Source organism: Centrocercus urophasianus, unplaced genomic scaffold (assembly GCF_019232065.1).
Source record: "Centrocercus urophasianus isolate 14NV4802_14NV808 unplaced genomic scaffold, USGS_Curo_1.0 seq_11, whole genome shotgun sequence".
Lineage (NCBI taxonomy): Eukaryota > Metazoa > Chordata > Aves > Galliformes > Phasianidae > Centrocercus > Centrocercus urophasianus.
Genome location: NW_024884253.1, coordinates 52,661,133 through 52,733,221, shown reverse-complemented (window position 1 = coordinate 52,733,221; position 72,089 = coordinate 52,661,133).

Sequence of the window (72,089 nt, the reverse complement as noted above, 5' to 3'; positions counted from 1 at the left end):
AAAGAAATATAGAAGCACCTCTTCTTTTGAGACTGCTTCTTTCTCTCTGTTAATTGTAATCATTATTTGTAATCATTAGTATGTAATCACCAAATATGGTGAAAAGCACCAAGTCTTCAAAAAGTGAAGGTGATTTGAAGGTCTTTATTTATTTACTTCCCCCCCACAATCTAAATATTGTAGTTCAGTTGCAGCCTGTCGTTTAATATGCAGACTTATTTTTCTTTTACTTGCTGGTTTATTTTGATCAATCTGGTTTGGGGATTTCAAGTTCTGAGGCACTGCATACCAAGTAACCATAGATTTGGATAGAAAATGGTATTTAAGTTAAAGATGTTTGCAAATTAGCTGATTTTCATACTACTATTTCTAAAATATTCGAAAATAAATTACTATATACTATTTGCTTTGGTGATAATCCTGACAATCAAAAGTGATATTGTAGACATCTCTTTGGTAAGTATATTGAGATGTACAATGAGAAGAAAATAATTTTATTAAAAACTGAGAAATTGAACTTAAAGGATGTTATCAACTACACTGAAGTTTAGTAGTTGATCTAATAATGCAGAAAAATCTAAAACTGTCAAAAAGATGGTAAGTTAGGTTCATTCTATAAGAGGAATAACAAGGGAATAATGAATCACAATGTTTAAAAGAGCAATTAACCATGAAATTCTTGAGCATAAAACATAATTACAACTGGAATTGATTTACTGTGTTTAAAGATTTAAGACAATGGAAATGATCATCTTCAATAAGTAATGAGAATCAGCAGGATGGTATTAAATTACCTAAGCCATTACAATCTTCTTGTAAGAGTAGAATTTTTTTGTTATGCTAGTTAAGCATCTTTAACGTCATGCAGTAGCAATATACAAAGCAATAGTAAAAAATGTAAACAGTGTAAATGTAATCAATATTATAATATTTTATTTGAACTTCATTATAATTCTCTTTTGAGATAAAGTTTTTATTCAACTAACAGTTGTAAGAAAAAATATTTCAGGAAAGTAATATATTGAGGACTTGGCTCATATGCATTTACAGTCATGCAATTCCACAGTTCTTAATATTTTGACAAGGTACTGCAATAGCATAAAAAAAAGGTATTTTTAAAAAAGATAATACCAGATAGCAGTTAATGGAGAGTAAGAGAGTAGTTTTATGTATAAAGTTGAGTTTCTAAGCAAACAATAACTCATTCTTAAGAAATAAGTAATTTCCATTAATTTAAGAGCCTCAGAACTCTTCCATTGCCAGAACAATGAAATGGGTGCAAGTAGAACTAACTATAAATTAAAAATTACATGAAGTAATATACTAACAGCAATATGAGACTAGATTTTGACATGTTTTTAAGTAGTTATCTTAAAGATATTGTTTCAGAATTCTTTTGTAAGGTAAAATTTCAACAGTAAAAAAAAACTATTGCAAGCTATTGCAGTTTGAAGACTGAAATCAATTATGAGGTCTGATGTAATTTCTGTGTTTTAGAGACTGTTTACCACTGTACTCACAAAAAATAGCTTTCTCTACTTCAGAAGAAATTATTCGGTTCCAAAGATCTGTATCGGAAAGTCATAAAGAAAATAAGAAATTGAGTTTATGTTCAAAGTTCATCTGAAGGTAACAATAATTTCCTTTCATTTGCTAAATCTACATTTATAACTTTTTTTTCCTAATACAGTTTTCCTTTCTGCTTTCTAGGATAAAAAGCCAAAGTGTCAATTGTATACACATCCATGCTCCTTGAATACTAGAGACAGGATGTTTAGAATGACCCATAGCAGGAAATCACCTTTTTAATATAAGCTGAAAACGCGCTTAACTCAGATATTTCATTGTTAAATTAGCTATGTGCTGAATGGGAAGGAGTAATGTACCAGCTCTAGCAGACTGGAGACTGAAAGTGTTTTTCTTGGTAGGTTTCAGCTGTGTATCATGCAGCATTTATAATGCTCTGTGATAGAACTTAAGCTCTTTTGGGAGTCTTTGTATTTAATGAATGCCTTTATACAGACTGATAGCGAGCTCTTAAAAGACAGAATGGAAGTGATTGTGAAAAAGCTACTTATCTTCTCCAGTGTGGATGCTGGGGCAGTCTCTTATTTTTGTGGAGTTTTTTTTTTTGTTTGTTTTATTTTTCCATTGCTGTAGTGGCAATAAGTGGCATGGATAACTTGAAATATTTCTTTTTTAGGTGTTTCAGTACGTGACAACATAGTAGCTTTAAGTAATTAAATGACTTCATTGTTCAGTTGTTTGGGGATTGTGCCGTAACAGATAAAAAATGCTGAATAGAGTAATGCTGAGAAATGGCATTTCATATGTAAGCCGTGAGTTGTCAACATTGCACTCTATGAGTGCTATGAAAGCTTCTTGTTGACTGTAAGGCTGTTAAACAGAAAGACAACTTCATCTGAAATTACTGAGAGCTTCTGATAACAGCTTGATTACTATAGCTAGATTCATCATTAAGAGTAGCAAAAGCAGTATTGTAGCAAAGATTAAAAATATTTTTCCTGATAGTAAGTGACAAGGTTACAGTGTATGCATCTCCTAGTGCTGTTGTAGTTTTGTTGTCATTCTCAGTAGAGTCAAATCGAGCAAGTATATACTCCCATTAAGTGCTTCCAACGTGATGTGAGCTGTTCCCAGACAGCAGATAAGATCTGTGAATGTGATTAGCAAAATAAAAAATCATGAGTCAGGATAAAGACTTTAAAAAGAAAAGAGGAAAATAAACAAAAACTGATGCAAAGGCAATTGTGCATCACCTCTGGCAAGCACACTGATGCTTAGCTAGTCTCTGATCAATGTCTGCTTTAAATTTTATTTTTAAAAGTACCTGTTTAATTACTGAGCAAGATGTTTCATGGTGTGGAATATCTACCTGGTCAGTTTAGGCTGGCGGTCCTAGCTGTGTTTCCTCCTTGCTTTTAGCCTACTCCTGACCTACTTGCTGGAGAGGGAGAAAGTGCAAGAAAAGTAATGTCTTGATTCTGTGCTGTACTGTTCAGGAGAGGCCAGAACATCTGTGACTTGTCAACACTGCTTGAGCCACAAATCCAAAACACAGCACCATACTATCTGCTATGAGGGAAGTTCCTTGCAGCCATACTTGGTATGTACTCCAAGAATATAAATTTTTAAATATGGTTAGTTGAAGAGTTCCATTTACAGTCAGCTGTAAAGAAAAGGATAGAAAGTACTTTTCAAATAATAATTGACTTTTGGTTATTCTAAACAAAGCATCTGAAATATAATGCTAGTACATTGATTTGACTTCCAAAGGTTGTGAAGAAAACAGAGGAAAGTACGGATTTGCTTTACTAGAGTGCTAATTTGGTATTGGATTCTAAAAGAAATGAGAAACTCTCCCTGGAGCTCAGGAGGAAAACAGTTTCTGACTTAAGGAAGATATTTGTGATGAATGCTAATGAAGGCTGATAAGCAAAATGAATGCAATTTTAAGAAAAGTTTTCATTAAATATAGTGTTTCTAAGTAATTTCCTTCAGGAAGGAGATACATTTTCCTTGTTTTTCGAGGACAGCTGCCTTTTCAATTCCTCCTGAAGGAGTGAGCAGTCCCTCTCTCCTGTGTTTACATGCTCCCTGCAAGTACTGCAAGGACAATCCACTGGAAAGACTGACTGCTTTGATTCATAATGTGCATCCAGATCAATGGTTTAATAGTTCTCTTCTGCAATTTTTTTAAGAGACTGAAAATACTAATTTATTATGACTCTCTGATCTTTCATTAGACAACTTTGAAATTATCCTGTCCTGAGTACCTCTATCTATGAGAAAAAAAAGATGGTATATTCTGCTGCTACTTCAAGTCAAAGTCATGGACTTCAATAGGTTTCAGTTGTGCTTTAAGGTCAGTTTGTTCAAAAGCAGTTTCTACAAAATAGTGCGTAAGTTGGTTTCTGATGACTTTACCATATAAAATGCAATTTTGTTGCCTTTCTCCTGTTTTGATTATCTGGATTGAGAAACAAGAATACTGCTTCTGTAATACTGACTGGGAATGAGTTTACTGGTGACGGTTCCAGAAAACATTTCAGTTAGGTGCTGATTTGCTGAACTGCCCTCTTTTTCTCTGTTTTAAAAACTGATGGTTGCTTGAGCAGAGTAACTTATTTTAGACCTTTTATAAAAATATATTTTCCTGAGCTATTTTTTTTCACGTACAATAAGCCATTTCTTTTTCTTTTTTTTTTTTCTTTTTTCTTCATATTTTCATTTAGAAATTCATTTCATTTGTGTTTTCATTTAGAAAATATATTTTTCTTTATTTGTGTTGGTTTACTTTGATTATTTAGAAGCTAAATTTTAATCCAAGTATTAGAAGCCTCCAGTGGTTAGATTTTCAGCTGATAATGTTTTATGTTAATGGAATAGTAGTGGAAAATCACATTTCACTTTCATTTAAATATTCTGTTCCTATTTGCACCTTGTTGCTCTTATTGAGATAGCCATAATTTAAATAATTGATTCAATGAAAAAAATAATCCAGCAGCGTAATGCTTTGCAGTCTATTCCAGAAAGGTCAGATACCAATTACTGTAATTTTACATAAAATGAAACTAGAAAGCCTGTCTCTTTCATTCTCAGGAAAAAATGTTAAAACAATCAAAATTTTCATTGGTCTTTTTCAGTCAATAAGTGTTTCAGAGAATGATTGTAACACCAAAATGGATGAGCATTTTCCCACTCCTACTAATAAAAAAACCTGGATCTCATTTGGAGGGCAGGGGGTAGAAGAAGGGTTGTTAAGAGAGGTAGAATAAAAGGGATTTTTTAATCTATGTTTCTCCTAGAAATAATTTTTATTGTCACCAATACTACTTATATATATTTGCTACAGATATTTTACGCATTTTTAATCTCATATTTACATTTATGCTTTCATTTAAAAAAAAAAAAAAAAAGTATTTCTGTATGGTTTTACAGGCAGTGTCTACCTAGTTCTGCTGTCTGAAACATAAACAACTAAAATGTTTTGTAAATTTTATTTCATTTTAATCCTTCATGCAGCTGAAGTCCAAATACACATTATGTGACTGTGACATCTGGAGATGCTCTGTCAGAGCAAGCACTGAGCAAAGTTGTATCAGTTTTACAAGTAGTCTAGCTGTTCTAATTGGGGTTTCTGCCTGACTTTATTAGACTACTGAGTATTTAAGTATGTTATTCAGGTAGAACACCATACCAATATGACTACACTATTTTCAGTATGCAAATTCACTTTAAGCATCTTCTACAATGCAGGATTATGGATGGCATTGAACATGTTCTGTGCCATTTCTTAGGTGGGGGTAGCTTCCATCAAATGATTTATGACATAAAATTTAACCTCTTACAATTTGCTCACTCAGCCTGGATATCCCACTACACAGGAAGTTGAATTTTCTCAATTTTCACCTTCTATCATTGAGAGTACCTGGAATTTACCATTATCTTGTAAGGTCCAGACACAAAAAGCTTGCTTATAGTCTCCCAGTCTATTTCTCTTTCTGAGTGCAACATCTTCAACTTCCACTTCCTTTTTAGAAATATGAGGGGAAAAAAAAAAAAAAAAAAAAAGGATAAATAATGCACAGATCTATTTGCTTTGCAAATAAGAAACATTAATAAACAGGTTTATCAGTGACAATAAAGTAAAATATAGCTGAAGGAAAACTCCTGGTGTGGTTTTGGGCTAGCTGAGAGGTAACCTGGTAATTAAGTAGAGTCCTCTTTGTCTGACCTGTTCTGGCTATTTGCCTTTGAGTGCTGTTTAAAAGTCAGTCTTTTTGGTTGTCAAAAATGCTGCATGCATTCATCACAGGTCCTGGAAACTGAGAGGATAGAATCAGAGAATATTTTCAGTTGGAAGGGATGCATAAAGGCCATCAAATCCAACTGCTGGCTCCACGTAGGACCACCCAACATGACTTTTTTTGTGTGGAAAGTTTCTTCTTAACTACAGATTGCATAGAAAATGAATATGTACTTTAAAAAACAAAAAAATGATCAATGTTGATCAATGTTGTAATACCTAAGAATCCCTCTCAATAGTTACAGGTGACAAGAAGGGATGCACCCTGGGTGTTACCATGCTGTGCTCAGGTAAGTGCAGCTTACCTGAATGGGAGAGCAGCTCTTAGGCATAGGCTGCCTCCTGAGGAGGAGTGCTGAGTGGTTAGAGTACCTTTGCTGATGGAGTGAGCTCCATTCTTCTTTCTTTATATGACTATTGGTCTACCTGTGAATACTTCACCTGGTGTCACCAAGAACCTGTCAATACCTTACCTGGTATTACCAAGAAGTAATTTGTGTCTTCGTAAGCAGAACGAGCCATTATTAATTTAACTGTGATGGAGTTTGATCTGTATTCAAGTGTGATGATTCCAGTGCAGCATGTCACAGTTTGAAAACAATGTCTTAATTAGGCTTTCTCTGATCCTGAGCATAAGTAAGCTTCTGAAAGTTATCTGAAGCCATCTGATAAACTGTATGTCTTCTAATTATTATAGAAAGAGTTTGTTCCAGACTGATTGTGGTTTCCTTTAGGTGCTTGCTTATCCTCCTATCAATTTTACTCTTTAGTTTCTTCTTGCTTCACTTCAACAATTTGCATCTGAAAAAGAAATAAAAAGAAAGGTGCTAATTTAGCAGGTTCTAGCACAGCTCATTGAATGCGCAAATCTTACGCGGTCATCAAATAAACTTCTAATTTATACATATGCTGTTTAGAATCAAAAGCTTTCTGTAGTCTATTCAGCCAACCATTTCTGATCATTTCAAGTAACTTTTTTTTTCCTTCCCATTCTTCTCATTACTCCTATTGTAACAAAGCACTTATTTTGGAAGAAGTAATTCAATCAGTTTCTTCATTTTTTTTTTGTTATTTCTGGCCAACATCTTTGTTTTAAAAACCACTTGAAAATAGTCTGGCAGTATGTAGTATTATTATCCGCTGATGGCAAGAATTGTTATGGAAATCAGTGAGGCAATACTCATTTATGCTACCTCTGCCTCATTAAATTTGTTTAACAAGAACTTTCCATTCACTTCATTTTCAAAATAACATCAATGACAAAGGTAGCAGAAAATAACGTGTTGTTTTAGTTAAAAATATTCAGATTGGAAAAGAAATTTTTAATTCTCAAAGAAAAACAAATGCATGAAATAGTATGTTGAATGCACTTCCTTTTCTGAACTGTGCATCTCTGGAAGAAGTTTAACTCTTGACCTATATGCTTCATGGTAGTGTTGATATCCAGATGTTAATACAAAGAAAAACTTCACTGAAGTTTGTGAGTGAATTGAAGAACACTCCATAAATGGATAGTGCTAGAAATAAAAAGTAAAATGTGAATGTCACTCAAATGATTTTAAAATTAAGTACATGAGTCTTTTCTGTCTTGAGTGATTCTGTAGAGAGAGTGATGTACTCCCAGTTTGGGTGACTTCTCAAGCATTGTTTTTCTCATAATAAGTACATTTGATCAAACTGATGTAAAAGATAGTGAAACAAAGCTTTGTTAACACCTTGCTGAGGTTTTCTCACTTCCACAAGTCAAAGATGTTTGTCTTAAGTTCTTGCTCAGATGTCAAAGTGCATGTGTGCATATATAATTTTTTTTTTTTTTGTCCCAGTACAGTCTTTGAAAGGAAAAAAGCAAGCAGCATTTGATGATGGACAAATAATCGCTGTAACATAGGAGTACTAGTTCAATTCCTTGATCTGAATTTTATTTGACTTACTGGATTTTTGGGGATGTACAGGGCTGTGGAAACTTCCTTCCTTTTTCTCCACAAAACTTTTCTTGATGGCAAGTGTAGCTGTTAAAAAAAGAAACCTGAAACCGCACAAATACAAATCCAAACTTAAACAGCAACAGAACAACCAGAAAAGCCCCTAGATGCTGATACTCTGCTCCTTACTATGCAGATGATTAGATATTCAGTATCCTGCAGATCTATCTGTCTTTAGAAGCACTTTTCTTTCTGTCATGAAGAAAATTTTTAGATACATTTTCAGAAAAGGTTTTTCTAGATAATGAAACTCACAGTATATGATGGCAACCATGTTTTTTATTGGGTTATCATTTTCCCTACATTTTCCTGCAAGAAACCGTTACAAAAGCTTCCTTCAGTACAACTACAGGTGAGCTATCTGCTACAAAAGTGAAGGTGCTATCATTTTGTTTCTTAGTTTTTTCAATCCTAGACATACCTCTTAGGATATTAGTATCTATCAACAGAGTAGTTGCTGCCAGACAGATTAACTGATTTATGTACCATAACTGATGCAAATACCTGGGAGAAAAGAACATCAGGATAGGTTATTTTATCTTTCTTTATCATTCTTCTAAGTGATTAGTCTTTTTCCTAAAAGGTTGGGTAGGCAGAACAAATGACAAATATATATTTTATTCAGCTATATTTTTTGCATATTTTGCATGTGATCAGTATATGAGCGTATACTGTAGAATGTCTTGTTCATAATTCATAATTAGCAGTAAAAATATCTTATTGCTTCTTACCCGCCAGCCCAAATTTGAAATGAAGTATCAAACTGTATTTTAGAATCCTCTGTTATGTTGTCTGAAATAAATACAAATTCCTGTGAGCTCACTTCTCTTCCTATTAGGAAATTCCACTTTCAACAAAAGTGAATATCACTCTTGCCCCCAAACAGCATTTGGTGTTCAGGATCCTCAGCTTTTTGCTGTCTGTGATTCAGCAGAACCTGCAGTATCGTGATGGATGGCTGAAGCGCTGTCCACTCTTTCCTCCATATGTCATGTTGATTGCACTGAAGTTCAGTTGCCACAGTCAAGGACTAGATATATAATATGCTAGTACACAGATGAACATATAGCTATGATGATGAATAGTGGGTTTTTACTTCCCTTACCAAGAAGGATGAAATTTTCCTGCCTTGTATGTAATAATTGATGTTTACTGATCCAATATAGAAGATTACATTGTATGTGATCTTTACAACTGAAGTGTTCTCGTCTTTTTTTTTTTTCCCTCCAGAAACATTATACAGCAAACTCTTACAATGGAGAAGGATGACTAGCCAGGAATGAGCTATAGGAAATCTGCATGAGCAGTGCTATTATTGATATATGGTATACAGACACTATGAGAACCATGCTCTTCAGTTTAATTAAAATATTTTTACTATTCAGCTTTAATCTTCTGCTTTGATTAAGTGTATTACTTTTGATAATCAGAATGGTTCAAATTAATGAAAACATTATTGATGATGGCCATATGAGAGGCTCACTCAGTGAATGTTTCAAATGTCAACTTTACATGAGATTTGTAGTTATTTTTTTCCTGTTTAATTATACTATTGTATTACTCAAATGCTTCAGTCACAGCCATTCACAATTCAGTCCATTGAACCGACTCTGCAGGAGTCAATGACTGCTTATCTGCAAGCTGTAAACCTATCAGCTAAACAATTCTGAAATTATTTTTCCTGATTGCTTCATGTGAGAATCTACAGTCCTTGGCCTCATCCTTGAATCATCTCTTGTCTGGTTTGTTCTAGTCTTGTGTATTTCTCTGTGAGTAAAAGTTAAAACAAAACAAAAGAATGATGGGGAGATCCCTTTGACTAAAGGGGAAAATAACAAAAAGAATCCCTTTCTTCCAAACTCCTACAGTCCCAGAAGGTCACTCCATGTATTAAAATCTTTGCTTTGCTGTTTTGAAAGCTGGTGTTCATTGTTTAGCCTACTGTATCAGGTAAAATACTTGAGATTTTATTAAATATTCTGAAATCAATAATTTTACTCCTGGGTAAATTAGAATTTATCAGAATTTACTACTTGACTGCATCACAGAATCAGTCATCTTCTCACCTATCCTACTTCCTTGAGTTAGTGAAGCTTTTGCTCTTTTCTGCACAGTTGTTTGGTTTCCACTGGGAAATGAAAAATGACTCTTAAATTAGGCTTGAGAATTAGGGAGCTGCTTTGATAGGCATGAGCAATCTCAGGTGAAAAGCATTTGAAACAGAGGGGATGAACATTCCAACAAGTAGATCCAGTCTTGCATGCTTTTATGAGTTATAAGAAGTGGAAAACTTGAAAAATTTGCTAAGGAAGACTTAAAGCTCAATAGATTAAATGTAGGCAAGTCAGCCTGTCTCTGTGTAAATAATAAAAGCTTATTTCAATTGCCTTTTTTTTCACCTTTTTTGTTTTATAATTCCTTAATGCAGAAGAAAGCTTTAAAAAATCTTTTATTAAAGAAGTATTCTTATTTGTCTGGCATACCTTGTTTGTTTAATAGGGATCTTGTCAGTGATTGTGGTATCAAACTGAATTTGTAATGTCTGTAAACGTTCAGGTATAAATACAGAGAAGAAAAATACGCACTTTTCCAATTTTTTCTCCTGAAACTAAGAAACTTTTTTTCAAGTGGTTAAAATTGTTTCATTCATGCACTAAAGCGATGAAATGAAATGCTTGGTAGGGATCTTTCAAAATCGTAGCTAGCTACAGACAGAACTGGAATGAAATCCAAGTGAGGATGGCAGGCTGATGATTTGGAGTTATTTTTGATCATTGTAGATTCTGGAAGATAATTTTGTTCTTATTTTCTTTCTGTATGTTAGGTACCTTGCCGTACTCCCATTGGAGTGTGAAATATTCTCTACTTAGGCGTTAGTCATGTAGTTTACATTTGTATCCTTCTCACATAATCTGAAAGGTAAGACTTTACCACAAATTGCTTTAATCCTAGATGTGATAAGGCATAATAAAAAAGGTACATAATACAATTGTACATGCAGTCATTTATAAAGTTAGCGTCAAGGTTGTTTCCAGTGGGAACTATATGAAAGCACTAACTGTGAAATTTCTGGAACTTACAATTTCAATAATAAGTGAAGCTTCATGTTAAACAAGCAATATTAATTCAATCAAACACATGTACTAAATTATTACTATATAGTAAATTTGGGTTTTAATTAATATCCCTTTAATTAAGCTTAATTATGATTTCAATTTGGAATTGCTGTAAAAATATTGCTCCTCTAAAAGCTTTTTTTTCTAAAAAAAACTCTTTCTAAAAATTCAATTGTAGATAATGTAATTTCCATTAAAAATCACTTTAATAATTGCTCTTAGGTTACTTATCAGCATGAAGAATCCTGACTTTAATTTTGGAGCAACAGCAGATTAGTTTTAAAATGGAACTGTATTCACCTGAAGATTTTCTTTATGCTGAGTTTTGTGCTGTATTTCTGATACATTTTGTAAAGGTTAACACGCATTCACCAAAAGATCTGAAACAAACTGGCATGATCAATGGAGCAGCTAATGAACTCATTGTAAAATATCATTATTAAGATAAGTGAGAAAAATATTTTGCAATTTTCTCCTTCTGTTGGTAGCAAAGATGGTATACGTTGGTACATACATGGTTTGTGTCAAAATCAGAATACTTACAGTGATACAGAGAGTGGTATAGTATTTTGCTTTTATAGTGCATAACATAAAAAATGGAATTTAAACCAGATATTGTATATGTAATTATTTATTAGTGATGATACCAATAGAGAACAATATGAATATCTGGGTAAAATTTATAATAATTTTGACTATATTTGGAACTTACAAAAATATTGTCCTATATAGGCTTTGTACTATGAGCCATCAATAGTTAATTTTGTGTGCTGATTGAACATATAGCATTTTTTCTCCTAGTTGCCCTTCAAAACTTCTCTCATATATTTCCTCATTACAGTTGATAATTGTAATGTGAATTAAAAGTAACTTAAAGCCAGGATTTTGAAGCATTTGGAGTGCAAATTGTGGAGGACTTCTAAGAGCACGTAATGCACTTATACAGATTAAAGCAGTTCTCAGAGGGATTCTTACGAGTTAAAGGATATATAGAGAGATAAATTGAAAAAATCTTCATGGTTCATTTCAAATAATCTTTAAATTGATTTCAAACTTGTAAGATTCTAAGATTCTTTTATTTTTATTTTTATTTTTTACTTTCTAGAAGTTTAGTTATCTCTCATGCTATCTAAATTGCATGTTTTAACTTCAAGATATAATAGCATTAGTAATTAGACTTTTTCTTCAGGTAAATAATGTTTGAATTTGCACTGCCTGAAAGAGATTAATGACCTTTGATCTCACTGAATCACTCTAACTACAGAATGATCAAGTGTTTATTCTATTAGTTTTACAGGCCTCACTTTCCACTCTGATCTAATAACAAACAGGAAACTTACAGTGCAGTAACATAGGGAAATGAGGTATTGCAATTTCTGTAGCAAAAAGGAAGTTTTTGCCATTGACTGACCAAAATATTAACAGAATTTTATTAGATTGCCGTAAATCAATTAATTTTTATAAACTACTCACAGTAAGCTGTGGAGCAAAAGTGACTTTTTAACTTCTTATGTTTTCATAATATTACTAAAACAAATATTGAATAACTTATCGAAATATAGTGTCTGTCTTGCAGAATGTGCAAAACATAGTTCCATCATAGAAGATTTGTTTTATTATTTGCATATATTAAGGTTGAAATATTAAAATACTTTAAGATGTAACCGTCAGCTTATAAATATTGTTAGTTCTTTTACAAGCTTCTTTGTCTGTAATGAGTCTTTCTTTTTTTTTTCCCCTACAAGAGTGTTTTCAAACCAGTAGTAAGTACCTTTCTTAAGAAGGTTAAGAGACATTTAAGCCACATCTAGTATTTGAAAGAAACTTAGGAAATATCATAATTCTTATATATTATGAAATAGATTTTTTTTTTTTTTTTTTGGTAGTTGAGGAATTGCTATTCTAACAGCTGAAAGTAACTGATAACAAAGTTGAATGAATCATAGAATGGCTTGGGTTGGAAGGGACCTCAAGGATTATCATGTTTTAACCCCCTGTATCAGCATCTTACTACTCAGTAAAAAACTTCTGAAACATCTAGTCTAAATATTCCCTCCTTTAAAACAGAATATGATTAAGAAATTAGCTGATGTTTCTCTGAGGTTATCAACCATCACCAGACTGCAGTACATGGTCAATATCCATACAAAAGATTGCATGCATCTGAATGACCCATATGCTCATATATTCTAGCTTCTCTATATTGGATAGATAGAGTAAAAAGTGCAAGAATAACCTTGTAGTGACGATATGAAATACAGACTTTCTTACAATTTTATTTATTTTTTTTTTTACAATTGCCCTGATGCACTGTCAACTAAAACAAAACCCCGAAAACAAAGGCTTTGAAACAATTTTATCCATTTACTATCTATGATGTAATAAGAAATATGATATGAAGCATAAAGATATCCATAGAACCACAGAGGACAAGATACCTTGGGAGATCTGCTTCTGTTTCATACATTTTTTTCTACAGTGAAAGAATAAACATAACCTGACAGAGAAAATATATTTCTTATCATGAATGACAAATGTAAACACTTGACCTACAAGTTTTGTCTTGATAAAAATGCTACTCATGCTGACTGCTTACCCTTTTTGGGATAGTGCAGAGATCACATTGTTGAATCAGATCGCTAGACTAGTGCCAGCTTAGGCTGCTGGAAAGATCATTGGTGCAATCGTGTACTAAACTAACTGTCATTGTTAAAAATTGTCTGAGTTCTATGCTACCTTTTTTTCTACTGCAAAGAACGAAATGGAAACCTCAGACGGCTGAAAGCAATGTGCAGCATAATATCGCTAATGTGAGAAATGAGTCTGCTGCATTGCATATTTGAGCAGGGAAGATGAAAAAGGAGCTACGGACCTCTGATTCTAACTACTTTCAAGCTGCAAGTTTCAGAAATGAAGAAATAAATTGTTATCCTAAAGCCTTGTTTTTTTTTCACAGTTTTGTTTTATTTTTTATCAGTTTTGTCTCCTCATTCCTTATATTCTCATTACTTAGCTCAATGTTATCTTCACATTACTTGGTTTCTTCTCAACCTTCTTAAGCTCTTTCAGGTCAGCATGCATTCTTTATATCTGTCTACAAGACTTCATCTATTTTTACATGGAATTGCATTATGTTGCTTTCTATTAAAAAAACAGTAGACATTGAAGTGATGATTCCCTTCTTGCATTCATGTCCATACTCCATCTACATAACTCAGTGTGAGACAGATGTGCTTAGTTCTGCTAATATGGAATATGGAGTGCATCTCTTGCCATATAAGACGTTGAAATTTTGTATTACTTGTGTTCTGCTATGACTTGCTTTAGAGAACATATTATGCTGTTGTAAATTTTTGATGTTATTTTCTTTTCAAGAAGACAAGAAAAAAATATTCCCTTGTTCAGCATTGTTATTCCTTAATTGTGAAGCTCTTCTGAAAGACTGTGTAATTGTTTGTCAATATGTTCCATATAGCTGCACTCTTTTTTCTTGGAAGTAATGCTACGTTTTCAGTATGAGAGTGGTAACATTTACTGCCTGTTCTATAATGGCTGGGATGTTATCATATTTTTATTTTGTGGATTTATTATGCTTTTGATTTTTTTTTAAATGCTATATTGTATAAAATTTAGAATCAGTAAGAACCCTATTTGGGCTTTATTTGAAAATATCAGTAAAGGAAAAATAATACTGTACACCAAGTCTAGGGTTGTATTCACAGCCCAGTAGATCAGATAGCTCTTCTGATGTTGGTGGAAGTAGATGATTTATATGAGCTGAGAACCTGGTTACTTTGTCCTGGATTTCATTTACCTTGAAAGTGTTTTGTGGGCTTTTTTTATGTTTATAAATAAAATGATTTAATGGATGAGAATGCAGGTTGATATGAGGTTATACATGTGTGGGTGTTTTTTCAGTGTACTTGAAAACATATTTGGCTGCATGAGAATAAGACAAAATGGAAGTCTTTCTTTAAATGATCTTTTAAATATGATAAAAGAAAAATGAAAAGAAAGAAAGAAAAGAAATCCTTGCTGAGAACATTTCCAAAGCAACTTGACTCAAAGTCGTCTTCATAATGTTAGCACTATTGTTTTTGCTTTCAGCAGTGACAGTTACTGGTATTCAGTTGCAGTTATACAGAGGCTGAAATAATGATTAACCATCCTGAAGTGCATTACCTCATGGTTGTCCAACCTTTTGACTTGCCTGGGTCACAATGGGTGAAGGAGGAATTGTGTTGAGTCACATATAAAACATATAACATAGTTAAAATGTATATAAATTAAAAAATAAAAAATAATAATAAAAAACCCACTATTTTAAAATATTTTTAGTAGGACATAAAAAAAAAACAAAAAAACAACAACAACTAAGACCTTCAAACTAGTGGGGTAGTGGGATGTTTTATCTTGTTTTTGTGAAATTGATGCATCAATTACGTTTGATAGAAGTGATTACAGGTTTCAGTGAATTCTCAAGGTGTCTGTCAGATTTTTGATGGAATGTTACTCTTCCTGTTCTTCACCTTTGGAAATAGTTGTTCACTAATATACATGCTGTTCAAAAGTGATGACATGAATAGGGCATGATTCTGAAGAAAGGATATTTTTCTCTGGTAAGATAAGTCTCATAAAAGTCTTGTGAAGAGACGTGATCAAATTGTTGAGTTGAATGTCTGATTGCAAATCCCTGCATTCAATTCCATTTGAAAATTCTAAGGTAATGTACAACTGAAAATGGAAGTAATGTTGACTGAAAATGGAGTTGCAAATATTAAAAAAAAATTAACACACTAGGCTGCTCAGTGCAGAAGAGTTGCTGCCATGATGGCACAGGGCAGAAAGTGGCTGCAGGGCAGCCTGGACTTCCTTGCCTACATTAGCTGAAAAACTTTTGTATGTGGTAACCAGAACCTGTACTCTGCCACGAGACCTGTTGGTGGAATGTTAGTGCACATGAGGAATCAGATTAGTGAAAGAGGTTTTTGTGTTGAATCCTTTGAGGACTGTACATTAACGTAGTCACAAGCAATTCTTTGCAAAATAAATTGTTTACTCTTCCCCTAAAGCATTTACTAAAATGTATAATTAGTGTAAGACAGGCATTTTGTTATTCAAAACTTCAAAAATCCCCTACAGTCTGTGACATCAACCACTGACAACATACTTTTAGACTTCGAAATTTCAAGGATAACCCTTGAATTATTTCTAAAGTTTTCAGTAGGTTTCCTAGTTACCTAAAAGTTCTGTCCCATTATAATTGCATTGATTGCAGTGTTTCAATCTATATCAAGATATATTGGACCTCGCAGTAGATATTGACTTTGGCTTTGCTTAGTCAATGTGTAACTTTCAGCCCACTAAATCATAACAGTTAATCAAGAATTCTCCTCTATAGAGTTCTGAGAAAATTTATGACCATTTATAGTTAGAGTAATGGGAAAAGCCTCTTGTAATTGACGGGATCTGATCCTGGAAGACTGAAAAGATGTAAGAGTGAATAGCGTTATTCATGGAAGAGACAGTGAAAAATATTTTTACTTTTAATTCATACTTTAAATAAATCTTTGAATGCTGCTCTGAAAGTAATGCTTCCTATTTTATTATTTTTGGCCCACAACATCAGAGGCAGGCTTTGGTGGTAAAGCAGTAGAAGTTGAAGCTTCCCACTGGTATTCTGTTGCATTTAGTTGCTGTGCAACAGATGGCAGCAAAGGGGCAAATCTTACAAAATGGTGTCTGGCATGTAAGTATGAAGCAAATGTGTAATTGAATTCCTTAATGTGGGAAAAAATTGCATCCCCTGACATTCATCAACACTTGCTGAGCTCTTATGGAGACCAAACAGTACACGTGAGCACAGTGAGGTAGTGGGTGATGCATTTCAGCAATGGTGACAGGGATTGCTGTCACCATTGCTGATTGTTCTGCTAGGGCATGCAGGCTCTAATTTGCTACTGGTGGAAGAGGATAGCTAATGATGGTGACTATTTTGAAAAAAAATGTTTTGTAGACAATTATTTGCTTTATCAAATAATGTTATTGTGCTCTTTGTATCTGTTCTAGTTTCCATGGAAATAAATAGGAAGCATTAATTTTGAAGCAACTTATATAAATACATGGAAAACAGCAAGGAAACCTTCTAATCTTTGAAACATGAGATTGAGATTCTAACAGCAAAATTCAGGTACACTGATTTTACTGGCAAAGGGGAGGAGAAACTGAGATAAATGGATCAGTTTACAATTCTCCAAGAGTTTTAATTCACTTCTTATCATTACTAAGAAAACTGTGACATCATTTTATTTATTTTGTGTATTCTCACTCTCTTTCTAAACAAGCACAGGTGAACTCTTTGACTTGAAGAATAGTTGATAAGAGGCATATTATGCACCTTTATTCATAGCATTAAGAGAACTCTGAAGTTCCATGTTCCTGAAATGAAGTCTTATCTTATTGTTTTGTTTTGTTTTCCTTCAAAAGAAGTACAGAAAACTAAGCAGACTTACTTGTTTAAATATTTGGTGGTTAGACAAGCAATAAGTGTGGTCAACTGAACAAGTATTTTTTAGAGGAAGAATATAAGGGAAGGGAGACAGTGGTTATAATAGATAAACATTTACCTGATTCTGTCTAGCAGGCTGTTTACCAAGTTTTCTCTCACTGAATCATTATAATAAGTACAAGAAAAGTGTTTAATGCCATTTCATAAAGAATTATCAGTATTCTATCCCTTGGATCATTCTTGTGGTCCTCCTCTGGATTCATGTGGCAAAAAATGATTTTTTTTTTCTCCTTTATTGTAAGTCCTGCCGAAGAACTTGAAGAATTGTTTAGTTCCCAACAGTAAACTTTCAATTTTAAATTTCTGATAACTTCTCGATATTGCTTGCTCATGTTCTACTTATAATTTTGAATATCTTAAGGAGACTATCCATTCTGACTCTACAGAAATGTTTTGACTGAAGATGTGTATGATTTATTTTGTAACTTTTACTGGAGGCTTGTAACTGAAACCTAGACCGTGCTATACTATGTGCTGTTTAAAAAAAAAAAAAAAAAAAAAAAAGCAAGATAACAAAAACAACAACAAAAAGCAATTCTGTTACAGCAAGTCCGGCTGTAGGAATGGAAGTAAAATACAGAATGCACTTCTGTGATGGAAATGGAGGAGGAAAGGCGAACAATGAAAAATGAATCTAATTTCCTCCCGTGAAAAGGCAAAGAGTTTATGAATTATAGACTGACAGAAGATACTGAGTGTTTTGACTTAGCTGCCAGGTACCCGTTCATGATTTTCTCACGAAACACTTAGAGGAAATGTAGTTTGGGGGGGGAGGGGGAAAAATTGCACAAAGTAAATTCAAAACTCTATGAAATAGCACCAGGAGAGAAATAATGATTGATTTGCTGTCAAAATGAAGACTGAAAACTTATAAACATCTATAATTCTGCAGGGATTTGACCTGATTTTTTTTTGTTTTGTTTTGTTTCAATTGTTGGTATCTTCGTGGATTATATGTTTTATGGATAACTAGCAAAACACTATGACTAAGCTGTTGATATGGGTGAATAAAAGCAGCAAGCATTCTGGCTGACAACAAATGTTGAACAGTTGAGTACTGGATTAGACTGATTATAGGGATACATACATGTAAGAATAACCTAATAGAATAAAAGGGTGCTATAGGCTGAGATAGAACCTTTGAAAAAGACTAGAGGGGGTAAAGTTGCTCATAAATTTTATTATATTCACTGGTACTAAGCAATAATGATGCTGTTGCTAAATTATAAAAATATTCTTTTGGACTGTGTAAAATAATGTAGTTCATATGATGTAAGGAACTATATTACATCTGATTTGCTGGTCATAATTGCTGGTGACCAAGTTATTACCTCTCTCTTAAGAGATGTGTCTCAACAGAAGTCCTAAGTAGATCAATAAAAAATGAATGAAAATTTGGAAAAAATTATCCAAGAGAGACTAAAGTAACTTAGGACATCTGGAGGAGAGGAACCAACAATAAAAACAAAAACAAAAACAAAAAAAAAAAAAAACCAAACACAACCTGATTAGTATATTCTATAGGAACATAGGAATAAATTTGTGTTGAACTAAGCACAGAGTTTAAATGTTGATGAAGGACATTGAATTTTTCCATGTAGAAAAAAGCTTCTAACACTAGAGGAGGTGAATTAGGATGTGGAATACTCTAACTATATGGTTTTTCATGTTCTAAATGACTACTAGGCATAAGTTTGGACAGGCCAGGTAAGCTAAAGATTTTTTTTTCTTGAGTTCTGTTGGTGCAACTCATCATAATTTCAAAGTAAAAATTCTGGATGCTACGTTGCCTAGTTTCTGTCATATGCCTGAGAGCTAAGCAAGGTGAACACTGACTGCTGTTAATGAATAATTCCAGGAATCGCTGCAAATTTATTTTATAGTGGCTTCCTGCAAACTTTTTTTTTTTTTTTTTTTAATTTAAGGGCTTAAAATTTCCTGATTCCTGGAATAACTTGCATGCATTTCTTATACATGTTTAATAAGAACACTTAGGATTAAGTCACCAAATCTGATTGTGTGTAGAGCTGGGAAATTTGGTTTTTCCTTTTACTGTCTAAAAAATCTTACCTTTCCAAAAACTTTAATCAGTTCAGTAAACTCTAAAATGTTTTTTTAAGTGAATGTTCCAAGCCTAGTGTCAACTCTTACTTAGTTATAACTGTGTTCATAACTCATTTTATTATCAGCAATTTTTACAAGATCTGCTATAGATAAAGCATGCTTTCTAAGCTGCTTTGTATTTCTGTTTCATTTATTTAAAAAGGTATATTTTTGCTCATTACATTTATTCTAATTCTGTTCAGTTGGGATTATATTTGAATGTATTTTGTCTTAATTTCTTTCATTCCTTTAAAATCTAGATATTGTATATGATTAGTCACACAGAGAGGATCAGGGCTCAAGATCAATTATTTAAATTGAGAAATACTTTTCCATCAACCAAATGAAAAGTTCAAAAGCAAAAACAGTGATACTGAAAGGTTTTTGTTTTCTTCTCAAACTGTCTAATCTGAGAATTTTAATTTTTTGGATTTTAATTCTATCACTAAATCAAATCTCCTGATTCTGTAGCTATGTTAATTGGAGCTAATCATTACTGTTTAAATTGTGAGTGTAACAATTTGATTCCCAAATTGAATAAACACAGTGAAGCATTTATCCTAAGGATATACTACCAGAAAGCAAGCTGAGTGTGTGGCCTCATGACCATTTCTTCATTATTTCCTCTTTTATCATTACAATCCAACAAATGTATTACGTTGATGGAGAGAAGAAGCTTTTATTTACTATTTATTTTACATTTATTTTTCACCTGCTATTTGTCTTAAAAGTTTTCAGTAAGGCAAAAAAAAATAGGCCTTTTAATATAAGTAATACTTTATTCACAAATAATTGATGCTTTATTTACAAATTTATGAATATATTATTTTAAAACAAAGACTTTTACAGTTAATATGGTCTAATTATGTCTTTGATATAAGTCATAAGTACAGTTACAGATATCAAGACAATGAAATGGAAGCTTATGAAAGATTTATGTCACATTATACTGCTGCAGTTTGCTTATTTAAAGTTCTCAGCATTGCGTGAGACTCACAAGCGTGCATAGTAGTGGTGTGTAACTGGTAGTGCTTCAAGTAGTGGTAAAAAAAACAAAAAAGAAAAAAACCCCAATCCTTTCCTTTCAGGAACATGAACGTCCTAGAAAATATCAAATAGAAATCATAGAATGACTTGGGTTGGAAGGGACCTCAGGAATCATCAAGTTTTAATCCCTGCTACGGGCAGTAGCAGTCAACTGCTAGATCAAGTACTAGATCAGGTTGCCCAGGGCCCCATCCAAACTGGCCTTAAACACTTCCAGGGACCAGGTCATCCACAGCCTTTCCAGGTAAACAGTTCCAGCACCTTACCACTCAGTAGAAAATTTCCCCCTGACTTCTAAATCTTCCCTCCTTTAGTTTAAAACTATTTCCCCTTCCCCTTAGCATTATCTAACCTTGTAAAAAGTTGATTTTCTTCATGTTTATAAATGCTCCTTAAATATTGGAAGGTCAAAATGAGGTCTCCCCATAGCCTTCTCTTTTCCAGGCTGAACAAGTGTAGTTCTTTCAACCTCTCTTTATAGAAGAGATTTTTCAGCATTGTTTTTTAAAAAGCTTTTACAGAACTTCTGAATACAATAAAAAAATTCAAGGAAACGTGACTACATATTTAGGATAATTCCAATTAGTGGGGAATAAAAAATAGAATTCAACAGTGATTTATATCAGTGTAAAGGAAGTGTTGCATGTATTTAACCGAACTTGATCTTTATGTAGTTATTTACACATTCCTCTAGCAGCAGTATGCAGAAATCTCTGAACTTGGCTTACTTACTCTCTTCTTTCTCGTCTCTGTCTTCTTCCCCTTTCTTCTCTTTTCCTGTAAATATGATTGTTTCTTAACTTACTGGCCTGTGGTCTAGCTTAATAAAATTGTTTCCGTACTTTTCAGTGTGACTTCATATCTGTACTGCTGCTATGAAGGCACCATATACCGAGTAATGCCTTACCACTGGTCTTCAAAAGTGATAACCATTGTTATCCTCTTCATTTTTTTTTTTTTTTTTCTTTAAACATTATGCTGGCATTCTTGAAATAAATGCATTTTTTTTCAGTTTTTGAATCCTTTTTCCCCAACACTAGGAGTTGTTTTTTCATTAAGTCTGTGCTTTCCTGTTTGTGTGTGCAGCCTCTCTTCTAAAGTACTTTTAGTTCTTCCAATGTAAGAGTGCTGTATAGACTTTTTTTTTGTGTAACGTACAAAATTATAATTTTTGTTGAATAGCCAAAGTCTTTTCTAGATTTGTCTTCAAATGCTTTGTTCAAGGCATTCATTTGGAGCTCATCTGATTTTTAGTTTGTGCATTTATTTCATAATCTTGTGCAGGGAAGCCTAGAACAGTACCCAAAACTCCAGGTTCTCCCTCAACCTGCTAATATTGCTCAGGAGTTTGTTGGTTGCCTTTGCCATGAGGCTGCGTTGGTGGCTCGTGATCATCTTCCTGGATCAAATCCGTTGGAGGCAAGCAGAGCTGAATTAGTTCCATTTATAAATACTGAATTATAATACTGTTTTATAAAGCATGAATTATATTTGATGTGTTAAACCACTATTTCTAGTAAATTAATAATAATAAAAATTAGAAATACTGGAATCTAATACATATACATATACGATGGTATATTCTAATGGTTAATGCAATACAGTGTTGTCTTATCTATAAAACATTCCAAGTGAAGAAGGCATGAAGAAGGAAATTCATGAAATAATTTTAATTATGAGAATACAAAAAATTCAAATGCAAAAATTGTGGATTTTTAAAAAATGAAAAATCTGAACTGGCATGTCACTATCTGTTATTTCATTTTTTCCACTTGGATGCTATGAAATCTAAGCCAGTTGTTGCAGGTTCATTACTTTCTGAAAATAGCTGTATGTTTATGGTAATAGCTTGTATACTCCCTTTTTCCCCCAAGACTTTGATCCGATTTGCATGATTTGAGGCTTTTTTTTTTTGCCTTCCCAACTTGACTGTATTCTTGACATGATTTTTTTTTTTTTTTTTTTCCATTAGCTTTCTGTTGCATTTTAGATTTACTGTATATCTGTAATTTTGCTGGCACGACTTTCTCTTCTGGTTGAATGAGTTTTGTATTCTCTGGATAGATGTGTTTATTGACTGCATTTTATGAAGCATGTTGTATTCTATCTCTGCTGCTTCATTTCTACTCTTTTTTTTAATTATTATTTCAAAGCAAATTTGTTTTCTGGGTTGACTTGCTGAGTTTGCTGCTGCCAAACATTGCATTCTTGGTTTGTTCATCTTTGGATTCTCTGAGGCTGCAATGTTGTGTTACTGTCTTTACATTTCTATATAACTTTTTTTGTTACTAGTTTCTCAGATCGTTTGCCAGGACCTTCACTCAAATAAATTTTTGATATTTAAGCCAACATATTTCTCAAAATAACTTATTTCTTGCTGCTAAATTTCGGGTAGGATTTTTCTGCAGTGTTTTTATTGTGATTGTGAAACTGGTCATTATCATTTATTCTTTTTAGTTTTGAAATAGAACATATATTTTATTTTCTTTATTTGAAATTGACTGGATTAATACCAATTCACCATTAAAAATAGGGCACCAAAGTAAGATTACATAGAATTATGCTGGCATGAACGACATTTTACAGTATTACCTGGTTAATAGTCAGCAAATGGACATTCCATAATAATTTTTGTTCTTTTCAACCTATGGATGAAAATAGCAGTTTGAAATTTGAATATTACCAATCCTGTTATTAGAGAAATGTTAAGAATACAATATCTGGAGTTGTTATAGTGCATCAAAACTGTTAATCCAATCATTCTGCTAAATCAGCCTTTTGTGTTGTTTGGCAGTTTGCTGTGTTTACAGTAAGATGTTCATTCTGGACAAGTATGAAAATGTATGTACTTTGGCTCAGATTGTCCAAATGCCTGCCTCTGCATTGCTGTGGCAGCTTAGAACTTCAGAAGGGTAATTTGTCTGCTTTTTCCTCACAGAAAGCAGTGGTGCCATGATCAAATTGTCTTCAGTGAGTAAGCTGTTTTATTTAATGTTTTTAAAGGCATTTATGTCCACCATTTTTTAATTCTGTGATTTCAAGTAGGCTATCATAGGAGTTGTAATTGTGTATATAAATAGCAGTGTTTATTATTTTTCAGTAAAACATACAATTTTTAATTCTACATGTTCTCTGAAGTTTACTTTGATTCTCTTCTCTGTGAAGATATTTTTCAAGCTGGATCTCTTTCTCTTGCATACTTCTGAATGAAAGATGTGAACTGAAAGTCCATAAATCTACGTGATATAAACAGTAGTTTGTGATGTGAAATGTTAATTATAGCTGAATTAAGAAAGACATATACCAGTCTGTTGACATGAAAAATAAGGAGAAAACAAAAGTTGAAAACAAATTCTGTGCATATCAATTGGTATATGTAAGCATTAAAGAAAGATGGAGAACTGTGTCTCTTCAGAAAACTTTTACAGAAAATCATGGATTATTGGGAGATTTCAAAGAATTATTGCTTGTTTCTGTGTATTACTTCAGCCCTAGACTGTAAATAGAAAGTTTTGATTTTCTTAGTAAGTACATGTGCAAATGGCTCTGTGTTTATAAGGGCTGGTAGGAAAACTGCTTCAAGACTAGAAAAAAACAATGATAACACCTATGTCTTCAATGTGCAATGCACATATTATGACAAGTATTGAATGAGGGGGGTTTGATGGGGACAGCTAATGAAATTTGCACATAATCAGAACAAGTATTATAATTCACTTCCAAAGAATCTTCCTTTATAAACTGTAAAACCAAATGACATTTCCAAAAATGTATTTCAAGAGTAGCTGTGTGAGACCTGCATGTTTCTTCAAGAATGGAAGAATCATTTCAATTCTGTAATCATTTTAAAAATATGAGAGTGGGGTCCTCTCTCTCTGGATTTGAAATACAAGATGGAAAAGTGCTCTTTTAAAAAATTATTAGGTAATACATTTTTTTTTTTAAATTCATATGCATTCTGCATTTAGTCTCTCCAAGTGGTAGTCCTACAGATTTGATTTTTATGCACATTCTCTCTGTATCAGTGGGTTATTATTGTGGCTCTTGGCTGGCGATGTTAAATTAAGTCGGTTGCCACCTTCTGCTGTATAAATGTCAGCAGAAGTATATGTAGGAGGAAACAGTATAGGAGCTGTTGCATAAAACAGAGCAACCTAATGAGCTATTTATGCAGTCATCCTGGGCCCAGGATGTGGAGATCCGTGAGATACAGGCAGTTCAGATGATAAAGGAGTCTTTCTCCCTTACTGCCATGTGGCCAGGGTGAAATCTGAGGAGCTCAAGCAGTGGAGTGAAAGTTGCTAAACTGCACAGATATATGTGTTCAAGCTACTGCATGAATAAATTCCCAAGTTTTGGGAAATCTGCCTGGCCTGTCATTTTTACTCATATGTTAAAATCTTGTTTCAAGTATGGAGAACTTGAAGTTTTCCAGGCAGATGTTTAGTCTTGTTTAGGAGCTGATGTGCTCCACTGGCTGAATTATTTAGTTGTTTGTATTTCTGCCTACATCTTCCTCCTGCATGTCTTTTTTCTCTTCTTACATTTTTTTCTTTTACGTTTCTTCTCTCTTCACTTCTCATCCTGTATGTCTTGCCCCACTCCCTTTTCATGTACCTTGTCTACCAAGTATTTTGCTATATCTCTGAAGCACCTTGAGAATATGAATAAACATGAGGTAACATGATATTTGGTGCTCTGACAGTGTTATGTGTAATGTCTCATCCTTCACCTTGTACTAAACTCTTTGCAGAAGGTATGATCTACTACTCTGTTTGCATAATGGGACTCAGTCTTGTCTGAAGGCACTCTTGTAATAAAAGTGATTAATATAGTGTATTGTGATTATATGTTAATTATGCAGAACAATCATAAAGGTGCTTTCTACAAGTCCAGATTCAGTCCTTGGATTTGTTTAAATTTAGTAAGCATTATAAAAGCTGTAAAGTGCTCCTAATTTGCAATTCAGAACTGTGAGAAAGCATAACAATGGAATTTCAGAAGTGCAAATTTCTTCAGTGCTTTTCTTTACCAAGGGATGTTTTTTGGATTATATAATCAAACTTAATTTACCAAAGGAATAGTATAGAGTTTAGGGCAATTTACATCCTTACATAAAGCTTAAACTATATGAAAAATGAAAAAGGGCTTTCTTTTACAGTTGATTGCGTTGTTTTTTTTTTCGTTTGTTTGTTTTTTGGCCACCATTTAAGTACAGTATTACAAACCTATTTATCCACTCGTGATTCAATTCAATCATCTGATTATTGCATTTTGCATATAATCTTAGATGAATCTAAGTTGTAAGATGAATCTTTAGTTGTAATTAAGAAGCAAACTCTATAAATCTGCATGTGTAGCTTAAGAATAGCAACTGCTGTGATGTATCCAAAGTTTTCATTTAACTTTATGGATTATATAGTGATAAGTGAAAGGTAAGGAATTCCATATACTCTCCACATATTGTTAACAATGTATTAACATAATGAAAGACAGAATTAATGAATGATATGCAATTTTTTCATCAATTTTGTTGTCTCTTAATGATATAAAATGAATTATAAATATATTTTTGGAAAGAACATAGAAGACAGTACATAATATGATGCCCCACATATGTTTTTCTATAGCTCTGTATTACCTTTTCTAATTTGTACCAGATCCATGAACTTCTAATGTATTCAACTGTCATTTGTGTTTTATGAAATAATGCAAGTAGATAGATCTCAAATCAATAAATAACCTTGAACAATTCTTTTCATACAATTCCTGCCACTTTTTGAGAGTTCAATTCCTAACTATAAAACTTAATTAGATGTCAGGGGGCAGATATTTATTTTCATAGGTAGCACTTGTACCTTGTGCTTCTATTAGTGCCATTTTTTTCTAAGAAGGTTTGTTGATGAAGTGTACTCTGTAAGGGGAGTTTAGCTTTCTTGCCAAGTTTACTGCCCATTACACGTTTTGCTAGCAGTATTCAGTTTCTGTGTGTACTTCATTACTGTAGAGACATACAGTGTTCGCTTGTCAAAAATAGGAACAGATTTTTGTGGAAGATCTGATGGTGGCTGCTCATCATTTTAGCATCTGCTTTTCAGGTGACTGTAGATATTTCTAAGATTATGCAATTTATAGGTTTTTGTTGTTGTTGTTGTGTTCTTGCCCTACTCCCCTCCTCTTTTACAGGCAGTGGAGATCTATGATGAACGGCTGTGTTAATGAATGTTGGAATTCACTGACAGAGAGATGAGCAGCAGGCATCTTTGTCATGCCTTTTGCATAGTTTCTGAGGAAGAGTTTGGGATCATATAATTTAATTGCATGATATAGCATGTAGAAATCGAACAAGTATCCAGATCTTACAGTTTTGCTTTTAACAACTCTGGAAATAGTCTTCTGCTGGTTAGTGAGTACAAGCATACCCATTTATTCAGATTTCTATAGTTGGATCAATACTAATTGATCCTTCATGTAGTAAATAAGTTCAGGTAAAAAGTTCTGCAGGATTCTGAGGATTAGATATAAGGTAGAGTTTGAAGGATAATATATTCTACATAGCTGTAACACAAGTACTTGGGACATATTTTTCTGCTGAAATTTTCCTGGTTGATGCTGTTTTGACTAAGACTGTTAGCAGAATGTTCATTTGCTGTGGGAAATCCCTCAGATGGAATGTTGTTTATACTTGTATTACACTACTTCTGTGTTTTGTTTTCTCTGCTGATTTACTTGTCAAAGTGTCATATAAAACTAACAGCTTTTGTTATTACTTGAAATGAAGCATTGGTTTTGAGGACTGTCCATCAATACTTTGTTATAAATCACTGAGAGGGGTTAGTAGAACTGAAAGCAATCTGTTGCTTGTTCGTTTGTTTTTTATTAAATTAGGAATACTTTTTCTGCCTGAATACACATCATCTTACAGACAGATTGACTTAGTATGGTAATTAATCTAATTAAGCCACAGCCAATCAAGAACTATTACTCATTTTTAATTTAGTAATTTTTTTTTTACTATTTTTGTAAATGTTATTTCATAGAAACATAATTAATGACCTGATTAATGTGTAATTATTTTGATTGAAATTCTCTTGCCAGAAATTCATGTCTTGAGATATGAATTTAAATCAAACAGAGCTTCTTCATCAATTCTTAACAGCCTTAACAGAATTCTCAAGATCTGTAATGTGTCTTTAACAGGGAGGAGTTGATATGAGCCCAACATTTGGATGGCAATTACAATTTGTATACCTAACAATTTAAACAAATTAGAAATTTTATAGTGTAAGAAAAAAATAACTTTCTAAATTTCCTCAGATATTTTGCATCTCCAACCAAAAGGTGATGTTGCTGAGTTTGATGTAATAGGACAGACAACAGATCAATGCTTCTTCCCCTAAAACCTGATTCATTTGATATCTAGCTTTGTAATTCTGCTTATAATTCTTCATCAGAAATGATATAGATTGTTCGCTCTCTTCTTTTTCCCTTCCTCCACGTATCAGAAATTTTTGAGATCATACTTTAGGTAGAGAGAATAATTATAACAGTATTTGTATTTTAGTGCACACTAGTGATAAAGCATAGTTTTTAAGAGTTTGTTATTGTGAAAGGTGAGATGTATTTTAATACATAGAAACAACAGATCAATCTACTTCTCAAGGGAAGAAAAGAGGCATTTTGCGGCTTGCACTTCATCTACAGAGATAGGCACATCTTCTGTCTTCGACAGTTTTATTGTCTGCTACAATACAGATTCAAGCTGTTTTTCTCCAATCTCTAAATTAATCCTAAGAGAAGTTTCTCTTTATGAATCACTCTTTTAGTCTGCAATCTTGAATGCTATCTGTTTGTAAATGGTAATGCATATGATTGCTTGTACAGAAGTAGAGTGCAAGAAGAAGTTTGCTACAAACAAATTCACTTAATTATAGTTTCAGTCACTGTCTTAATGGACTCTTGTCTGTATTATTTTGTTCCTTTTCAGGACTGCAAGAATGGGCTGTATTTACTAAGTGTTTCGACTTGTTTACCTTTGATTTTATTTTATTTTTTTTTCTGGACTCAACAGAGTCATTTTTAGGATCACTGAGGCAGAATAATAAATAACATAATTTAGAATATGGAGTTAAACCAGATGTCAGTGAGAGCCTTGCTTGCATAAGGCCAGAAAAAATTATTGATCCTTCATTGATACATGAATGTATTTGTCTTTGGAAAAGTTTATATATTTGCTGTTTTCATTATTTTCTTCTGGCTGCAGTGTGGTATCTCTCTTAACAACAAGTCTGTAGGTTGTATTTGCTGACATAACAATCCAGGTGGTAAGGTTATGAATCTGGAAATTTTACATTTTGAAACTTGAATTTGCACTACTGACTGTAACAGTTTCAATAATAATAGTTACTATTATTAACAACAATAATCTCAGATATTCTTCAGTTACACCTAAGGCAAGCATGCTACAATAATGCAATTTTAACAGTAACAAACTGTTACTGTTACTGTTGCCTATCACTGCCTACACTTGTAAAAAGTTGATTCCCCTCTTTTTTATAATGCCCTTTTAAATACTGGAAGGATGCAATGATGTCCCATAGAGGAGCAAATGGGAATGACATTTCCTTTCTTCCCAGTCCCTGGGGATTTGGCCTGCTAGCCATGACTTTTGAAATATGATTGAGAGCAGCTCAGCATCCACATCAGCCAGCTCTTTTAGGACCCTGGGGTGCATGTCACCCAGGCCTGTAGACTTGTATACATTCAGTCTCATGAGGTGGTCTTGGACTTGCTCTGCTCTTACAGTGGGGCTCAATTTACTCCCCCACTTCCCACCAAGAGGCTCAAGGATGGGAGAAATAGAAGAATCCTGGCTGCCAGTGAAGACTGAGGCAAAAAACTCATTTGCTTTCTCCATGCCTCTTAGCCAGTTTTCCTTATTTACCAAAGGAGGTACGCTCTCTTTGGCCTGCCTATCCTGGAAAATGCACCTGTAGAATTCCTTCTTGTCTTTAACATCCCTTGCTAAGTTCAGTTCCATCTTGCACCTTGGCTTTCCTAATCCCCTCTCTGCACTCCAGACAGTACCTCTGCAGTCTCCCCAGGTGGCGCACCCTTGTTTCCACAGCTGGTACTGTCCTTTCTTTTCCCTCAGTCAGACCAGCAGGTCCATGCCAAACTATGCTGGTTTCTTGCCTCCTCTGCCTGCTTTCTTATCCTCAGGGATAAGAGAACTCTTGTGCTTTCAGAAAGAAATCCTTAATGAGCAGCCAGCTTTATTCCACTCCTTTGTCTCTATGGACAGCTTCCCAGGAGATCTTGACCAACAATTTCTTAAACAGCCTGAAGTTCACTCTTCTATTCCTCGAGATCACAAACTCAACCAGGGCATGGTTGCTGCAGCCCAGGCTGCCCCCATTCTTAATGTCTTTAATGATCTTCTCCGCACTGGTGAGCAACAGGACCAGCCTGTTTGGTTGGTCTATCCAATACTCGAACCAGAAACTTATCATCCAGAGACTCCAGGAATTTCCTGGATTCTCTGTAGCTCACCTTGTGGTTTTCCCAGCAGATATCTAGGTGGTTTAAACCCCTAATCAGGACAAGTGCCTGCATGCATGATGCCTCCTGCAGCTGAAGGAGGAAGGCCTCCTCAGCAGGCTCTCCCTGATCAGGTGGCCTGTAGTAGACCCTTCTATCCGATGCCCTTTATTAGTCCTATCCCTAATTCTAATCCCCAGGCTCTCAACCTGTTCCTCACCATTTCTCAGAGGGAGTTTCTCTCACTCTATCCTCTCTTTAACGTAGAGGGCAACTCCCTCATTCTTCCTACCTAGCCTATGTCTTCTAAAAAGGAGATACCCCTCTACTGTGGTATTCCACGTATGGGAGTCATCCTACCAAATTTTCTTGATAGCAACCAGATCATAGTTTTTGAGAAATTTTCATTACTAGAATAGTGAACATGCATTCATTTTACTATAATCATAGAATGGCTGAGGTTGGATGGGACCTTACAGGTCATCATCTTCCAACTTGCAACTGTGCCAGCGCCTTACTACCCTCTAATTAAAGAATTTTCTCCTTACACCTAACCTAAATCTCCCCTCTTTTAGTTTAAAACAATCCCTTCTTGTCCTATCTCAATCAAACAATGTAAAAAGTCAGCCTCCCTTCCACTACTAGAAGGCTGCAATGAGGTCTCCCGGAGCCTTCTCTTCTCCAGCTTGCTCAACCTTTCCTCAATGGAGAGGTGTTGAGGCCCTCTGATCACCTTTGTGGCCCTCCTCTGGATCTGCTCCAACAGCTTTCTTGTGTTGGGAATCCTATGCCTGCATGCAGTACTCCAGATGGGGCCTCACAAGGGCAGTTTTGAGAGGGAACAGTCACATCCCTCCCTGGGGTTTTCATCATTTTTTTTCTTCTTTTTTTTCCACTGTCACAGTTAAGGTACAGATTGTATCATGCTGGGCAATTGCAGAGGTGCAGCTCCCCTGAAGAACACATTTCAAAATACACTCTTTGTATCTAAGCAACAGTCATCCCCGATATTTAAGGAGGACATCATATCTCATGCCTAAATCCTTTTAGAATGAATGAATCCAAGGAGGCACTTGAATGAAACCTTGTCTTTGCTTAAGATTTGCCACATTATGAGGTTTCAAATGCAATGTTTTATTTACTTAGTTTAACACAATTTTCTAAATAATCACAAGAGAATTGGACTATTTCAACAAATGTTTGCATTCTAATCAGCTGTTTAAGATAATATTATTTCAGTTCTTAATACTGCCAAAACTGTTGGGACTTTTCAAGTTAGTGTAAAAATTGCAACAACCAGGTGTGGTTACTGCCCATCGAGTGAGAACTGGCAGTAATTCAGTGTGAAGCACACAGACAACTCCTAAATCAATACTTGGACCTTTGATAAATTATTGAGATTTCTTCAAGAAGCATAGCAATAAAACCATGCTATTGGGAATAAGAAGTCATGTTTATGATGTTTTTCATAATTTAAAAATATTTAAAGTGGGAAGATTGTGCATAAGTGCGTCTTTTAATCAACAATTTTACTGTTCCTATGAGCTTGAAATAACAAATATTGTTCTTTATAAGGGAATTATGTAATGGAAGTAAAACTGTTTAAAAAAGGTTAGCAGTATTGCTATGGGTTGATAAACAGATGTGTTGGTTTTTTTTTTTTTTTCAAATGCAATGCAAATTGTGACAATAGATGTAAATTGAGAATGCTAGACTTGGTACATGGTTCTGTACATTGACATAATGGTCTTTGAGATTGAAAGGCTTTTAATCTTTAAAGCTGCAGTTTTCCATGTTGACTTCTCAGAGTTAGGAAAAATACATTGGAAATCAAATTTTGCCTTACAACTCTGAATTTATTCTAGATTAATAACAGACTGCAAATTAGGAAAAATGAAGTTAATTTTTTCTAAATGAGGAAAAGACAGGAACTTACTGGTACAAAACAGGAGAAAATGTTGTTATTGACAAAACTCCTAGCTTTCCTTTTTGCTCTGAACATAATCAAAGGGGTCAAATGAAAATTTAATTTGTAGCATGTTAAGATGTCTGGCATTTTCCTTTTTTTAGGAATGAGTTGAGTGGTGCAGGGTACTGGAATCTCTTATTGGATTTGTTCAAAAATTGAGTTACATAGCCTGTCAAGAACAACTTTCACCAAACAACCAGAATGTAGATTTGTCTTTTTCTCTTCGCTGTCTGAAGAGTAACTTGCTGTAATAACTCTGTAAACAAATAATTATACAGTACTATCCTCTTTAAGTGAGAAAGGTGTCTGCATCCCAACCACTGTGTGAAGTGAAAACAAGCTAGGCAGCAGATGTCTTACTTGTTGATGGGGAAATGGGTATACGAGTTGCATGTTATACTGTTAATTAAACCACAACTGTCTGTAATTTTCAAAGAGCTAATGGAACTGTCTTTATAAGCTATGTAATCAAGAATAAAAGCTAGAACTGTAAGATATACTAATCTTTCTTTCATTTTTCTACCATAATGATATCTCTTGGGAGAATTTTTTGCCTTGAAAGTTAAGCAGTCAGTCTGCACACCTGCTCTGCTCATGTGTAATTTTTTTCCTGCAGCCTGCTTCAAATAGTTTTTAATGACCCAAAGCATTTGTAACAAAAACAGAATAAAATCTCCATACATAGAACATAAATGCATCTCTAGTCAGCTTGAGTGTTGACTTGAGAAATAGAAGAAAACATGTCTCTTCAATATTAAATAAGACTTTCTCACTGTACTCAAGGTAGTCAATTGATCTTCAGTTCTGTGACCAAAGAAGAAATGAGGGAAGATTTGTATTGTTTTGCTGGAACTGGAGAAGGAAATCTGATTCACGAATGAACAGCAAAATGATCAAATGAAAAATATTTTTCAGGATTGTATTTGGCAAAAAGACTGCACTGTGCTCTTCATGTTCAGCTCTTATGCAGGTTATCTGGGCTTTGTCTCTGAGCTCTGAAGTGGCAATAGCCAGTATTATAAAGCAGGTAACTCCCAATCTGAAGACCAAGGAAAGGATTGCTAGCACAGACAGGATGACTTGCTTACCTTGTGCCTGGTTGTGCACCAATGTAAAATTGAATGATTCTGCTGATTTTGGGAGAGCAATGCTATTCACAATACTGAGACTCTCTGCTTTATTTGCGCTGTCAGTTCCTGTAATCAGCACAGTTTTCATTTGCATCATATGGGTACTTTAAAACAATGAATGTTTTTTATTTTTCAGGGTGGATGGCCTTAAACAGCAATGAATCAGATCTGGGGAGTGCTTCTCAAACAGTTTGGGGTAAGAGATGATATATGTAGTGGTATAATGCCTTTCAGAATAATTATAGCTTGTGAGTTTGACTCTTTTGGTTTTGAATCACAGAAGACCTTTCTAGACATCTAATAAATATTTAGATTGGTTAGATGTGGTTTTGTCAAAATATTAAAAAATTGCCTAGTCAATCTTATGTCTAAATTTGAAAGTTATGACAAAACTAGACTATTAGTATTAATGACATTTAGTCCTAACTCTAAGACTCAGCACCTGATGAGGAAAATAAGGAATGATATATTGAAAATTAAACACAAAAGGAGACTCCTGTATGAAATTAAATTTAATGGTATCTGAAAGATTTAAGTAGCTTTTTCTCTTAATGAATCATTCTTTTTTATTTTTTCAATCAGAATGCACTTAATGCAATTGTGTTTTTTTCTAAAAACCAAGTTAGATTATATTTGTTGATGACCTTTTAAAGCAACCCCTGTACACCAACAAAAAGTAGAAATAAACAGTTTTGTTCACAGTAGAAAACAAAGTTGCTCTAAATCTCTGCCGACTATGGTAATATGTATTTCAAATCCCATTAATTAAATGCCTTTAGCAAAACCAATTTGCACTGTTGGAATTTCTGCTAGTCTATCTTAAATGTCATCAACAAAGAGGAGAGACCTCTGGGCTTTCTGTGCTGCCTCAGTGTGCAGGCTCTGTGGCTTATTGTGGAAGGGCACTGCCTTGCTACAGTGCCATCTGCTCGAGTGTGCAGAGTGAAATGCTGAACACTTCCCTGAGTTCCATGCCATAAAAACAGTGAATAGGAGCTCATTAGCCTACAGCAGTTCCCATTGTAATCACATTATATTCATGCAGAGAAAATTGCCTGCCTGAACAGTAAGACCTTCATAGTGTTTAACAATAGTTGGATGCTTCCTGCCATTTCTGCAACATGGATTTCTTCAGGTTTTTTTCAATACAGGAGAATTTTTTTGAGGACATTCTGGAATGTCTAACAGTAGCTAACTCTTTAGAGGAACAGCCTAAAATAGAGAATAATTTATTTGATTTACTGTAAATTAGGTTCACTGAAAGAATTTTCCTTGAGGACAATGATCGTGGTAAAAGGAAAAAAGCACAGATAGATAATCTCAAATTGTGCAATGTGGAGCTAAGTAGATTACAAACTTTCTGCAAAGTTCCTTCAATATTCTTTTTTTTTTTTTTTTTTTTTTTTTTTTTTTAAACTCTTGTTAATTTCAATTTGAAAAATTGGGTAAAAAGACAGAAGCAAACTGTGCCTTACTACATTTGCATTCCATCCTCATAAACTAAACGTAAGCTGTGAGTGGATTGAACATTTTGCATCTCAGAGCTGTATCCACTGCTATTCATACAGCTGTGCATTTTCTTCTAGTTACAAGTCTCTTTCAAAGGGATGCTGCTTGTGTGTAGGGTCAGCCTTGGATGGTCAGCCCAATCTATTGCTAGCAGTAAATAGGGATCAGACTATGCTTTCAAAGGGAAAAAAATCTTAGATATTTCTCATATCTTAAGACTTTTTTGTAAGTGGAAATTCTTGTTTCATCTCTGTCATGATTAACTGCAAAAAGCAATTTTATGCTTTTTTATCTTCTATTTGAAAGCAGACTTCTGAATTGTTAGTCATTATTTATGAGTAATTTTGACTGTTAACAAATGCTTTTACTTGTTTAATTCATGTTTGTTTTAAAGGAAAATCCGTCATAAATTAGACAAACTTCATCTGAGTGTCTGTTGTAATATTCTAAAGATAAAAATCATCTCAGAATTCCTCAGTGTTCATTCTCCATCCTATTTATTCTGGTATCTATCCGTCCTATCTATCTGGTACGCTGCATTTTACAGCACTTTGTGCATCAGAATTGTTTATGTCCCAGGTAGGCTAATTATGCTGTAAAAATATTATTGGTTGTAAGAACAGAGTGATATACAAATACTTAGATGTTTGGAAATCTGCACTCTTTCTAATCTCATACTTATTTTCATTAAATCTGTGAAATTGCTGTAGTAATTTGTAGGCATACACGTTAATCTTGATTATATGATAAATGGGTATATGGTTTTTAATCACCATATAATTAAGGAAATAATCATAATCTCGTGAGAGATAATAAATAGCAATTTAAACTCTTGCAGTCTTAATTATAAGTACTAATGAACTGAAATATGATTTGTGTGACCTAGAGAAAAGTTTAAGATGTCAGAGACAACTTTTTATGTTTTGGAATTTTTCCTGATGTAGATTTGGTACAGCACAGCTTTTCAGTTATTTGACAACTACCATAGGCCAAAATCTATTATTTTGGTGGTGTACCAGTGGGCTTTCTAGGGGAACCAATGGAATACATATATTCAGAGACAATCGATATATGAAACATTGGTATTTATATGTCTCATAGTTATACTCTCTGATGAAATGAACTACTGTCTTAAAAGAATACAGGGGGCTTTCACTCCCCCAAAATACTGCAAACTGTGTAAGCTGTCTGTTGTTTCCAGTCACTTTTCATACAAGCTTTTGAGAAAACCATGGATTTTTATCAATTACATGTAAACATGATGCAGAGAACCCTCAAAATTTATTCATCTTAAACTCTGCCATTACTTCAGTTTCATGCCTGTTTTTGAGATATTGCTGTTTGATATTTCATCCATAAAAGTCTGAGTTCTCTACACAGTGATTTCAGTTATTAGCATTCTCAATAAGGCTTCCTTTTAATTCTAGCAGGCTCTTAGCATATTTATCTGCAAGAATTTTATATGCAAATGTATTACATTTTCTGTATATATCAGTGTTTCAGATTGCTGTTCACTTCAAGGTACTCATTTTCTTATTTATGTTATGTCTGTCAAACACATTTATTTTAGAAATTGAAAAGGGAATTTTTACTTTTCTCTTTCCAAGAATACTACAACAGTTTTTCTTTTGCTGTTTGTATTCTTTTCCAGAACAAAGGAAACATTTTCATTAATAGGAAACTGAAATCTTTTCCAACTTCATGCAAAGAATTAGTTTTGCACAGCCATCTCTAAAGTGAATTAGCTTGCAGATGGTGCTCATCTCTGTATTTTAGATAGATTAAAACCTCAGAGTACTGATTGACCTCAGCAACTTTAAAGCTTTTTTCTTTTTTTTCTTTCTTTTTTTTTTTTTTTTTTTTTTTTAAGTGATGTATTTATCTGTTCTGATGTCCAAGGTTTTATTCATTAATCTTTTAAGCTTATTAGGAACCTGCCATCTGGAATGGAATATTAGCAAAGCTTTTGTGAGAAATCTGTTAAAATTTTAACTCCAATTTGTTTAAATGTTTGCTTAAAAATGTCTTTTTTTTCTACAAGATTTAGAAGTCAACTTGGATTTTTTTTTTTCATTGAAGCCATCATTTTCTACTTCTAGTACTGCAATTTTCCCCCATTTCCTTTTGTTTTGTTTTCATGTTTAGTTAAAAAATCCTGAAATAATTTGAGAAATAATATGCTATTTGAAGCATAAATTGAATTTTCAACCATATATGCATATCCATTGACTTAAAAATTGAGGGATTTGATACTTAGCCTAAATGATAGCAGAATATATATTTGGAGGGTAAATATAGGTCTTGATTTCTGAGACACACAGACAGAAAAAACACCTGCTCACAAGTATAACTAGTTACTGTTATGTATATGACATAGTTTCCATTGCTACTATGCATTTTCTGTTGTTTATAACTTTGATAAATATAAAGCATGGGTGATTAAGCCTAATAAGCCTGTAAAATTCTTCAGGCTGAGCTTATTTTTATTTATTGCAGTTAATATCAGATTGCTACCTATGATTAAACCTAAAAATGTTAATGGTAGATTCAGTAATTTCCTAAATAAAAACTTTTTAAAAATTATTTCTTTAAATGCATTGTTCAAAAATGCTTTTTTGAATAATGCAATTATTAAAACATTAAAAATATCAAACACAAGGATAAAGTTATTAAAATGAAACAGTAAAATGGCACTATTAGAAGAATTTATTTCTGAATTTTTTATTCCTAGTTTGGAATGTTCTGGTTTTCTTTTGTTTTGTTTGAAGGTCTCCAGGGAGGAGACTCCACAACATCTCCTGTGCCAGTGCTCTGTCACTCATATAGCACAGAAATGCTTCCTGATTTTTAGAGGGAACTTCCTATCTTCCGGTTTGTGCCCTCTGCCCCTTGTCCTGGAACTGAGCATGACAGCCCTCTGCTCTCTCTTTGCACACTTCCTTCAGGTATTTATAGACATAGATCTAATAATCCATCAATATATTCTCTTCCAGACTATGCATTCCCAAATCTCAGTCTCTCCATCTAAGAGACAGTCTCCAGTCCTTTGATCACCTTAGTGGACTTTTTCCATTATGTCCATGTCTCTCTTGTACTGAGGGCCCTGGAATCAGATGCGGTACACCTGGTGAACCTCTCCAGTGCTGAGCAGAGTGAAAGGATCAGTTCTATTGACTGTCTGGCTAATGCAGCCAAGTATACTGTTGTTAGCCTGCTTAATGTCAAGGGCACACTGTTGACTCATTTTCAAGCCCTTGAGTTATGGTGCTGATCTTTTTTCTGTAAAATTTAGCACAAGGAAGAGCTCTGGGTAATGCTTGATGACCTCTTGTGATCACAGACTTAATTTTCATCAGCTATCAAACTGGACTTTGTTTTTAATGTAGAATAATTAAAATGAAAATTATATTAATCTTCTAGAAACAAAACAGCCTTTGATGTAAATAAACAGTTTTTTCCAAAGCTATGAAAAATACTGAGGAGTATTTAGTAGGAGTCAGGAGTACTCCTCAAGCCAGGAGTACTCTTGGTTGCTGTTATGCCCTTTTTAAGATACTTGGATTAATTCAGTGAGTTCAGGATTCTAGGATCATGTCTTATTTTTAAAGTTTCAATGCTTACCCTTTCTTCTTGTTAGTTACTTTGAAGTGATGCTTCACGGGAAATCCTAAAAATGTCTTATGAATAAAAAAAAGCAAATTGCTAGAATTCTTCTTGGATAATTATCAATTACAAGTAATCCTAAAACTGAAGTACTGCTACTGACTCTTATTTATGCATCACCTCTGCTTGTCAGTAATCAGCCTGTAGATAATTTTACTGTAGCGATCTTTCTTTTATTGTTGTTGTTATTGGCGGTCTTCTTGTTGATATTTTTAATTATAGTATCATAGAATCATTTGAATTGGAAGGGGCCTTTAAAGTCCATCTAGTCCAACTCACCTCTAATGGACAGAAATATCCACAGCTAGGTCAGATTACTCAGAGCCTGGTACAGCCTAGCCTTGAAAGTCTCCAGAGACAAGGCATCTACCACATCTCTGCAGAACCTGTTCCAGTGCCTCACCACCATCATTGTGAAATACTTTTTCTTTCTAACCAAAATTGCCTTGTTTGTTTTATTGGCTTTCTGAATTATTCATATCCTTCTGCAACAAGTTCTCAATATCTCTCACTGAATGGATGTTCCTTAAAAAGCCTCAAGCGGACTAACAGATCTTTTGTCATATGCAATCCATTCAGTGCTCTGATTATTTTGTTATTATTTCATGAAATACTTAGAGATGTTTGGAGACAATTCCTGAAGCACTCATAAAAACTACTCCAAGTATGGTATCCTATGAAAATATAAAACGTCCCACCGACTTGAGCTGTTTGGAACAGATGTATCCATAGCATTTAAATAATCTCTTCCTGTACCCTTACATTTGGTCAGTGGCACAGGGAATCCTTTTTTTTCACTTCCTTCTTTTTCAGACAGATTGTTTGTCATTTGACAGTATTTCTTTCAATTTTTGACTACATTAATGAAGCTGAGGCATTTTGTGTTGAATAGAAAATGTCTGTCAGTCACGTTGCATTTGGAATCTAAAGGGACTGTTCTATTAAAAAATGTTTTACAATCTACATGAATATTATTGAAATCCAGTTGCTGCATAATAGAAGATAGCATCATAGATGCTCTCAGGCAGCTCCACATATCAATCACTTCTTATACAAGTCATGCAACACTGGTTATAATTTTCATCTCCATGTAATATTTGACCAAAATACAGTGAGCTTTTCACATTGAAAGAACACACAATTCTGTCGAGTTCTGTGAGGAAAAATTTGGAAAATTTGCTTTGACTCTGAGGAACACTTTACTTCATCCTCAAAACTGCTGGATTGTTGAGTCTCTGCTTTTTAGGCTGCAGATGTCCTTATTTATGAACAAAAACCTTTCCCAAGTGAATAGTTCTGCTGGTGCGTTTGAATTAATTTTTGAAGGCCCTGAATGTATTAGTAGGTATCACTATCAGTGCAAAATTGAATGCAGATTAAAGAGGAAATTTTAATTAAATTCAATTTTTCTTCTGTGAAGCCTGCCATATGATTAATATTTTTTGGATCCATGCACATTTTCAAATGTGTTTGTGCCAAATGAATCTTGCTTCAGCATCAGCAATGAGAGCTCTTAACCCAAATTTCACACAGAGGGTTTTCCTGTTAACAACCCTGAAATTCATTGAGCATTTTGGTATAGTGAAGGTATACTAGAGATCTCTATTCATTTGCAGAGAAACATCTGCCAATGACCAACTTTATTAACAGCTGACCTTGAAGTATCCCTTAGCATTTTAACCACTGATCTTGGAGCACCAGTTAGCATTTATACATGCACACATGTTTTTGTATCACATAGCTTCACCAATTATCAATATTTACATTTCTAGAGCTGGGGTATTATTCATGGCAGTGGGAAAATAATTAGAAAGTTGTGCACTGTATGGAGACATTCTGGGTTATAGAAGATGCAAGAAAAATGAGGTCCAGCATGTCTTGATCAGTCCTGTTTGAACAGGGATGGCTTAAATGCTTTTAGTGTTGCACAGCATGTCAACATCTAGATATGAGAAAAAGGATATAAAAGTTATCACTCAAATTGACTAATACTAACACTCAGCTGAGACAGTAAAAAAAAATTCCTCTCCTCTCTAGGAAGAAAATTTATTTTCTTTTGCATGCTCTTTCTTGTTGTAAAAGACTGTCCTTTGAGATTATCTTTCTGCTCTTATTCAATTGGTTATATACACATTTCTTGTTAATATATAACTTTAGGTATTACCTAGGTTGTTTATGGCCAAAGGGAGAAGAGAAGGAATTCTCTTACCTCACTGTCATTGTTCTTGGTGTGATCCTTGTACTGAACAGTCAAAATAACTAACTTACTACTACAGTGCATTAGAAAAAGTTGGAAGATTTGAGTAATAGTGTAGTAGCTTGCAGCAAAACTATTTGGGTACCACACTGAAATGGTATGTTCACATTGTATAATTAAGAGCATATAGGGAAGAGAAAAAAAAAAAAAATGGAGCTGGAGAACTTCTATGAAGAAAGTCTGAGGGAGCTGGGCTTGTTTAGCCTGGAGAAGAGAAAGCTCTGGGGAGACCTCATTGTAGCCTTCCAATACTGGAATGGAGACCTACTTACAAGCAGAAAGAAATTGTCTAATAGCGATTGGACAAGGGGGAATGACTTTAAACTAAAAGAGAGGAGATTTAGGTTTGATGTTAGGCAGAAATCTTTTACTTAGAGTGGTGTGGTGCAGAAGCAAGCTGTGGATGCCTTATCCTTGGAGGTGCTTAAGGCCAGGCTGAATGGGGCCCTGAAAACCCTGATCTAGTAGGTGGCAACCCTGCTGCAACAGGAGGTTGGAAGAGATTGGGTTTTAAGTTCCCTTTCAACTACCGAAGCCATTCTATGATAGAAAAAACTTTAAAATTCCATTATGCTCCTTATAACTCCAAAAAATTATGTAACATAATATTGCTACACAAATCATTTTAATCAGCCCAGTGTGTAGGAAATAAGATGACCAAGATTTTTAAGCTAAAATTCTGCATTAGAAAACTACTGAGTTGATTAGCACTCTCTGCCAACAGACAAAATCTGTCCAAGTCAGTCAGTGTTGAAGATCAGCTCCAGCAGAGAGAGAACTGGGTGAATCAGCATATTCTCCTTTGGCTAGTTTACCACCAGACTGATAAACTGAGATTATATTGGTGAACTGAGCAAGAGTTCTCCCATACCTATAATTTCTGAAAAATCCCATGGAGTTCCCAATAGGTGTGTGTTTTCAGCTAGCCCTGAACATGAGCTTGTTTTTTTTATAGTGATTCAGACTGTCGCTTGTTATATAAGTTCAGATTTATGTCATTTCTGTCCTGCTGGGCAGAAAAACACATGCAGCACTGTACTGTCACTGTTGTAAAGAGATGAGATAAAGGACTCTGCCCTTAGGCTTTAGTATAGGGCTGGCATTCCTACATGTGATCACAGCATCTGTGATTCCCTCATTATGTTAATAAGATGCACGGAAGTCAAAAAGACAAGCAAGATTGAGGTAGCTTGTCAGGCTAACAGCACTTAGCCTTTTCTTGCAATTCTGTGTTGTGCTATCTGTTGCCGTTAACTGGATATTCAATGGCCTTTTGCAATAATTGTCTGAAAGATTGATTTTTTTTTATTATTTATTTTTGAAGCAAAGAAGCACTGCATTTGACTGTTTTTGTTGGATCGAGAAATAATCACAAAAAAACACGTTGTTGTTTTGTTTTCGTGAACAGAATTGCAAAGCTTTGATTATCTGCTCTCCTGGGAAAGCTCATTTTCTGGAAATAAGTCAAATGTTGAAGCTAAATAAATAAAATCATAACGCTAATATCATTAATGATAATGTCAAAAAATTCCGATAATCCAAACATTACACTGGCTTTTATATTTTCATTGGAATACAGATAACAATTACATACAAAATTTGACACCTTTTGCTTTTAAACGGTTTCAGCACTTAATACATGTACTTTTAAAGAGATTCTGCTGTTGTATAGACAGTAATCTGAACACAGAGTAAATGCCCATTTAATCTGGAGGTTAAAGGAAGTTCAGATTCACTGTCAATTTAGAACACTTCATTCAATAACAATGTTGCTTTTTTCCTGAAGAATTATGATGACATATATGTAGTGCTTTTCTGGGAAGAAATACTGCTCACTAGAAACTTGGTTGAGCTAAAAAAAGAACATTTAATTTAGTATGATAGGTTTTACTTGAGTAAGATTTATGTAGCACGATGCCTACTAGATATGAACTGAGAGTATAAAACCCGTTTTCCTCAGAAGTATTAGGAATGTGTTTGGAACCATGAGATATAGAACTGTAAATGCTTTTTCTCTGTCAGCAGATAGTATGCCCTAGAAGAGGTGAAAATGCAGAAGTTGTCCTATTGCATATAGGAAGGCATATTCTTACATAGCAGACCAATTCCAATGTTCACTTTACTTTGTTTAGATGCTCAGTGCTTTCAGAATATGTTTATCTTTGTCCCTTCAGAGGAACTATAATAGAGATATGAAAATCTTGTCTTGAGTGACTTACAAAGGTGCCTCTTCCAAAGTTAAAATATGAGAGACTATTTGGAAATAACTCTTCCTGCTTGCTTTTCAAATAGATATTTGTTGTTGGTAAACTCAGCTAAGCACCAATCTTACAGTGATTTCCACCTGAAACATCCGTGACAACCACATAACATATCTACAGAAAACAGGAAAGGAAAAGAAAGACAGATATGTCCTTTGGGGATTCTGGAAAAGAAAAACATGAGAGAATATACAATGATCTAAAAGCTAACATTTGTATTCCTGTTGTGTATGTTCAAATATTTTTATACTTTGCACATCTCTAGAGGTACAACAAATGTGACATAAAGAAAACAATTTGTATATGTCTTTTAGGATCTTTACATCTCTATGCACTCATTCCATATCCTGCTTACATTTGTGCACTGTGCAGTCTTCACAAATATCAATTCTGCTATGGCCAGAGGAGCTTCTGTTGTATTTTGCTGGTAAACTTTTCAGAACTGCAAATCTAAGTAAAACTGTCAGTGTTTATTAATATCTTAGCACGTAGCCTGCTATGAAAATCACTAGGTATACTTCCCCAGCTGTAAATTCACGTTTGAATTCTGTTTCAATTCATGTTTTTTTACTGGAACTCTAAAAGAAACACAAAATAGTCAATATAAAATTAGCATGGGTAGTTTTAATCCATATTATATTACATGGATACTGCATATTTTGGGAGGTATTTAAGGTGGTATTAATAAGTCCTAGTTTCATTTACCGCAGGATACAAGCTCAAGAGTATTGTTTTCAGTTAGAAATAGTTCTGTTAAATATAGTATAAATTTCCACTCTGTTTGAAGTCCATATAGCAAAAAAGTTCAATAAGAATCATTAACAGCCCTGTAAATATACAATACAGAACTGGATGAATGGAAGTTATGGTCAAGTGGATTCTGAAGATGTTTTGAAGTTTCAGAATTTTTCCATTGAATTTAGTTTGTCTTGAAAGAACCTTTGTTTTTGATAAGAACTGCATTGTAAAAGAGTTGCTTTGTGCATGTGAGAGGGTTGGTTTTATAGTAAACTCACAATGTTAAAAGTAGGTATGCAATACTGTTCTCAGCAGCTCAACACTTGAATAATCTTAGGGCAGAAACACTAAAGAGGAATTCATTTTTTAATGCCATTAATAAAACCCAAAACCTTCAGGGTATCTTTGTATGACTGGCAGCCCTTCATAAGAGTTAATGCAGATCCTAGTTTGAAGGAGAAAATTACTCTCCAGCTCAGTGACATCATAAACATCTTGATATACTCTGATTCTCTTTCTCTCTCTCTCTCTCAAACTTTTTTTGACAGGCTGTTACTCAACTCCCTGCTCTGTAATGCTCCTGCTTAATGCTGCAAAATCCTCTGCTACTCACAGAGCTTCCTTCAGGAAGCTGTTGCATGGTTGGAGTCTGTATGCACGGAGACATGCTGCAGTTCCTGTGGTTATTTTTAAAAGTCTGGAGCCTAGCTTTTAGGTCTGGCTTGCTGTATATATGCTGCCTCTGTTGCAGGTAAGACTTGATGGTCCTCTGTGTTCCCCAGAGAAAGCTGTGGATCCATGGTGCCAGCCCACTTCTCGGCAGGGGCATAGTCAGAGGCGGTCAGACAGCAGACAGCCTGACGCTGTGGATCTGATATCTTCAGTCATTTCAATTCACAAATGAAACAAACAAGTTGTAGTTGTTCCATGTTAGTGGTAAATTATAACCTAACTGCACACCCTCTGTTCCTAACAGGTCTAAGCTTTCTGAAGTATTGTTAAGATTAAAAAAAAAAAAAAAAAGTATTAAATAGCTTTCTTAGAATCTTACACTGTTATCAATTAGCCACCTGGTGTTTCTATTTTTCCTTCTTATGCTGTATCTGGCTGGTTTTCTCATAACCCGGCTGCTACTATCACTACTCCATGCTGGCTTTGGTGCTCTTTTAGCCGGGTGCTAGGTGGTGTTATCAGTGTAGGCATTTGAGTAATACAGCTAAACTTTTCAGAACTGCACTCTTAATTGTCACTACTGACAATGTTCCTGTGGAGGCTTTGAGACAGCTGCTTTCTTTATGAACCTTCTGGGATAGATAGAAATTTTCCTGCTCTTTGATCATTTTGGTCTAAAGAATTACATTTTCACCATTCTCTCCTCTTTATCCACATGTAGTCATTTTGGGGTATTGTAGTTTTTGCAGTCAGCTTACAGAACATACAACCCTATAAATACTGTGAAGTGATGACTTTTAATGGATTTTAGCCATACTGCTTGGGTGTAGATTAAATACTGTACAAAATTCTGTGTATTTCATGCTTGTGCTTGATGCTTTTTTTTCTTATGCATTCAACAGTCCATTTTAATCTATTTATTATTCTTTCAGGCTTTAAAAATTTCAAGTTTGCTATATAAAGTGGGTAAATACACTGCTGTAACTTAGCAGATGAAGCTCACTTTTTAATGAAATAGCTTGTTCTGGGATTAAATGTCTCTCTTGTAAACAATGAAATAAATTACTACCTACTTACTGAAAGTATCTAATGAGCTTTTGGAACTGCCCTTTGTATCTTATTATCTGCATATTTCTTTGCAGGTGCATTTTGTGTTGCATGATAAACTTTCTGAATACTGATTAGCATTTTTTTATAACAGAAAGAAACTTCAGCTTGTTACAACAAAATTGACCATGGGGAAAAAAACAGTTGCAACCTCAAATCCAGTTTTTCTTCTCATGTTCTTTGAAAGTTGACCTACCAAGTTTGTTATGATATATCAGGTCTCTCCCATTCAGTTAAAATACTATTTATACAGCATAGTTCAATGCTATTAAATTCAGTGTCTATAACATAACTCAGATAGCTGAAGAATGCATTCAAATATTGACATTACACATCTCATCGTTGATTTTTATGTGTGGCCTTCTCATCCTATGTGAAATAAGAATCCTATACCCCTACAGCTTCTTTACCCTTCCTCTAAATTTAGACCATTAGTCCATTTACTAAGTCCATTTCCTTCTTACTAAGCATACTGAAGAGAACTTCATACTGTATACTTCATTTACTTACAGATTATACTCAAGTTAGTAGATAGAGTGAATCAAGTTTTTCTTTTATTTGTCTACAAAAGATAAGTTGAAAACAAAAATAAACAGTTGTGTATGTAGTCTGCATTTACTACTGACTTTAGTAAGCTTGATTCAAAGTATTTAAATAATTTGCTTGAGCTAAAGTGACTTTTCTGTAAAAGCTCTTCAGATACCTATCCATTTTAGAACTACAAGGCTGTGTGGGCAAGAACTGCCTGTATTTCCTGGTTTCCAGAGAGGGAATGCATAGACTGCAATTGATGGAAAATGTGTGTTAAGCATCACTAATCTAAAGGAGATTCCATGTCCACTTCAGGTAACTGATGTTACTGTTTCAGCAGTAGAAAATTTTCTACTTCCAGCTTGCTAAATCCCATTTTGTAAGAGTTTATCCATCTGTAATCTTTTTAAAAAGGGTTTAGCAAAGATTTAGAAAGATTTGCTGGAGAGACAGGCTTTGTAAATTTGTGGACTTTGAGCCTTAAATAATATTTTCTCTACAAGACTTTTTGAAGACTTGAAGGGATTGTGTTGGATTCTAAGTGCCTGAGATCAGTTATATTTTAATTTATGCTGGTTTATTGCATTATTTTTATATTAAAACTAAAGTAGTTCCTGTGGTTCCAGTGGACAAGAGTAAAAAAATTTGCAACTTTTATCTGTGTGTGTGGAATAAAATAATTATTTTTCATGGAAAATTTCAGAAGCTATCTTGTTTATTAAAGAACTAAAGTATTTTTCACTTTATGTGAAAATTCATCCGTTTATTTATAGTACATCTGCAATCTAAGTTTTCTAATTCACTTGATTTGGAGGGACATACGCTCATCAAGCTGTGTGTGACAATGTTGGCTCAGGTATCTGCTCTTATCTAACCTACAGATAGGTTTTCTGAGTAAGAAAGACTCACTGAAACATTCATTTTTGCTGGGTGTTCTATGAAAATTTGGTTGTATAGCAATCAGACATACAGACACTAAAATTGTCCTTTTCACAGCCTCATACCAGTAGTTCTCCACAACATTTTTTTGTACCTATGTTATTCCTTCAGGGTTATGTTTTTTCATTTAAAATAGTATTGTACATTTGAGTTACCTTCATGGCTGCCATAATTTACAAATTTGATCATTGTTGATAATGTTTCCTTCTAGCTAAATAAAGTAACTGCTTTTGTAAAGAATCTTTTGTATGGTACTTGGTGGAGCAATAGAAGTCATCATCTTCCATGAATGCATGAGTATAAATGAGTGAACCTACTTGGGATGATTGACAGTGAATGCAGTTAGAATAAGCAAGACTTTGATACTTCAACAATGTACATCAATGCATTAATGTCAGAAGGAGCTGAAAGGAGCAATTCATTGCAATATACAACATGCAGGTAGCAGAATATGGGCTGTGATTGTGGTTTTTTTTTTTCTCTTAGCCCTCTGTATTAATTAATATAGAGGTTGGAGTACAGAGATTGAAAACAGTGATCTGCCATATTGCTCGTTCACCTTAGAATCTGTATTATACTGTTTCTGAATAAATAGTGCTCTGAAAATGAACCAGAATTTGTAGTGAGAAATGCTACTGCTTTGAAAGTGTTCAGTCTTTTCAAAAAATTCATGTAGTGAATTTGAGAAGTTCTTTTGGCTATGATGGTGGATCGTTGCTTAGATTCTGCAGTTGAGATTTTCCGGTATGATGGTAGGCCAATTAAGTAATCAGAATATCTGCAGCTTGTCATAAAGTCTTCCACATTTCTCTTTATGAAGCTTGGAGCCTGAATTAATTAAGCTATTTTAGGATCTGCACAATGATACAAATATGAAAAGCCCCATATTGTTGAGAACTTTAAAAACCATGCGATTCTAAGTATGGAGATGTTCAACAATTCATTTCTTTATGTCATCTCCTGTTTAGTTAAAGCTAGTTAAAGGAAATCACAGAAAATCTTTTTCTCAGATATGAATTGTGCTGGTAAATACTGTGATACTAAAGCCACAGATAGCCCCATGACAATTAATTATTCTATATTCAGTATATTGTGTTTGGATAATATGCAGTAAATAATGCATGGATCCACAGTGTGAATTATTTCAAAAAAGCAATCTTGAACAAAAATCCAATTCTGAATAGTTCCACAGTCAGGGAATATTGTCTATCTCAGGAACTGAATTAACTGTAGGCATGTATGGGGACTGCTGAATCATGGCCTGAACCTCTGATAAATCACCTGAGGTGAGCAACGAGTCTACCATGGGAGCACAGTTGAAGGCAATCCACCCCTGCTGCTGGAGGAGGCAGAGCCTGGCTCCACCTCTCCTAGACCCATTTAAGAGCTGACTACCATTGGGGAAGGATCTTTTCTGGAGATGCACTCCACCAGAGTTCACCCTGTGAGCCCAGGATAGGGTGAGTGTCCTTCTTTTCTGCTCTAGTATAATAATTACATAAGCCACGCTCTCAGATACACTACATCATCTGTATATTCATTGGTTGTACACAGCAATGATTTCACAACTGTTGTGGGTTAACCCAGCAAGCAGCTGAACACCATGCAACTATTAGCTTACTGTTTCCATCCCAGTGGGCTGGGGATAAGAATTAGAAAGAAAAAACAGATAAACAAAAAGATAAAAATTACCTATAAAGAAAAAAAAGAGAGAGAGAAATAACAGTGATGATTTTATACACACACACGCGCACAGAAATGATTCAGTGGTGCTTGAAGTAATTGCTCACCACTCAGTGACTGATGTCAAGCCATTCGCTAATTAATGGCTACCTGCCCTGACCAACTGCCTTCAGTTTTATCATTTTTTCACGTGATGCCAGATCATATGGAATATTCCTTTGTCTGGTTTAGGACAGCTGTCCTGATTTGTCCCTTCCCAGCTCCTGGAGTCCTTCCCCCTGCTGGTGGGGCAGTATGAGAAGCTGGAAAACTGAATCGCCCTTGGCTCTGTACAGCAACAGTTAGAAACATCATGTTATCAACACTGTTTTTCTCCTAAGGCCAAAATGTATCATCATTCTGGGCACTATGAAATACGTAAGCTCTGTCCCAGCTGAATCCAGGACATAATATTCAGATTTTGAATTTACAATCAGCATCTGTATCATAAAGCCTAGATTTACAATGGTAGAATATAATTCTGGCGTTTTTCATCTGTCAATATTTTGGAGCTAATTATGATTTTTACCAAAGTTTTTCTGTGCATATAAAAAGTTTATTCTAGTTACATTCAATTGCATATTTGGGAATAAGAGTGCACCACTTGCAGTTATCAAATTTATTTCAGTTCTCCAAAGAAATAGTTCCCTGTATTATTAACTTAGCAGATCACAGTTATGCTATGTCAAACTATGAAAATGGGTCTATAATAAAGAAGATGAAGCCAACTATCTAGATAATCTGAGTTATTATAAGTGTTCTGTGACTCTATGTTCTCAGAGGTTCTACTTTCTGTTCTCATTGTTCTACTTTCACATCATTTCAAATCTATTCTTTCAAATTTTTGTTTTAAACAGTAACTCACATACCAAGCACACGCTCATTTATGGGGAACTTATTGGGCAGAATTGTATATAAGTATTTGACAATTTTTGTGAGGAAAAATTTGATTTTGCATGGGGAATATACTAATGTATTTAGTGATACATCTGAAGACCATAAGTGCATTCACTTTTTGTCTGCTTTTCATTCCAGAAAATAAAAGAATTTAGTTTCTAGTTATGTTCTATAGTCAAAGTCTTAATTAGAAAATTGAATTCACTTGATCAGTTAATTCTCCATATTTTTATTTATTTTTCCTTAGAAGTAATTAGATTGTTTTCTACAGTACTACACTACACTGTGATAAAAGTTATACAACTACATTGTGCAGAATGGTATAATAGTCAACTATTTTCCCAGCTTTCTATCAAGAACAGACTAGTCTTTATGACCAATTTTATATGAAAGATTATTGTCCTTTTCTAGTTCAAACATTAGGTATATTTATTCATTCCATGAAGGGATATTCAAGAAATATGCATTTAGAGCATAATTTTGGTTGGCTCTTGAATGTTGTGCAGTGTACTTGGCAACCATTACCTATCCTTGTAAGCTGTAGCTGGCTTGTAGGATGTGAGCATTATTAGTGCTGTGTTAGTGTGGACATTTCATTATTTTGGTTGTTTGTTTGTTTGCTTTGTATCAGCAGTTTTGACACACAAACGTAGACTATAGATGTCTTCGCTTTAGCTCTTTCTAAAGTAAATAAAAGTTCTTACTTTTCTTGCAATTTTTTGATATTGTTAAATGTGGTTTTTCCTGTGACAAATTAAGAATGTTATAATGTGGAATTGCTTTAAATTGGCTGTGCGCATTTTGGATACTGTGATCATTATATGTCCTGTATTTCCTGTGTTAACATCCTGTAGATGCTTTTGAGAAATCCCATATTCTTTATAATTTCTTCTTTAAATGGCAGGATATTTCTCAAAAATAATGAGGAATGTCACATATTTTTAAAATACAAATGGTATAATTGGATATGGTTTGGTGTTGAAGAGTTCTTTACCTTTCTGGTAATACTTTTAAGAAAAAAAATAATTTTTTCAATGCATGTGGGTTGATTAATTACATTTTTGACATTTGTAATTTATAGTACTTCACGTATCAGGACAGAGTTTGAATGCCTCTTTTCTTCTACTCTTGAATCTACATAGAGATTAATCTGCTACCTAAATAATGCTGTTATCAGTCATTCATTCTGCTAAATGTCAAAGGCAAAGAACACACTCTGCAATAACTCTCTTGTAAAGGAAAGATATTTGAGATCTCCAAGAGAAGGGAAAAAAATGTTTTAATTGTTTTTATCATATTTATGTGAAGAAAGCTAAGGCTAGAAATTTCCCTTGTCACTTAAATCCATTTGATTGCAAAAGAGACTGAAAAAAGGCTGTTTAAATATTAGAGTTTGACAAAGAGGGAAACAGTTTGCTGCCTAATGAGAGAAGGGCATTCAAATTGGAGGCTAAAAGTGATGATTCAAAGAGGCTGTCAGTTAGATAACAGATGATGAGGCAGAAAGGTGTAAGGCCAGAGGACAAAATACTTCAAGGTTTCCTTAGCTGTAAAAGATTCTCCCTTCCACCTCCTCCTTCTTATTCTGATGTGTTAGATGAATGCAGTTAATATGGTGATTAATATGAAAAATAAATGTTCTCAGACACTTGCACTTCCTGTTGTCCAGAAGAGGAGATCAGACCTAGTGGAAACACTAACTGAGAGAGAAGGAAGAGTCTGAAAGTAGTAGATATATTGGTAGCGCTGAAAACATACTCATTTCTGTTGTTTGCTTTTTTTCCCTTTTTGCTTATGGTGTGTTTTTTTTTTTTCTCCATCTACCGTGTCTCATTACTTCTACAACTGCTCTATGAGAGAGCTCAGAATAAGAAGAAAATACTTTCAAGTATGGCAAATTCAGGTAATATTGTGATTTCTCCAGGAGTTGCCTATGATCAGATGCCAAAAAATGTACCAAACATATTTTTAAGGTGACCTTAAATGACCTTAATTTTGTATCCCTTATATTATATATAACTTTTTTTTTTTTTCTTCTATTACTAAATGTTTCCTTTTGGATGTGACAAACCTTTTTCTTGCAGTGCTTGGAAATATTCTTTGATAACTCTTGCTCTCTCTAGTGCATTCCTCCATGTTTGAGTGCATCTGCAAGAAAAGCTTGTGTTGGGGGCCATGTCTAGAGAAAAATCATTTATTTTATTCGGGAGGAATAGTACTTGAATGTTGTTCAGTGTCAGTGTTCAGAAAGAATTTTATCAGCTAAGCAGTCAATTTACTTGTTACCTTTGATCATACCGTGCAGAGATGTAGCTGTCATATTTTTCTATGAAATCATGACATTTCTATTAAATTTAATGAATGAATGCATTAAGAGATGTCATATTTAAAATGCATGGTAGGTTTTTTTTCCCCAAGTGTTCCATTCCTGTGCGGTGTTTTTTGATTAAATAAAACAGGTCAGGTTTTATGTATTTTTCTCTTTCCCTTTCCTTATTATCCTGCTTTGGTGAAGTTTTTACATAATCTTCATTAAAAATAAAATAATAATTTCCATGTTCTTCACATCCCTACCAATGACCTCCCTTTTGTATGTTTAGTTTTTGGCTTCTTACACCATATATCCCTAAAAGAACAGACACTCTTCTTATGTATATTCTTACAGGGCGTTGTTAATTTTCTTAAAATTAAGTTTTCAAAGCATTTTCAAAGGTCAGTTTATCAAACAAGTACTGAATTCATCAGCACATGATGTCTATGAAGTCTTTTCCTCATTCCCAGAGAGTAAAAAGCCTAAAACAAATAGCAGCAGAATGTTTCCACCATGTAACTCATAGAGGAAGCTTTGCCCTTCATGCTATTTCATGATTGGCGTATGATGAGATATTCATGGATTGCTGCTTAAAATCTCGCTCAGCCTTGTGTGTGCTCTCTTGTTTCTCTGTCTCCTTTCCTGTCTCATGTCCATCTCTGGCTCAGGTATGTGTTCACACTTCCCTGTGTAATCTCTAGCAATTGTAAGGCTGTCTAATGAAGCCTATTGATCTGTTGGAAGCAAATATTCATAGAATCATAGAATCAGTTGAGTTGGAAGGGATCCTAAAATGTTATCTAGCTCAACTCCCCTACAATGAACAGGGTCGTGCACAGCTAAATCAGGTTGCTCAGATCCTCATCCAGCCTGACTTTGAGTATCTCCAAGGACAGGGCATCCACCACATCCCTAGGCAACCTGTTCTTGTGCCTCACCACCTTCATCATAAAAAATCCTTTTTGCCTTATATCCAATCTAAATCTCTCTCTTTTAGTTTGAAACCATTTCCCCTTGTCCTATCATAACACCTCAGCTAGCAAGTCTGTCCCTTTCTTTCTTACAGCCCCCCTTTGGATGCTGAAAGCCTGCTCTCAGGTCTCCCTAGAGCCTTTTGTTCTTCAGGCTATATAGCCCCAGTTTTCTCTGCCTGTCCTTGTAGGGAAGGTTTTCCATCCCTTGGGTCATTTTTGTGGCTTTCCTCTGCATGTACTCTATTGGGTCCATGTCTGTCGTGTACTGAGAACTACACATTTCAAAGCAGTACTCCAGATGAGGCCTCACCAGTGCAATGTTGAGGGGTGTAATCACTTCCATCAACCTGCTGGTCATGCTTTTGATGCAGTCTAGGATACAGTTGACTTTCTGGGCTGTGAAGTGCACATTGCTGGCATGTGCTGCTGGGGCTTCACAGGGAGTATTACAGTGTAGTTTTAGCATGGTTTGCATCCAGTTTGGACTCTATTGCTTCAGTAATTAAATGAGAGCAATCTTAAAAGGAACAAGTTCCCCCAAATTATTATAAGTATGGCACATGAAATGTAGGAGGGATTAAAAAAAAAAAAAAAAAGGAAAGGATAATGGAGAAACTTTAAATGTGATTTTTTAATTTTTTTTTTGAGCTAGATTATGTCCTCTGAAAAAAAAAAAAAAAAAAAAAAAAAAGAAACCCACATTCATGCACACTGAAGCAGATGTAGGACAGATGCCTGACTAAAATTCTTATCATACTCTGGGTAAATATCTGTACTGCTATCACATGCAGATCTTAAAAAGATCTCATGAGAGCAAAATAAATTGTTTACACAGCCTCATGGGGCAAACATTTGACCTAATTTGGGAGAATATCTTCAGTTTATGTGGAAAGGCACTTAGTAGAAGAGCATACTTCAGGTGTGAGGATGATAGTTAATGCTTCAAGTAAAGTAATTATTATTTTCTGCACGAAGATATAATTTTACAGCATCTATGTAAACAACTCTTGTTCTTGATGAAACAGCCTGTTACCTCCAAACAGCAAAAAAAAATCTGATAACTCCATCACAAACCAATTTAATTAAATTATAATCCTCTTTATTTCTTAACCTAATTCTTCTATGAATTCCCACTTCATTTCTGTTTATATTTGGCAGTCATTTTTCCTTTGCTTTGTCCTTTTCTCTGTCCTTCTATCTTTTTTATATGTATTGAAATATTTTTTTTTAAATGGTACATTGCTAGGAAATTGTTCCAACTGGTCTAATTAGTGTCCAGTGTAATGCAATGAAATCTAGCTTTCAATTAGTCATCAGGGTCAGCCACTGTCCTCTTGAATGTAGAGAATAAAATTTCAGTGTTTTAATCTCTTTATTGAAAGATTCTCTTGGGTTACAGAAGCAGTTTAAAAATTATGCTATCGAAGATGGTGTGTCTGCCAAATGTGTTTTTGTAACTAATTCTTAGAGACTGAGAATATTTTCAACATATTAGGGAATAAAATGAAGAGGAGGGAGGTAGTATCATTAGAAACACTACATGATCTGGCATTATTGCATATGGAAATAATCAGCATTTGTCCTTCTTGAAAGAGCTTTTTGTACATCACATTTGCTTTCATTTGCCTTCAGTGTTTCCTTTTTTTTTTTTTTTGTTTGTTTAATGCTATTGTAAAAATAATTTGTTCTGCTCACATCTGGTCCTTAAAATATTCTCATTAGACATATGTTTTGATAATACTTAAAGAAAAAATTGTTTTAGGATTTTTTGTCTAATATGAAGGTACATCACTGTCACATTAGGGCTTTCTTCCTCTATATCTTGTACTATGTGGGGAAAACACAATTGCAAAATTTTAAAAAAATAAAATAAAATAAAAAAAATAGGCATAATAGGCTTACTGCCAGAGGGAGCAGTTTTGTGAATTCCTGTATATCATTGAGTTGTTCCACAGTACATTTGTTTTATTATATAAAACTGGGCCTCCAGTGAATTTATGTCTTTAGTCAAATAATCTGTATCAGAATCTGTTTTTGTTTGATCTAAGTAGATGTACGGGCATGACAAAATGTTCACATTAGATGTTTGGTTCGTGTTCATGTTAGATATTTGGAGATGGCATTGTGGTGAAGAAGTGAGCAAGATTTTGATCTACAGTTTTCAAAGTGGTGGCAATGTGTGTCCAGCTTTTCCATCCATTACTGATCATTTGCTCATTATTTCTATGAGTGAATTAATGCAGAGATGAAATAGGAAACTGTAGAACTTTAAATGTATTCCTACCTTGAACTCAGATATGATGTAAAAAATACTGTTTTCTTATTTGAGTATGTATGAATATTGGCATATATATTTTAAATTTGTATGTCATCTTGTTTTAAGATATATAGAGATCTTAAGATTAAATCTTGTATGTAATCTGGATTCAAACATATATTTCTCATTTTGAATCTCTGAAATGCAAATGCTTTTGAGGTGTGCATAGTTTCACTTGCAGAGAAATAACCAAAACATTCATTAGGCCTAATTTTTTTTTTAGAGAGCCTCAATCCTAGCTTTTCATTGTTAGGGCTATAAAGCGTGAAGATCTGCATCTTTTCCTTTCTTATGTGTAAACTAACTGGAAGCTAAGAACACAGCTTAGGAACAGATTTTGCTGGACTTAGATGCAAAATGTTGAATACGTATTTTATTTCTGTTTAATTGTAGACATAGTAATATCATTACCTTCTGAAATATCTAGGAGGTTCTCTTGGTTGAGAGCAGCTATAACAACAGGTAAAACAAAACTTATTTCTTAATATACTTAGAAATACATTTTTCTTCCATAGTCACAAATTAGATTTCACAACAAATTATAGCACACATAGAACTCTGAAAGGTAATTTTTATTTTGTACTTACTCTTTACCTCTTTTCCCAAGGGGAGCATTAAGTCTTTCTTAAGTAGATTATTGTAGTTTCTGTTATCTGAAGGCTTTAGAGGAAAGAAAAGAAACACTTAATACTGTAGTACTTTTACAGGGTATTTATCTACATCTGCGTGCTTTAACTGCCAGCAAAATGTAGCATATCCTGCAACAGGATAATGCAAGAAAAGCACCTCTTACTAATCATTTTACCTAGATGTGATTGCATACTTCCTTTAAAAGTAAAAACTACAAGCTATAGACACTTTTTTTTAAGCCCTGCACAACTTTTGTGCTCTGGAATGTTATCAGGGAGGTTAAATACAAAAATTAAAAATTAAAAACTTCTGTTCCACAATGGAAGAATGTTGTGCTTTTTACTTAAAAATTACCTAATTTCAGCTGAAAATATTGTATTCTATTTCTTCATCTACATAATTTTTAAATCCTTAGTTGTTTTTTTTAAACCTATTACTGAATAGATGTCTACTACCACAAGATTGATGTTAATGGTTCCTCTGCTATTAGTATTCTGCTTATGACAGTTTAACCATATACCCCAATGAAGACTAAGTAATGTATATGATTAAGGATGATGTGTATTACGGACAAATTCTGTGGATTTCTTGAGCTAGTTTTTTTTTTGTTGTTGTTGTTGTTGTTGTTGTTGTTGTTTTTTAAGGAAGGAATTAAGGTCTGCCATTTGGGAAAGTAAACAAGCAATGAAGAATATTAGATTTTAGAAGCCTGTAGAAATATTGAAGTAGGTCATTTTTACAAACTGTGAACAGAAAAAAAAAAAAAAAATCAAAACAACAACAACAAAAAAAACTTTTCAAATTACTCTTATTTAAAAAATCATGCCAATGTGAGGTATGTATGACTGATGTATTATATCTCCGTGGGAGATAAAGTAGTTCCTACTAGCTTAAAGCTGTGATAAAACTGTGATTGTCTTCACAGTGGTTGAAATGTTACTGTCATGTTCTCAGAGTTACAAAAAGATACTAAGAAACTGAAAAGGGAATTATTCCAAGGAATTTTTGTAAAAAAATGTTTCTGTATATGATTCTACCTGCAGTTCTCTGAAACCTTATCCATAGTTAAGAGTAACAAGTGTTTCTTTTTATCAGTTGCATTAGGCACAGCATTGCTAACTGTCAATGAAAATGGCTCTCCTGGACTCTGAGTATGTGTACAGAACGTAGTGTGAGAGGCTGGAGAGCAGCTCCAAGGGAAGAGGTCTGGGGGTTCTGGGTGATAGAAGGTGAACAAGAATTGTCAGTGTGCCCTGACAGCCAAAAGGGCCAATCACACCCTGAGCCAGTGCAGTTGAGTGAGTGGTGGAGAAATCTGGAAATTTATGAGTGAATTGGAGTTGTATTAAGCAGACAAGTTTAATACGGATACAAAGTTTCAGTTATTTATACAGTCTATTATATACAATGTCTCACTTGATAACTCATGTGGCATATGGTGTGCTCTGAGTTTGTGAATATATCTTTTCTACTTCCTGACTTCATCTGGTCCTTGTTGAGTTTGCATTAGTCCTTCTCATTAAGCTAGTGTTAGCTTCACCTCTGGGGGGGGGGGGGGGGGCGGCGAAACAAAACAAAACAAAAAAAACATTCTTTTTAAAAAGAGGTCATGAGAAACAAAAACACCAAATAGAGCTGTTATGGATTTTTAATGATATTTATAAGTCTATCTGTGAAGCTGTATGGAGTTGATTATACTTATGTACATCCTTATTTACAGCAGTTTTCTGCCCATGGAAACGATTCTTCTGGGTATAGATTTTTCTACAACAGGTTTTTTCAATAAAGTCTGAGTCACTGCATTTAAGCAAGCAATATCTTTTCCTTTGCTGGCTTGAAAGTAAATGAATAGAGATATTACCTTCAAGAGTATTAACTGAATCTTCATTCCTTATTAAGAAGCAAAGTGTAATTTATTTTTCTTTTATGTGGTCATTTGAGCTGAGTCATGTGTGAATGATTTCTTTAAAGCTATTTCTATCCCTCCATCTTTATTGCAGGGCTTCTAATTCTCTCAGCTCCCTAACAGTGAGGAAAAGATAAATTTAGTAGTAGAAAATAAGAAATGCCCTAAGAAGCTTTACTGAGCTGTATACAATTGTTCTTCCAAAAAGAAGGTGACTATCTAAGAAAACAGATAGTGATTCTTCAGTTTTATGAAGAAATGTCAAGAATTCTTTCTAATCTAGCTTTGTCTAATCCAATTCTTTTGAAAGATCCAATTCATTTTGCAGTTCTTCCCCACTGTGGTTTTAATACATGCTTTCTGATATTCTTCTACAGCACTAAAAATGTGTAAGGCTTCCAAAATGAGTTTTAGGAAAAAGTATTTTTCAGGCCCATAGATACTATACTGTATGCAAATGAGAGAAGTAGAGAGTTTGCAAAAGGAAACATTGTTTTTAGAGGCAAAAACTGTTACTTATCCCAAAGGAGATACAAATTGTTTTTAAATTCCAGCCACTTCATTGTTCTTACTCTCCCCTAAATGTGGAGATGGACAACACAGCTTCATACTCATGATTAAATCACAAGTAGACTACACACGAACTGATGTTAATGCTGAAATTAAAATTTTGTTGTTAATATAATTAAATCAAGCCAGAATGCACAAGAGGATGTAGAGTCTGACTAACACTTCTCTATACATTCCATGGCTACAAAAATGGTTTGTATTTATTTACTTACCAAAAATCTGTATGTAGTAAATGGCTATGAAGTGGGACTGGTGAGATCATCACTGGATGCAGTCATTGCTAGTGGAAACTCCATATTTGGAAGCTTTAAGAGAAGGAAAATATTTACGTCTGACATTGAAGTTATCTCCACCAAAGAGGATGCCAAAGTCTTTTTATTTTTATTGGTCAGAAGTTTCAATTTCTACTACCATACCACTGCCTGCTTCTGATGTCATGGTCAACATGACAAAATAGGAGGCATTACTTTCTGAGTAGCCCCCTTACTTTTTCACCTGAACCCACAAGTTTTGCTTTTTTTATTTTATTTTATTTTATTTTTTTATTTTTTTTATCCTGATTCTTTTCCCCAGCCCAGGGTGAGGGGAGGGAGGGAATGAAAAGTAGGCTGTGTGGAGCTTAGCTGCCTGCAGGGTTAAACCGCAACATTTGAGGGGTTTGTTTCAAGAAGAGGACTTACTCAATTGTTTGAGCTCAGTAAGACTGTGTGCGTTGCCATAGACAGCTTACTATTATTTGGTACCCTCAGCATGTTTTGTCTGCACTATGCAAAGCCAAGTGTAACAAAATTCTGGTCTGACAGTACATCAAGTTACTTTATTTTTTCTCTGTGCTCTAAATTTTCTTCAAAAGATTCTCCCATTTCTGTTTTCACTTATTTGAAACTGTTCTTTGTCAACCTGAGCTCCTAATATATATCTTTTTTGTTTTGCACCCTATTTCATTTACCATCACAGATTACTAGTGATCAGCATCCTCTTCCAAGATATATCTTTTCCTCCTAAAATCCTAAGGCACTCATCAGTCTCCTTTAATCTTCACTGTCTTCTAATGCTGGTGTTACTTCTATCCAATAATACATTCAACAGGCCTCTGAAGAAGGGTTCTTACATTTCTGACACGTATGTCTACATCATCAGCAGCAATGTCATGTAAGCAGAACACAAGTGAAGTGTGAAAAGATGGCACTAGATGTGATGTACCACATAGTTTGCTATTATCATTTTGTCCTTTCTTTTTAGTTTTTACTGTCCTGAAGACAGGAAAATCCAACAAGTCTAAAAACAAAAGATGAAGTGCTATGTAAGAGATCTGTCATTTAATCTGAACTGCTCAGGTATTAGATAACATAAGGGTGTTGTTTTTTTCTTTTTCCTTTTTGACTGTAGATGGTGTAATGTACATCAAATAACAAGGCTACCCTAGAAAATTCTGCTCAATAATGCACTACATATAATGAGTCTCATCTATGCGTTGTTTAAAGTATTTTAAGATATCCCCATTACAATACCCTTTATTAATTGTGTTCTCTTCTTGATATAGGTTAATATCATTTAAAAATAATGCAGGAAATATTTAAAGCACATCAGAAGTAAAGAGGGCTCTTATCACAAGTAGATACCTTCAAGGAATACCAAATCCCACAAAAATGAATTATATGGTATAAATAAGATAACAAAATTATCCAGTCATAGTTTCAATATTAGTGTTTGTAGAACTTCACAGTGCACTTTTTCAAACACGTTTCTTCAGCACCTTATTGCTGTAATCACATACTTCTTTCTGGATTAAACATTTCTAGATAAAGCATTTAATAAATCCAAAGACACTCATCAGTCATTCACTAACCAGCACACAATAACTCAGCACGCACACATGTATTTCATTTCAGCTCCAAAGACTAGTGATCAATAGTTACTCATTAGCAATCACTCTGGACATGCAAAATGACAGAAAATCTTCTAGCCTTTTATTTCTTAAAAGGTCACTTGACCCATGAATCTTATGTTATTGTGTAAGGCTTAACTTGTCACCATTTATTTTCATGAAGATAAGTTATACAGCCCTAGTAAATAAGAAGAAATAAATCATCCTGTCTGCATCTCCTTCTGTCCCGTGAAAGTCTCTGGGAAAACTGGTGCTATTAGTTTCATTATATGGAGGGTGAAGTTGATCTTTAATAGATTACTTGCTCTTCACAGAGCAACAGCTTTTCCTCTGTTTTACTCCCGCCTCAGAAATTCTAAACTGAGATGTGAATGTTCAGGTTATGAAAAAGGTATGTGATACATGGACTGTAGTAAAGCAAAGTATTTGCTATAAAATATTGTTGTATGTACTTTTTTTTTTCAGCTAGTCAGATAACAGGCAATAAAGAACAGTGTCAGGTGAAGAAAGAAATAGGTGATTCTGTGCCTCATGCCACAGTATTTCAAAATAAGCTTGCACTTTTTCTTTCTTTTAAGTTGTTGCAATATAGTGACGTATTTCAAATTAAAATATTTTTAGGCTAGGAAAGCTCTTGTTTGCTACACTGGCATTTAAATATTTACAGTCAGCAGAAATGTAGCTTAAATAAAAACAGCAGTCTTTCAGGCATGACATATGCCATCTATTTTGTTGTCCAGTTGTGTTATCTACACATATGAAAGACTCAAATAAATAAGAAAATACCTTGAGGAAGCAATCAGAAGGATGGCACATACATACAGAAAGACAAGATGAATAAATGGAAGTTCATACCGAGCAGTGATATGCTCAGGGTAACAAAAACCACTGATGTGATATGTGTTAGATGGATTTTGCCAGAGCATCTCTCAGGGCATGTGAGTGTCAGTATCTTGTAGCAAGCTTTGTTTTTTTTAATATAAAAGTCGGTATATTATCTAATTTTGCTCAGTTGAGTTTGTGATATATTTCACTGGGCTTCTACTTCTGAAACAAACAGGTTTTTAGGCAGCTTATGTCTGAGTTTGACATCATGTGAGTCACCTTATGGTGTTCGAAAATAATAGACAAACTGTGGTGAAACCATCTGAAAATAATAATACGTATTTAGAACTTGGTCTGAATAATATCTTACACAAAACAACATGCCAGAGGATTACAATATTATTGAATATTTAATATGCTGATGGAGTCAAGAGACTTCATTGCAAATGCAGCATAATGAGAGTGGTACTAATGAAGATGCGAAAGCAATATGAGTTAAGGTACATAAGAAATTCTTAAGACGTTATCTCTGACTGATATAAATTAATGTGATTAATTCATGTAAAGTTCACAAGTTCCTGCATAGTCTACTGTAGGGAACATGCCCTAGCATGGATATTGGGCAAGATGATCTTCAGAGGTCCCTTCCAACTCCTGTGATTCTGTGATATGAGTTAATAGCAGCTTAGAATTAATAAGTTGTGGCAACAAGCAGAAAGTCAATAAAGTCAACGTACTGACAATATCGTCTGTAGACTAATGCAAAAGATGACTTGGTTAGTATGTAGTCAGCAGTGATTCCTGTTTTCAAAACAGGAAAACAAAAACCTTGCCTCATTTTTTATTTACTCAGCTGAATATAATTCTTATCTAAATGCACATCAGAATGCTGCTTTCATGCTATTGTCCTTCCAAAAAAAAAGGTGTGATTATTACTGAGAAACTCTGGCAAAGAGTACATATCCTGATTTTTCCACTTACCCTTCTAGGGTTTATATCATGACTTGGATTTTTTCAAGATAAAGCTACAATGAAAAATGCATTGCAGTAGCTAACAGATATTTAGTCTACAAGTAAAAGCTACCTCATTCCCTGCAAAGTGTATGGTGCAAGCATTATTGGCACCAACTGCTTTACTCCACAAATATTCTCCAATTTGACAACAGTTTTTGAAATATACTTAGCTTTGGTCTGCTTGCAAGGCCCACCTTTGGGCTCTTGAACTAACAATATTCAGTGAAAGATAGCTCTTATACTCCCACATCCAAAGTAATTTTTGGTCACTAAACCATGATTATAAACACGAAGGAAAACTGATGGATTGTAGGGATACGATACTATAGAAAGATATGCAGCAGATATAAAATGCATTTCTGGGTTCTGGTCAGGAAGCCATTTCTATTTACAGTTGTTATCTAATATCCAGAGATCTGTAGTTCTCTGTACTGCCTCCTCTAGAAAAAAAAAGATATTTATTTTTTTTAATTTCATCCAAATACAGTGTGCATGCTGTGTATGGCGTATTTTCTTTATTAACATTACTTTTCTCTATTTCTTGTTTCCTTAGTTGCTATTATGGATGGTCCTGCTTCAGTTTACCTTCAGCACAAGTGAAACAAACAAAACAGTAACAAAAAACACATAGAGAAACCAAACATCTCTATGGAAAAAATAATCAGATGGACAGTTTTTAGGTAGCAGCACTCCTGAATAACAGGGAGTGGCAGAAAAACTTTATGATTTTTGTTAATTTTATAATAAAGCAGAATGATAGTAGGTTATGCTATGTTTGGAAGACTTTCTTAATTTGTCTGTGCTTTTATTATTTGAAAACATAGATCACAAACTTCCTCTATTCTATCCATTGAGTGGATGAGGTGTTTTGTTTTCATTTCCTTTGCAGCTCTGAGTGTAATATTGATGTACTTGTCTTGCTTTGTCATAGAACAAATATGAGTTTATGGGCAATTAAACCAAATTTCTGGAATGGTTTCACTTTGAATGAAGTGTCTAAATATTACTGTGAATTGATTTTTGTGTTTACTGTAGTAAACATGCTGTAATGAATTATTTGATGTTCATAATTAGACATAATTCATACTTGCATACTATATCCATTCATCAAACAAAAATACTGTAGTTTTCATCCTTCCTCTATTTTCTGTTCAAACTGAGCTTAGTGGTTATCAGGTGTTTTTCTACAAGTATATTCATCAAATGTTTTTCCTAGTAAGTGATTGAGAACTTTTATCTGTAATCCCTCTGAAGTATATGCAGTGGCCATCTAAAAGGCTGTTGAGACAGGTAGCAGGATCGACAGAAGCAAAAGTGTTGATTTGTCAGATGATCTGGGAGTATGCAAGCAACACCAACCACCAGGAGAATGACCCCACTGCTTTCCTGATACACCTATGCTTGAGGTTAGGGTATCTTTAATACAGAAAGTGCAGCCAGCGTCTAAAAACAAGGTTTAATGTCATGGATTGGCTAGCAGGTAGAGTTAGACATCTTTGGACTCCTTTAAATGAACAGCCTTCAGGGATGCTAGCCAGCTTGTTTAATGTCTGCATGGGGACAGCTTGCTCAAACAGGGCATGTTGTTGCTGGCAAATTGGTGGATGGTCTTGCTCCATTTGAAAAACAATGCATTTATGTTTGTGAGGGTTTTTGTTTGCTTGTAGTTTCTGTTTTTGTTTAGTATTGGAACTGTGCATAAATCCATTCCAAAAAGAAATATTCTAGTGCACGTGAAACCTTTGAAGGAATTATGTGTGGAAACTGAATTGAAAACTTCTTAACCATCAAACATATGTCTTTTTTTCTGCTGAAACCACAATTTAAGTCAGAGTAACATGTCTGTTATTGCCATCATACGCAGAGACTGTGTATTAGTGGGAGATAACAAAGCTACTTGTTTTGGAGCACACAATTACCCTTAAGTATATGGTCTTTCTGCAAGTGTTTAAGGAAGCTCTGCTTGACAGATAATTAGAAACTTTGTGATTAAGTCTCTCCTCTTTAGGCAAAATAATCATAAATGCTGTGCATTAGCTCTAGCAGTAGAACATCCAGGGAAAAGAAATAGCGAATTTAAATAATAAGTCTTCTGAAAAAGTTTTCATATTACACTGAATCTTAACATTGAAGTGATATATTCTTTGCTAAGGAAAATGTTAATGTTTCTATAGACCAAGAGAAATATGTATCTCTTTTAGAAAAACAATAGCTCTCCAATTATTGATAGAATGGGGTTCAGAAAAATTTGATATCAGTAGTGCCAAGTAGATAGAGATATGCCAGATTTGTTCATGATGCACTGCTTGTAAAATATCTGTTGTTGATGGGATTTACTTAAGAGTCCTAAATCTTAGGCATACATTTTATCACAGTCTAATGGGTAGAAAGATGGCTGAAAAGCTGGAATTTGTCAGACATTTGGCTTTCTGCAGATGTACTTCTTGTAGTTTCACCTTGAATTTTTTTCTGTGTAGATCAAATTCTGAACCCTCCACTTTAAATCAGTTAGCCTGCTTCATTATGTCTCTGTCTACTGTACTTTTTTCACTGGGCATGTTCTAGTCTAAGTGAAATAACTGTCTGTACATAACGGTTACCTCTGGGCTTGTATATGAGGAATTTGAAATGTTCCTTTGCCATTAGTAATGTTACTCCCTGTGTTGTTTGAATGCAGCAGGAGCAAAAACTGCTCAGTTAGAAAAGTGTTGTTAGAGGACATAAGACCTCTATCAAATGGATGGAGGGTAGGAGGAGATAATAAAAGTGAAAATGGAATAGTCTGAAAGTGAATGGAGACTGATAAGGAAAGGAGAACTGGCCCTCACTGCCTTTAACAAGCATCTCCTCATTCACTAAGAGATAGTTACTATTGAGCAATAGGGAGAACAGTAACTGTCAGTGACTTTGTTGCTATAATAATAATTGCAAGCAAAAATACTGGACTAAATCTAGGAAGTGTTTACTGTACCTTGAATAAATAAACCTTTTCCTACACTTTAAATATCTGCTTATTAAGTGAATTTTGTCCATTTTATGACTTAAGCAATAACTCTGCTGGCAGGGGGAGGAGAGGAAATGCATTTAATTATGTAGTTTAAAGACTAGGTCTTATTTCCTTCATACTGGCCTATTTGAAGTATTGGATATGAAATTTTGCCTTTGCTTCCTCTACTAAAAAAGTAAAATACATGAAACTCTGAAGAAGATAGAATAATAATCTGAGTTCACTGCAAATGTGTTTTGTTTTTTTGGTTTTTTTTGGAAGATACGTTTTCTAGTAAACTGGGAAACCTCCAATGGTGAAATGCCAGTTATGTTTTTTTTTTATTTTATAATATTTTTTTATAATTAGTAAGACTGATCAACTATATTGCTCTTTATATAACATTTAAAATAAGTATTTATACCTCCCTATCAATTTTCCTTAGGATTTGAGTTTCTCCTTGCATTTCATTGAATACTCACTGATTTGAGAGCTTCCTGGGATGGTCCATCAGAGAGCGCAATTTCCTGACTGTTTGCAGATGTAATCTGAGTAAAATGTACAGTTTAAAATGTAAACATTCCTTTCCTTGACTTGAATTTTGTGTCACTGTATGAGCAGTAACAGGCAGAGTCTGATGCTTTTGAAGAAAAGTCTTCTCAGCCTTCCAAACAGTTAATACATCTCAGATCTAACTTCAGTCCTGCTCTGCATGTATGTCCCTGCCTTTTCAGAGCACAGCTGACTGAACATATCATGCTGTCAGCAATTCCATTCTTCAAAGGGAAAGATAGGTCTTAAAAACCACAATTAAACTAGAACTAATCTTTCCACATAACAGCATTTTTAGGAGTCTTTATAATCTTAAATGTTTTCAACCTTCCCAGCTTCAGCTGCACATGAAGTAATTAGAGGATACAGGGTCTCATGTGTCCTGTCTGAAAGAATGCACCCACCAGTGCTAATGATCTAGAATATGACATGCACCGACTCGTGATAATCTTTGATCATAGTGAATGGCTGAGATTCTGGACAACTAAAGGAAAGCCAATATCATTCCTATCTTCAAGAAGAACAAGGACAAAGATCCAAGGAATTATAAGGCCAGTCAGCTTCACCTTGGTCCCTTGGAAAGTGAGGGAGCAGATAATTCTTAAAAATATTTCTGGACACATGGTGGACAAGAACATCAGCAACAGTAAACAGGTAGAATTCACTAAGGGGAAGGCTTGCTGGACCAACTTGATATGCTGCTATGATACAATGACCATCCTGAGGAAAGCAGTGCCTTCCTAGACTTCAGGAAAGTTGCTGACACTGTCTTCCACAAAATCCTTATAGGCTGTTGACGCATGGGCTGGATGTACAGTGGTTTGCAAAAACGGAATGGCAAAGCCTAGAGGATGGGAATTCTTATTGGAGGGCAATAGCTAGTAGAACTCAGGCGTGAATACTAGGTACTAGTACTTGAAGGGAGGGTAGAAACAGAGAACAGAGCCAGACTCAGTGCTGCCCAGGCAGAAGAGAAGAAGCAGTGAGCACAGGTTGAAACACAGTGACACTGGATATTGTGTCTTCATGAAAGCTAGCCTCAACTCCAGTGTTTGTATATCTCTGTATCTCTAACACCCTACTCTGTTGATTTACCATAGGTAAGGGCTTCTAGTGAATGGCTTTGAGTGAGAAGTGATCATCATTGTTGTCAAACAGTGCAGGTGGCACCAGGCTGAACCTGTCACATCAATAAAGATCTGCACTCGGCAGGAGCGGGTGCTTAGCTGGTGGGAACTTGTGTAGAATCTAATTTACTGGATGATTTGCATCAGCAAATACTCAGTATAGACACTTATTCCCACTTAACATTAAGGAGCTAAATAGGTACAATATAAGATCCCTGCAAGTGTTAAAAAACTGCTAAAAAAAAAAAAAGTTCTTGAAATTTTCAAAAACTCTTTTGCACAGCTGCAGAAAAATAGATATATATATTCATCTGTCTCCTAGTGGTCTAATTTGTACAAAATGTCAAATTGTTGTTTCTGGATTACTCGGAACTCTGAAAATTTCTTAAATGCCTCTGTGTATACTTTCCCAAAGTAAATTCATACACAGAATTTTAAATGTGAGCCTGAAAGCTGAGAATTGTTCTCCCAAATTTTCAGAAATAATTCTGTCAAAGTGTTAAAAGCTGTTGAAAATCCTTAAATCTCTGGAGCACATTAAAGAGTATTTTTGATAAGGTAAATGAGGACTAAGTACTAATTAAAAAGCGTCATTAGTGAAGTTACTAAATATATAGTACCAAAGAATTTTTAAAAGTTTACTACTTTTCAGTTGGCATTCAGTTCTATGAAAAAGCCAAATCTCCTTCTTTGTCCACTATAAATTATTACTTTTTTAAAGTTCTTTTATTTTTTTTTTTTTCATTTCTAAATATCTATCTCATCTTCCAGTTGTTAAATATGAGTGATTTGGGTTTTAACAACCAGGTGCAGATATTGCGTATGAATTTTTTCTATTATGTCACTGTGGGAAACTGTTAGAGACATGTAATGATACATTTTTCTATGTTCTTCCTGATTGCAGCAACCGTATTTAAAATATATCACACTGTAAATAAAATAGGCATTCTCAAACTGGGTTTTATGATCCAAATATCAGTTCTTCCTGCTCCTCGCTCTTACAATGCTTGTAAAAGGTGTTGTCCTGGATGTGTTATTTCACAATTCATATGGTGCAGGCATTCCCTTCCAACTTCTTCATGAAAAATGATAATAATGATAATGGCATAGTGAGGATTGCTGGGAAAAATATTCTTCAAACATATCCTAACAACCTAGTTTTACATATCAGATTTACTTGAGTTATTGAAAAGAGCTGTAATGTTGTCCTTCTTTTTCATTACTAAAAAAAATATACTTGCCATATGTATTGTTATCTATCATGAGAAGAATTCTGTGTAACTGTAAATAAGGACAGTTGCTTAACATTTGATATTATTTTAAAGTTCTATTATGGAGAATTTAACAGATTATTTTTAACACTTAAATTATTTGAAAGGAACATTTAGAGCAGTATGTTCTAATATCTCAAATGTTTCACATTAATAATTTTGGGATAAGTATCTGTCATTTTGCTATGGATTAACAGAAAATGCAGTGTTCTGATTATCAAAGTGAACAGAATTGAATAACATTTCTTTCCAGTTTAAATGTGACATTTCATTTTAAGGATCAAATTATTATATCATGCTAGCATTTCCTGGAAGTCAATAAATTAGGGTTAGATTGCCTTAAGTTTTTAAGTATTAAGTTTTTTTCTTTTTTTAAAGGCTTCATATTTTTTGTAGAAGTGGATTTTCACAGCATTGTCATTACCATTAATCTTTTAATCAATTACCATCACTCTTTATTTAGTTCTGTTGTCCATTAGATGTCTGGTTAATACTTCAATAATTGTGTAATTCAATAATCATAATTGTAATTTTTTTTTTTTTTTTTTTCTCTGTCTCCTCCATATTCATGCTTCTGATGGTCTGTAATAAGATACTGTTGGAATTTTATTAGTCAAGATATCAGCTTTCCTAGTGAGTAGGGAAATCTGTGGACAATCTAGAAAAAGAAAACCAAACATAAAAAACGTAATTTTTAAGTACATTATCAGATTCATCTGCAGCATTAGCAAAGAAAACAACTGTAAGCCTAATTTACATGCTATGTCCATGCAGTTTCATGAAGTGTTTAGGATCTTTTGTTGTTGTCTTTTTAAATTTTTTTTACTGTTTGCAAGATGGTGAACTGTTGCAGATTCATGCTTAATCATATTTTAATTTATATTTATGTAGTTTTACATCATAAGCAATGATATAAACTTTTCCTGTAACTATTTTTCACCATATTGCTTCATTTTTTGTACTTATTTCCCTTTTTTTTTTTAGAAAAAAAAAAAAAGTTGTTTTAATTTGCTGTGGAAAAATCACTTGGGATACTCTCTGATGAAATGGAAGATTGACTGTTTGAAAAATCTTGATCCTCAGTAGCAGAATTAATCTGTATCATTTATAAGAAATAAAATGTGGGCATATTTTGCATAATTTCCTCACTAAAATATGGTTTGGTCACTGGCAGATGACCTTTGTTATTTCAATAGATAACACAGACTTGGTTTCACTGGATGTAGAAGATCCTTCTCTCACTTGTTGTAAAAGATCCTTCCCTCTAAAACTCTACCATTGAAACTTAACACAGTTTTGTATGTAATATCAATCAGTTAACTCTGCAACTTCATGAAAATATCATTATGCCTGACTGGCAACAGGAGGAAGCTAACATTGGTAGAGGTGTAGAAACTGGCAATAAGCTGCCTATTGTTTTAAAAGGTCAGAGAACATTTATTTTTGACAAAAGTTAAAATTCAGTATAAAAAAAAAATCTAAGTGAATATTTGTGGTTTTAAATAAGCCATGTCCAGAAAGTACTGTAACTCTTTACAAATTCATGATAGAATTATGAAATATGGTTTTGGTCTGTACCTATTTATTTGTTTTAAGGTGAAATAAACTTAAATGCATTTTTCAGTGATCTGAAGACATGCTATATTTTAGCTTAAATTGAATTATCATCACTGTCAGTGTATTTCAAGGTTAAAATGGTATTTGCCTTGTGATACAACTAAGATACAGAGGAAATCTTAAACTTTCCTCTCCTAAGCCTTAGAGCAAATATTTCATCAGATAATTTTTCAGATTAAATCTTGAGATAATTAATTTAGTCTGGCTGATGGCTTTTTCTAACTATGCAATTCTATCCAAAAACTTTGAGAATATGTGACTAAATGAAGAGTGTTTAGCTCTATGGGTTTTTTTAACTTTACATGTAGGGGAAGTCATCAGCCCACTCTTCCTAGTTGGATTGCTAATAGCAGACCCCCCACTATAATATTATGTGCCCCTGCTTCTCCTTTAAACTCCTAAACTCTCAGACAGCTCCTCATCCATTCCTAAGGCACAGCTCCAGTCTCTCAAATTGGTCATTGACATAAAGGGCAAAAAATTTATTGATATAAAGAGCTCAATTCCCTCCAGGCATGCACATATAACAAATATTTCTTGTTTATTTCCATGCTATGTGCATTTGAGTAGAGGCATTTAAGTTATGCTACTGATTAAACTGTTTTAATAGATAAAACAGCTGGAATTTCTTTGTGCTGCTCTTCAAGTCTTCTCCAACTACCTCTGATCCTTCTCCTGACTCAGAAAATGTATTTCTTGTATGCTATCTAACTGAGTCAGGTGAATTGAGGCTCCCCTTGCAGGCAACTTTTGTTTAAATCTACCTTTACCAGCTTGTTAAGCCTGCCATCAGAGATATTCTTCCACTCCTCTCACAGATGAGCTCTATCAGTCCTCGTTAGCCCAGTTGTGTTCCAGAGCCCTTACGGATGCTCCGAGGGCTCTGTAGTCCTCCTTGATACGCCTCAGTTCGCTCTTCAAATGAAATAGCAACAGCAGGCAGTAGTCTGTGGACTGTACAGGACTCACTAGTATTGGCAGTACCCCATGGTATGTCATCAAGGGGTGACGGTTTGAAACTTTAAAAATGTAGATTTAAATTAGATTAGACGTTGGGATGGAATTCTTTACCATGAGGATGGTAAGGCAGTGGAACAGGGAAACTGAATGCCCCATTCCTGAATGTGTTCAAAGACAGGTTTATTGGGTCTTAGGCAGTTTGATTTAATGGAAGATGTCCCTGACCATGACAGAGGATTGGTACTAGCCAATTTTTAAAGTCCCTTTCAACTCAAACTGTTCTATGATTCTATGATATAAAAGCAAATCCAACCCTAGGATGCACTCTGATGGATCAATAGATATTTACCTTGGTGGGTCTGAATCTAAAATGCAAACAGTACAATTGGCAGAGGAAACATTCACAGTGATGATGTTCTAGCTTTTTTCATTGTGAAATTTCCTAGAAAAAGAAAAAAATAGAGTTCTGGTCTTATGTCCAGTGAACGTTTTGGTTGCTACTGTCCGTTCTCATTTTGTAGCTACTTTCTGTAGCTCAATTCCTTTTTTTTTTTTTTTTTTTTTTTTTTTTTTTTAGTTATGAATAATGTAACAGGATGTTGGTTTTTTTAAAAACATCTACGCAAGGCTGAATATAATGTCTTAGCAAGGTGAATACCTGGAAACTTTGTTTGAAGTTTTTTGGCATAAATTTTCCTGTCTACCATAAAGCACAAGAATCTTCCCTAAGAAAATTGACGCCAAGTAAATTGTCAATATGCTGCAGCTATTCTCATACATGCTTCATATACACTTAATTTAATGATCTTTAAAATGTGGTCTAAAATGCCAGAGAGACAAATACCAAAAAGAAGGACTTTCCTTCAATTGATGGAATATTTGCTTACATTTTAATTTTTTTGTTGTTGTTTATTAATATTTTAGGTGATAAAATTGTTTTTCATACTGCTGTATGAATAGTATCTGTACCTGGTAACAAAGGTGTTCATAAAAAGAAACGTTTAAAAATTGGAAATTGCTATAATTGCTAAAATCAAAATCGGTTTTACATAATGATTAATTTATTTCTACTGAAAATTTAGGTCTAATTTGTTTGATGTTGAACTGTACTGAAAATGGCTTGAATGTGTTTTTATTAGATTTCTTCTGTAACAGATTCAGTTGACTTTGTGAGGTAATGGAGAGGTGGTAATTGATCAAAGCTCTTTCTGGTCTTATGAGTTATTATTTTTCACTTCCTAAGAAAGACGTTAGATTAGGGGTAAGTTAGGATGCATACTTCCTTCAGTGCCTCCTCTCTTCTCAAGTCACGAAAAACGTAAAGAGAAACCCTCATGTCTTTCTGAAATTGAAACGTGCTCTTCTGCTGAGCCATAGATTAACATCCATTCTTTTCAGTACTCTCAAGAGCATCATCAGAAAGCCAGCTGAAAATGCAGAGTTTCATATATCTGTCTAAAGATTTCCAGAGTAGCTCAGGACTGTCAGGAGAAAGAGTGAAACCTATTCACTGTGGTCCCATTTTACAAGTGATATTTTATCTCATGCAAACATAATTAC